This window comes from Pagrus major, chromosome 1, assembly GCF_040436345.1.
Source record: "Pagrus major chromosome 1, Pma_NU_1.0".
Taxonomy (NCBI): Eukaryota; Metazoa; Chordata; class Actinopteri; order Spariformes; family Sparidae; genus Pagrus; species Pagrus major.
In genome coordinates this window covers 7,414,539-7,471,250 of record NC_133215.1, presented here as the reverse complement: position 1 = coordinate 7,471,250, position 56,712 = coordinate 7,414,539, and the positions used below count along the sequence as shown (strand labels likewise).

Sequence of the window (56,712 nt, the reverse complement as noted above, 5' to 3'; positions counted from 1 at the left end):
GACTGGAAGTTGTCACAATAAACATGGCACTCTTCTGTCCTGTTTTTGCTGATTTTCTTTGTTATATACTGAAATTACTCCCCCATATTCCATTTAATTAAAACCATGCTCTTTTATAACCCTGGTTAAACTCACATCTGTGATGTCAGCTCAGTTTCTAGCAGAGCTCTGACTCTGTTTTATCCAAAAGCACTCCTGCTGTACTCTCCACAGCTACAAAATATTTCATCATCATGTTGCGTGCGGCTTAATTATTCATGCAACTAGCAAAGGTATTTCACTCAATTGCTGACTATCTGCTTGTTCGAGATAAACCCAGCAATTACTGAGTTAGATTTTCCTGTTCACGATAGCCTCACTGACCAAAACTATTCTCTGCTACAACATGTCATGTTTCTTGTCTGTCTTACCTGAATGAAGGGGTGGATGAGTGCACCTGAGCTGAGACAGAGGGCAAGAGGAAAGGTGATGGAAAGAGAATGTAGTAGAGAGCAGGGTTGGAGATGGAGGTAAGATGAAGTTGGGAGGGAGGACACAATAAGACTTTTATAGCTGCCTCCAAACACAGACTCTCTTACCCCACATCCCCACCTCTCAGTATTCTCTCTATTTTGAGAAAGGTAGAGTGGCTGTCAAGATATGACACAAACATCGTCAGCCCAGGAGTGCGATCGCTTTCTCTGCAGCAATAACAAATCACACACAGGCCTATTAATAATATCACTTCATCGGGCTGCCCTCAGTCCACATCTCCTCCATGTTGACCCTCTTCCTCTTTTGTTTCGATCCTTTTTATACTCTTATCTGCCTTTATTTATTCCATCGTCTTCACGTTATGCAGCCCGTGTCTCTGATAAACTGTATATCTGTACACTACCTGCTCAGCACATATGAGCAGACAAAGTTTGTGACTAACTAGTGGAGCACTTAACAGCTTGAGAGCCAGATATTTCCCTCAGTAGTTGGCGGACACCAAAGCAGGACGAAAAGGAGACAAAAATGAATAAAATATAATGTTTCTATGTGTCGCTGGATCTGTAAACGGGCAACTGTTGAGAGATTTTTAGCTGGTGGTGGAGTCCTGCCCCCGAGTGGTCAAACAAACTGATGCAGCTTTAACATGACCACCTTTTAACTCACACAAACCTAAATTTTAACACACATTTCTGCACTCCTTTCTTAAAAATAATCTGACTTCTTTCTGATTCTGTGTTTCTGATTCCCACTGAGGGAACACCTTACTAAAGTTGTATGTATTCATCCCTCTCTCTTTTACCCTAAAAAAACTCTACTCCTCACTTTCTCTCTTGCAGTATCTCTCCTGTAAACTCTTTTGCTTAAGCTCTGTCAATTACGTTCCTTATCTCTCCTTCCTGTCTCCACCCCTTCCACTTTCCTCTCTCCATATCAAAGAACAAATTTGCTCCTCTTTCTATGCATCCGTATCATCTCATGCCTCTTCCTTTTATCGCGAATCGATCTCTATCGTGTCAGGGCCCTGACAGCTTGTGTGACTCCTTGTCTCCTCCCATCTCCTTCTATTTTCTTTTTGTCATCCGCTTATCTTTTGTTTTTATCCCTTATGCTAGTCAAGGCCAAGAGAGGAATTAATTAATGGTAGGTGCAAGAATGAGAGATAGAACGACAGAGACACGTTCGCTGGTACAAGGCTGCAGCCAGTCAAACAAAAGGTCCTGAGGCAGTAGACTCACTTTGTTGTGAGGAGTATTTTCTGATAATATTAATGGTTTGTGTTGGCTAATAATCCAAAATCCAAAAAGACATAATCTTTTCCTTTAGAGGAAGACTCTATGCTCGATACTCCTATACATAAACAATATGAGATCATGTCTCTGTCACACAATCTTTGAATAATGCTGTTCAGCTGCGTTATGCGAGACAAATACTGTCTCTGTCTCTTCATGTCCTGTGTCGACCCTCTGCTTTCTCAGTGTCTTGCTCTCTCCAGCTTTCTCCTCTCAATCGAATTACGCCTCATCAGCACTGTCCAGCATTGTAGAAGGACGATGGAGGGCAGGGCGAGGTGGTGAGGAAAACACACCGGGAGGGTCCAGAAAGGAAAATAGCAGTAATTGAGGTTGAGGCAGGTTGGGAGTTTGTCAAGGACAAGACAAGCTGAGAAATAATGGGGATAATGAAAGAGTAACAATGTTATTAACACTGGAGAGAGGAGGAGAGTGAACAGAGTGTAGAGCAGAGGGGGCAGAGGATCAGAAGTCTTTTGTTGTCTGTGTGTTTAAAGTTGAAGCAGCCATTAATAACCTGCCTGGACCTGTCTGTCCAACTCTGCAAAGCAAAGATGGACAGACAGGATGCCTACATACAATAGATGCATAGATAGATATTTGAAAAACAGAGCGTTTCACAGAACCTGCAGTTCAACAACAGGTGGTGCATTAAGTCATGGCAGGGGGGGACACAAGCCACAGCTGTGTGTGTGAATATGTTTATGTGTGTGTGTGTGTGTGTGTGTGTGTGTGTGTGTGCGCAGTACTGATTTCACTGGGTTGTCCCTTGTCAACTCACCCGAAGATTAGCAGATATAGGCCCTAAAAATAAACACGGGGTGACCAATAGGGGGTTCACAGCTTTTCACTACAACGCTTATGAGAAAATGACCCTACTTCTCACTTGATTTATGACCTCAGTTAACAGTTTCCTAATGGATTTATGCTTTCAGTCCATAGTTTCAAGTGTTTTCAAAACAGCATATTGTTTATTTTGTAAATCGTGGTCCCATTTAGAGTAAAACAGATGACAACCCAGGGTATGCTTGCACCTTGTCATTGACGAGTCGCTGCCAAGGCGGTTTCTTCGTCAGATCCAAACCGGATGTCCTCCCCAACTGCACCCTCTTGTTCAAATATGGTCACTTCTAGCTCCAAAAAACCCAAGAAGAAATAGCAATAATGCTAAACCTGAGGCTTCATGTTAGTCCACAAAACAATGGGTGATGTCATAGTTGCTCCATCCACTATTTATTATACAGTCTATGGTTGGGAGGCAGTCAGTCTAATAAAAACAAATGCAACTCAAGGTAGGTAACTGTTGTGTGACTTTAGCTGGCTTAACATTTGCTGCTGGCAAGACTACAATCGGTAATCACCTGATTTTGTTCAGAGTCAGAGGGTGTGTGAACTGTGTGGCTTTACTGTGAGGATGGGACCAGCAGCCAGAAGTTATGACATGTCGATGCCCTTGGAGTTGTTTAAAGGAACCTTTGCAGCGCTGCATTGAGTAACAAAAAAATGCAACTACATTTGGATTGTCTTTAAATATGTCCGAGTAACTTGTTCAGAGCTGCTCAGATGTGGACTCAGTTTTAGACATTAAGGAGTTTGAATTCCTCAGTTTGTACTCATTTGCGTTGGTGACTTAACTACAGTACCCCACACACCCTCATGAGTTTACTTCAGGCCAATATGTACAGTAGAGTGGGAGAAGGAAGCCCCGCTCTTTGCCAAATGTGCATGACTGCACTGCAGGCACTGGTTATATTGGTATATTTAGTGCTAATGTTACGGCTGGTGTGTGTGGGCGTGTGTGGGAGATGGTGAGTTTTTAAAAGGAATGCACCAAGTTGTTGGCAGTTTGGCTTGTAACACAGCCAAAATGTTAAATAATGAGAAGCTGAACCGGCCACATCTCCCTGGTAGATTCCAGTTAGTCGCACTGATTGTTTGACGAGCATTATCTCTGCAGTGGGAACATTAAAACATGATGTATTTAAACTAAACCCTGATCTCTGGAAATAAACGCTTAATATCGTTTACAGTTACAGCCGAATTCCTCCATGATAAGTACGTCTACAGTAAATTATATTACCACCATAAATGTTAAAGGCCCTGCAAACCCTCAAAGGAGTTTTCAGTTATTCTGATTGAAAAGACTTCTGCTCAGGTCAAAATTGGGCAGAGCTATGCAGAGTATTATGTGATTTCACCGAACACACTTCATCACCAGTAGGAATGATTGAGATGCATGCTGTCCTGATGAGAGAGGAGGTCTCATCAGGTGATATAAGTGATAAAACCCTTTCTATCGTGAGATAAACTATTTTTGTTAGAGGTTATTACTTTGATTCATCACTACTTTTCATTTTGACTTTTGACATTTGACATTCACTGCCAACCACATGAATGTCTGTCTCATCTGAAAATGTACATGCACGCTTAGCAAATACTTCACATAATAACAGGCTTTCCCCAGAGATACCCTCTTCTTCTTCTTCTTGCCACGTCTCCTCCAAAGGCAGTAGATATTTCTTGCTCAAAAGTGTTGTCAGATGTCAAATGTGTATGTTTTATGTTGCTGTGGGACTCTCAAGGCACCTCGCAATTCAATTTCGATTCGGATGGCTCGATGCAACTAAACGTGATGTATGTTTTCTCACTGTGTGACAACTTGGAACTTTTATTTTGATTCATAATTAAAATACACGGATGAATTTACTTTTATTATCTCTGCTCATGCTCAGCGATCCTCACCAAAACTCAAGAAGTAGCCTCGGAACGTAAACACGACGTGGTTCAGCCGTAAGCTTATTAATATAAGATTACTGACTGCATCAAGACATAATCTTCCAAGAGAGAATCCTGATGCATCTAAGAATTGTGTGATCTCTTCAGTACATCTAAAACAAGTAGTTTTTGCCATAAATTAAAGCACTGGATATCGAAATTTGGACAAAAAAACTCTTGAGCTGTCTCACACTGATTATAGTCACAGTATGTCACTCAGTGCTTCGATTAACTCGGTGCTCAGGTTCACCTCTTCCTCTTTCTACTTCCCTTATGACGTCTCTATGGCAACCAGCTGACTTTCTGTCAATCTCACTTCTTCTGTTTCTGTGTGTATGTGTTTATAAGCGTGTGTGTTTTGGTACCTGTTTGTCTGTCAGCTTAATGGCTCATTATCTTTCATCAGCAGGTGTTTTAAAGTGGACTTGTGTTTCATTCCAAGGCTAGCATGCAGTAAACTATGTACAAACACAGCCACAGTACACAAACACACACACATAAAGCCTCTCTCACACATATACACATTCCCAATCAACACATTCTCTCTCTTAAACACACACACACACACACACACACACACACACACACACACACACACTACAGACTCTAGCAGCTGGCCTGACCTTGACGATAAATACACCCTTGAAAAGTGTTTCTGCAATTCATGGCTGGCGATAGTCTGTTATACGAGCAGCGTTTCAAAGGATCCATCTCACGCTGAATTAAAATAGATATGGAGTCAATATGTGCTGCACACACACACACACACACACACACACACACACACACACACACACACACACACACACACACACACACACACACACACACAATCCTCTATGCAGCCTCACACTTTATTGCACTCTTTTTTGTAACTGAGACTTTGTGTAACAAACAGAAACAAATATTCACACCTACACAGTTTCTCCTCATACACACTCCTACATTCTCTCTTTCTATGTCTCTTTGCTTGTACTTGACTAAGTTTTTTACTCGGTTACCAAGTAACATCTGAAAAACATTTTTGTAAACGCTTTTATCCCAGTGCACACAAGAAGTCACAGGGAAGAATCACACTGAATACACAGGGAGAACGCCTTCAGCACACCTTGTTTGATTTACTCAAGCTTGTACCTGCTGTGATTCCTTTCCCCTCTGATCTTTGTCAGTCTGTGTCTTTAGTCAGTGGTGCAGTGGTTCTGCTCTTGTAGTTACAAAGCAAACATCAGCGCTAGGGATTAAAGTGGTTGTGGATTTTCCGTCTTTTGGTGGGAATCCCAACTATAAGCAAGTCTAGATATTGTGTGCATTAATGTTAACTGACAGTATGAAAGTGTTCAGAGAGACTGAAGTAGAACTGACATCTCAAAGAGAGATCAGCTGGATTAAGACTGACTACTAACTTTAACTCAATCAGTCACCTACATTTGATCTTGAGCCCGCAGGAAACTGTAGACCATAAATCAGTGTTATCTCTCTTACACACAGACACCCACACCTCCAACATAGCAACAACTTTGCTGACATCTAGTGTTATACGTTTTAATCACCTCAGATTTGATGTCTGAACTATGTCCCAGATTTTGTTCCAGATTTTTTCCCCCCTCAGAGTCACCAGTCACCAGCCCTCACCTGTATGTACCTTTAATTGTCAACTTCAAAAGCAGTTTGAAAGGTCAACTCTGTGGCCCTTAATGTTTGTGTAAGGGCGTGTGTTTCTTTATACTTCAGGTGAGATAAGAAGTGAGGGAAGGAAGGACGGAGCACACTGCAAGAAAAGAGTTGACTAAACAGGTGGAGGGGACAGATTATTTAGGATTATGAAGGATAATGCACATGAACATTTTGATTTCAGCAGTATAGTTATCCTTGATAACACTTTTTTGTTATGTTAACACATGTTTACATTCAATTTATATTATACCTGCTTTTTCTAATATGCATTTAAACCTTCACTTGAATTAAAGAACAGCGGAGACATAAAGCTGCCATGCTTATCTCAGCTATGTTGGACAAACTGACGAGACAAAATAAAAGCATTTTAGTAGTTTTAAGTTTGAGTAAAACAACTGAAAATTAAGTTTGGTGTCAGTTTTATTTAAAGCTGCTCTAATCAATATTTATATATTAACAAGGGGTCAATGATTATGTGTTATATGACAGGTGCCGCTCTCGCTGACGAACCCACAGAGGATTATTACAGACTCTCCTGTTCCCCTTGGCTCTTGGTTTTGGTGTTATGGCTTGTGAGTTTACTTTATTGACGAATGATTGATTGATGATGCATCGGGCAGGATTTTATAACAAAAAAAGCTCTGATAAACCATTTGTACATTCCCTGAAAAGCACCAAACACCACAGACGTCATTAGCGGCTAGTGTGTTTTGACAGGTGTTTTCCTCAGGTGTCGGTGGAAGCCAAAATGGAGAAGTGAATATTGGACTTAAAATTGTTAGGTTGCTTGGAACACGACTCAGACTAAATTGTTAATGGCTGCATCGTTGTAGCTCTTTTGTAATTTCTTTCCATTCACACTTGCACACAGTCTCACACAAATCGCAGTGTTACCTTGCAAGGTGCCGGCCTCACCAGCAAGGACACTTTGGCATTAGGAGCAGAGTCGAGGTGGGATCGAACGGCCAAACCCTGCCATTAGTGGACAACCTGCTCTACCTCCAGATGTGTCAGTGGTGTGTTTACAGTTTGTTCTGCTGCCACCAAAAAATCTGAACTCTTTTTGCAGTTCAGATTTGCTCCTCAAGCTGCAGGTACTCAATGTAACTGAGATGTGGATGTGAAAAGACCGAGTTAAAAATACATGTCCTGCTCATTGGACTCTGCCATCTCTCTTGTGTGCTTCAGGTCTCGGATGATGACCAACATTTAGCAGCTCTCTTCAAGACTGAACTCACACATGACCTGCAGTTACAGGACTGGAACAGCAAAGAGTTTAGAGAGTTTCAAGGTCCCGAAGTGTCTTTCCAACAGAGAGAAGAGATGTTGAGAGTGGTGCTGAATGATTCACACATTCCTCAAGACAGGTAAATGAATCAGAGAGTTTGAGGAGACAAAATGCATGTCATGCTGCATTCACTCAAGTAAATGCAGCATGACATCACACTTTTGCTGTTTAATCCAAGTACAGCACTGAGTGTCGTCATTAATGTAAAACGATGAGGATCACTCATTCGTCTCTCCCACCTTTAGATAAGAAATGACTTACACCTGCTTGGCGGAGGTGTAAACTTTACATTGCTACAACTAACTTGTATCGTGCTACAGACTTCATTCAAACTCATGTTATGTTTGGACTAACACATAGCTGGTGCAACAGCCAGTGTAACTTTTGTCTCCATTTTAGATATTTCTTTCAGCTCAGTCTCTTTAAATCAGACTTTTTTTTGTCTCGTTAGATTAGTTTGGCTGTTTTAGCACGTCCATCATCCCAGTTGATTCATATTAAACTTGCAGTAGATCATGATAACAGCTTGTATTTGTCTTTAGCCAGCGCGCATGTTGACTGTGCAAGCTAATACCATGTTGAAAAGAGAGCGCTTAAACTGGAGCAAGGTTGTGCTTTTTGTTTACGTGACAGAAACTAACAATCCTCCATTGTGTGATACAGTGTGGGAGGCTGGGAGAGGCTGCCAGTAGTCAACAATCTTGTTCACAGTATTTACACTAATCAGTCAAATTGAATGTGGGAGTGATTTGGGATTGATGGTGCATGTGTGCACAGACTCTGGAGCAGTTACTTATTTACAGGGATTTTTTTGGTACAGTGTCCTCTACAACAATAGAGAAAAAAATAACAATAAACATACAAAACTGGGTGCAAAATAACTGTCAATAAGAAACTAAAACACTTATTGATATCCATTACTTTGAGCTTTATTATTAGGGCTCCGTAATATATCGTTTCAGCATCGACAATGCAATGCACGCATATGCAAGTAGGTGTATCAACTCAAACATATCACGCTACAACATTTTTGCTGCTTAATACAAACGCAAAACTAGTACGGTTCCCATTTTCATCACTAATCTACTGTGCAGGAGAAGTTTGTCTAATTTAGTCCAGCTTAAGGGTTTTTGGATACATGGGAGTTGCTTGAGAGTGACATGCGGGCTCTGCATACACAGCAAACCAACAATCACTATCATTCTCGATCAGTTTACAAAACACAGCAGGGCCTGCTCTGGTTGTCTGATAAAATGCACTCCCCCACAAAATCATTCTGTCGTTCTGGATTGATTAATTCTTTCCAAAAAGAGCTTTTCAAGTTATCTGGTAAAAACTCACAATATGTGTCACACAAAACCAAAAGTATCACAATGTCCGTTTTTTTCCAAAGTCCAACAACGTTAATTAATATCATTATTCTGATTATAGAAATTAGAGATTTGATGAATGTTTGATTATGTTTTTAACTCGCAGGTGATTTTGCACCACTTTCTGAAGGTGAAGAAGCATTTTTAGTGTTACCAAAAGTACCCATACACCAAGCGCTGAGACTGTGAGCTCCTGCAGGTAAAATGTGGGCCCTCCCTCACGTGTGCACGCACAAACACAAATAAATATGATCATAGGTGACAGGAGGGCCGACTTCACCTGTTATGCAGGTTGCTGTTATGCTGTTATGTGGACACGCCCAGTAGAGCTGGGAGCTTTCCACCTCTGGCACCTTGATTTTTATTCTCTTTAAACAGCCTCCGGCACACAAAATGAAACATGCTGCCTGTGCCAGATCATGCATGGTTGACAACTACAGGCTGCCAATTAGGATGCTGTCCTGATTGATCGGTGATTATGTGTGATGATGGCTGCATAGGTTGTACTCGACCATAATAGATAATAAAATCATTTCAAGGAAATCTAAGTTGTTTTTAAGTTTTTATTATTTTTTCAGTATTCCACTTTGTTTTTGTGTGGCAGCAGATATTTCAGATGATGATGAACTGACCCATCACAATATAATCCCACCTGTTTCCAGTACACCTAACTTCAGCTCATCTCCATCCAGAACTGTTTCCAGATATGTTGCTCTACCTGCTGCTCACTGAACATCACACCTGCCCTCTCATGTGCCACCTGCCTGCACCCCGTTCAGACCCCGCCCCGCCCGGCACGGTCAATTGAACGCACCTTCGCTCGGTCTTTTTTGGGGAACTTTCGCTTCCTGTTGCTGTTTCCGCACAGACAGTTTCAGAGGCGGTGAGTCAGTGTGTGCAGCCTGCGGTGTGTCAGTGAGTGTTTTCTCCCACGAACACTTCTGTGAGAGGCGCTTTTCTCTCCGCACAGACAGGTCAAGTTCCTCCGGTCGTCTGCAGCTGAACACTGTGACCACCGTCATGTCGCTGCCGCAGCAGTTACGAGACGAGAGGTGAGTTTGTCTTCACTTCACATTTTTAATAAAAATGACTAACCACTAACTTCATTAATGGGTTAATGAGTCTGCAGGCTGGTGCTCATTTATAGCGCAGATTGCAGCTGTTTTTTAGTGTCTGTTAACTTAGTGGTTATATCACAACATGATATCAGGTTATTACATGTCACTTCACTTTTTCTGTTATCCTGTTATGTTCAGGATATCAGGGTAATGAGATTACAGGCGGACTTTCCTGCCATTGCGCAGTGTTTGCAGAAGTTCAGCGGCTGCACAGTTGGGTGGTTTTCTGGTCTTCATTGTTAAAAAAAACGATGGAAAAAATACATTTGTTGTTTATTGCATTGCTTAATTGTGTTATTGCTGCTGCTGCTGCCTTAAATGGAGCACATGCATTAAAATACAAACAGTAGATTTTGTAACTTTTGAAAAAAAGACTGCACAGCTGACAACCAATTTCAGTGTAAACAATATGTAAATAAAAGTCAATAAAAACAGGAACATGGGGCTTAAAGGAACGGTTCACACAAAAATGAAAATTCAGTTGTTATCTACTCGCCGTTATGCCGATGGAAAGTCAGGTGAAGTTTTGTAGTCTGCAAAACTTTTTCTGGGGCTTCACAGGAAAACACTGTTGCCGCACTCTCCTGAACAGCTGAAGTAAATGGGGACTTGTTTTAAAGTGTAAAACAACAACAGCAAAAAAAAAAGAAAAAAAGAATAAAATGGCTCCATACAGCTCAGCCGGTGAAATCAAAGTCTCTGGGAGGCCCCGGCACCCTAAATTAATGTGAAAAGACATAATTTACAACCTTTGCTCAAGATGAAAGTTGCTAAGCTAAGCGTTAGCACATGCCCTGTCTGTCTTTTCAAATCAATTCGGGATCTCAAGGCTTCTTAGAAACTTGGATTATGTTTTTTCTTTTTTAACGTTCTGAGTCCTCATCTACTTTACTTGTGTAGGGGAATGCTGCAACACTGTTTTGCTGTGAAGCTCCAGAAATGTTTTTTGGAGTATGAAACTTCACCCGACTTTCCATCTGCACGGGCGTGAGTAGATAATGATAGAGTTGAACTTTTCCTTTTAAATGAATAAAATATTATCACCACATTATTTCTTTTGCTCAGCGACTTTGATCAGCTGCCTCACAACATCGCTGTCAGCGCCACCATCGCAGATATCGAGGAGAAGAAAGGCTTCATCGACTACTTCGTAAGTTTAAAAACATCAGCTAAGCCGAAGAGCTTTGACAACAAAAAGTACAAATCCGCCTCAAGTTTTGCGTTTCTCTCCCAGATGTTTGTGGTTGAGGTGAGGACTAAAGGAGGGAGTAAGTATCTCATCTACAGGAGGTACAGAGAATTTTTCAACCTCCACCAGATCCTCGAGTCCAAATACTCTCCTGAGAACCCCGAGAAACCTGGTCCCAACACCTGCGTCCTGCCTGCTCTTCCAGGTGAGTGAGATCACAGCACTGATAACTGCAGCAGCGGCATGCAGACACGTCACGTCATAGTCGTCGACACGGAACAGGTTTCACATAGTTCAAATACAAGTCATTCATGACGCCCTTCAAATCTGATTTTATGCTTTTTCAAGTCTGACTGGTACAGTATGAGGGAACCTCTGAGCCACACTATGTGAACAGACGAGGTCTCTGATTTCCAATTTTGTTAAGTTGCACCCCTGGCAAGATGATTTGCCTCGGCTACCATACCGGACACAAAAATGTTTCTGAAGCTGGTTCTGATTTGTACTGTCCGCACGTTGCAAGTCTAACTTCTAGTGCTGAGAAAACAACCTCAGCTGAGAAGACTTGAGCACTGCATGCAAAAACACACAACCTGTGAATAATTTCAGTGAGACAACTGAGGGCTTGCAGCTAAGAAAGTGTTTCGCTAATGAGTTGAACGTTGCTCAAATTCTGCAGCAACACACTGTGATGTCATCCATCCATGCACTGTGTTGGCCAATCAGTCACATGCAAGCACACCCTTTCTGCCCAATTGCACCATTGTGCAGTGTTTCATGTGTGAAAAGCCTTTGTTTTGCTACCTGCTATAACACAGACAGTGTTTTTGTGTTTTATTGCACTCATTCTGTCTTAATTGTTTTAGTAATTGATAAAAGTGAGTTTTCCTCATTTTTCAGGTTCATTTTTTCATGTCTGATGGGATCAGCACATACGCCACAGTGCAGAATATCCACATACAGCTAGTTGTGTCCAAGTAAAAGCTACTGTATATGAAGTGTTGTAGTAAATAATACAGTAGTTTTTTATATTATTAGCTACTAGAACCTGTCACTGTCTTGATGATACATTAAAGTACTCCAGTACTATTGTAACACAACGGCAAATGCCTTTCATCTTAATCATAGTCTCTCAAAGTGCGACCCTGCGGGCCAATGGCAGCACCTCGGCAACATTTTGTGCAGCCCCAAACGTAACGTGAACTCCAGACGTTGTATTTTTTATTGGTCCCTGTCAGCACTTTCACTGTCAGCAGCCTACATTAACTATTAACAAGTGTCAGTTAGCTTTGAAATGACTGAATGAGAAACTAGTGGCACCTCGTGAGTCACCAGTGCTAGTGCTGTTAGCTACAGCAACCGATTCTGGTGGACAACTTTACAGTTTTAATGACGAAGTGAGATTGAAAAGCCACCGTAGAACAAATGATGTATGGTTCAGGAGAAATTACATTTCAACTCTTACTTTGTTGGACCTCGAGGAACAGATAAAGTGAACTGCCTCATCTGGAAACAGGCGAATCCAGCGCTCAAGTTATTTAACGTTGGAACGCTGGTATGAGATAAATCAGATGTCCTAAGATAAGTTCATGGGCGTTCCTGTGCTGACTCTGGTCATATCCTCAGTCATCAAAACCTGAACAAAATCACAGTGTTATTTGTGACAGATGATCATTTATAAATTCATATATGACACTTTGAAAGTACAACAGTTTTGTTCATTGTGATCCCATTTGATTTCACTCCTTAGTATTTGTTCTGTTTCAGGTTGCGTTACCAAACAAATCGTCCTTTAGATGCTTCACTATCATGAAAACTTTAATACTAATGGTGAGGAAAATAGAGTGCAGTCAGCAGGGCTCCAGTTTCACAGTGATGACAGTGATTTTGCTGTGTCGGGGCTTTGCTGCCGACAGAAAACAGGGGGAACATTGTACTTTTTACAGCATCGTTTATGCCTCGTCACCGTGTAACCTTCACCTTCACGTGCATGCTCATTTCTGCTCCACTTCATGCATATGGAGAGGAACAGACTGGGTTTATGGTGACAGCTGGCTGATATCTCTCCCTGTGGCTGGAAGTACTGAAACCCATCTGAACACGGTTTTAAAAGCGAGGATCTGCTACATGTGTCGGACAGAGCTACGTATCTGTCAGGTATCATAAATCAAACATGCGCCCCTCATGTATTGCTCTGAGTGGATTGAGAAATGAGTGGATTTTTGCCCGATCAATTCAAAAACACAATAGTTGCAGATGAAATCGTGGAAGAAAAGCGAATAATGTTTTGTATTTTTCAGTTTCATGTGAACTTACTGAATTAATTTCTGTTTGAGCCACTTGGATATACTGAACAAAAAGCTCTTCAGGGAGATATCTGATGTCTAACTCCTACACTCAAAATATTTATTCAGTAGAATTTAAATAGTTCAAGTTGAATTACTTTGTGAGGCAGTAGAAAAGGAGTAGGGAGGTTTTCGGCCCTGATCGGAGGCCTTTAATCTTGATTATTTATCCTGAGTCTGACCCGATACTTAAATTTACCTTTATGTTGATTAAATATGTCTCTGAAATTTTGAAATAACAGCTGTAGCCCTACATTTGGCTCACCTTATTCTTCACAGGCTTCTTGATCCAAATAACCAAGCCTCTGGTTGAAAACCAAGTTTTAAAGCTAAACCGGCAGTGCCAAACTTTTGCCTCCCCCTTCTGGCAGTGAGAGTAATTACACAAACACTGCTGACGCGCTTGTGAGACCGTAGGATCCGCCGTATTCTACATATTACTTGCTGTAGTCTACTCGGTCGCTATGGTTAATTCCTCCTTTAGTTCTGGGAAACCAGTCTTTGCTGGTTAAACGTAAAACGCATCAATACCAGTGCGCCAGAGCAGGAAAGTCGCCACAGACTCCAGATTTAGAAACTCTGTTATGCTGCAGAATACAGAGAGATTTATCTGAGAGTGAAAGTCTTAACCTGCGTTGTGTGAAATTGTTTGGCAAGGACTTGAATGTATCAGACATTCATTTAAAGTCCCGCACTGAAGTCTTAAATTATTCAGTCATATGAATGGAAGTTTTACTGGGACTGTCCACCACTAGTGTCCGTGACACCCAGATTTAGCGAAACAAGAGCGAAACCATCAAAGTGTTTGCAAAAATTCAAACAATCCAAGAGAAAATCTTTTAGATTTTGTTGGTACAGAGTGAAGTTTCTTCCCTCACAAATGATCTTTGGCTGAGGACAGATGCCATCGTCTAGAGAGTGCACACAAACCAGATAAACAAGTACGATTTTGGTCTGATGTCACGTTACTCACAAAATTTACATTAGAAATAGTGACAGCTTTTATAATGTGTCACTGGTGATGTCTGTCATTGTGAGAGTGACAGTCAGTGCTGGCTAAAAATGACAAGATAATAACAGATGTTTGCAGCAGAGTTTAGCGACTCTGTGTATTTTACCGATGTCTAAACTCAGAGTCAGTCGTGCCGTTTTTCTCATTCACAGGCTCTTATTTTTTCACTTGGATATGCAGTGAAATGCTCGCACTGTAGGCTGTCAAACAGGAGAGCAGGCTTTACAGGCTTTATTTTGGCTGACACTGATCCATTAAGATATGGCTGGATATGATCCTCGGGATCTGCTCGGGACGACTGTAATAAAGATTAAATGTTATCGTTGTCATCTTTCCAAATGTCATTTTATTGAGCTCAATGAACTGAGGGTAATTTCTTCCCCTTAAAGGTCTTGAAATCGTTTTGGAATAAAACCTTTAGATATGCCTGTAGCCAAGTGTCATGTTGTCAGGCTTAATGTCAAAAACTCTGCACTGCCATCAGTCACCGTAGTGCCACGAGGTGTATACCCTTACAAGGTCAATGTTAAACCTTATATCAGAGGGCTGTAATAAATAAGTGTAATCCACAGTGACATTCAGAATAGTCAGAAAAGAGCAGATGGATAGACGGACAGATGAGAGCCACGGGGAAAATACAGGAGGCAAACTGTAAGTGAAAGCAGCCACGTCGAAGGGGAAGAGGTTTGGAAGAGATGAAAGAGAGACATTCATACATTCATCCACTTCGTAGGATAAAGTTTTAAGATGACAAGGAGTTGAGTTGCGTCAGGAGAATTAAGAGCGAGAATGAAAGAGAGAAAAAAATCCACCCAACAGAGACTGTGTTTAATAATCGAAGTTAATGGAAAGTGCAAAGTCATTGGCCCATGCAAGTGAGCTGTTATTAAAGAAGATTAAGTGTGGGTGGGAAGCACCTGGACAGACCACAATCAAACAGAAACTTTAAATTAGAACGAGTCAGCAGTGCAGTAACGAGGGCCAGACTAAGGAGTGCTGTTTAAAGCTCAAAGTGAGGCTGAGCAGACGGATGCCAGCAGATCTGAGACCAGAAACCAGCCCCAGACTCATTTAATCTGCTAAATACAGTAATATACAACAGTTTGTCTCTGTGACATTGATGCAGAGAATTATTAATTAGGGTTTTTTAATGCTTTCCTTCTGTAATCTTTCAATCCAAGATGAAATAGAAGTCTGCACACACAAGATTTTCACTTCACAACATATATTCTGGCCTCGATCAGTCGCTGTGTTGCAGTATGTCTGTGTTTGTCCTCTTGTCCTCATCTTGCCCGGTGGCTCCGGTTTTATTCTGCAGCTCATTGTTTTCCCATAAGTCAGTCTTGTCTGGGAGCCGCCGTCAGTGTCTGTATTGATTATCGGAGGCTGGAAACCAACATATGCACCAATAAAGCCTGAAGGCTTTGAATGGGAAGCTCGGTCCATCGATTTAGGAGAGATGAGGACAGAGTGAGGTGTTTGTGTGTTTGCGTGTGTGCGAAAGTGTATAAATTACTTATAGATGGTGAGTCAGGTTACACTGCTCTGCTCTGTAATCACACTTAAGTCACATCCAGATTTATTTCTGTTGGAACTCGAGTGGCTTTAGCGTAGCTATCGACTAACGAAACATTAGATTTGGTTTAATGTTTAATGTCAGAACTATGAGCCAGGCTGAAGTTAATAACAGTAGTGTAAAACCAGAGGTCTCCCGACTACAGTTCTGGAAAGATAACATACGCAGTCACTGTAATCACAGACTGGGGCTTTGTGGTTGAAGTAACAAACGCGTTGGCAGCACAAACAAACCACAAACGCTCATGAAGTGGATCAGATGATAGATCGTGGAGTGTTTTGTTTTCCTTTTATGATTTTATTTTGCTTGTGGTGGCAAAATCTTACCAGCAGAAACACTGAAACCCGTTCATACACCCGCAGGCTGTTTATAGTGATAACCACCCACAACAGCCAAAACTCATTTGGAGGAAGCAGAGTCTCCCCATGACATGACATCATCGAACATTACCGACTCGGTGCCCCTGATTAGGAACCATAATACAGTATCGCTGATGTAATAGTATTTTAGAGTGAGATCTTCAAAGTAACTTCATCTGTTGTATCTTCATGCTGCACCTGTGCGGTTGGAGTTCTGCCAGAACCGAATCCAGTCCGAACCATTAAAACAAGACTTGTGCTGTTCTCTGATCTCTTTACTGTTCTTCTCAGCTCCCCTCTGTCCTCCCCCAAGTGCCTCCTTCCCTTGATGTTTGCCGTATGTGCTGTGAGCCAAGCAGGGGGTAAAGTTACAAATGCTTCTTATTCTTGGCATTTCTTTCAGCCTGCTCAGAGGAGGAGAGGAGTGAGGGTTTTTACCAGATAGTGTGTGTGCCGGGGAGTTTCAGCAGTTGTAGAGATGCATTTCACGGTCAGAATGAAGTGTAAAATGAGTTTTTAAGATGGTGAGTCATTTGTCCCTTATTGTAATGTTTATAATGTTGTAATGATCTCTCTGATCATTGTCCTGTGACAGTCCAGCCACCATATCAGGTTAGAGAGATAAAAAAAACGTTGATATATTCATCTGACTCGCCTTCAGTTATTACTGTGCGCTCAAAACAATCAGCAAGAGCTTTGCCTGCCCTAAAATATAGCGAGGGGTTGTTTGGGATGTTGGCGACTCAGGGGAAGACCTGCAGACACTACTCAGAGCTGAAAAAAAAAAAAAAAAAAAAAAAAAAGTATTTTGATTTACAGTAAATATTCGACTAAAAGATGCTGGAATTAAACATCAGAAAAAGATAATACAGTAAAGCACAGAGATCTTTGGAGTAAAGTTTTTTATGCACCACTGCTTAATGTGCATCTGTTATAATGTGTTTTTCAAAGTAACCCACTATAGAGGTATTCATTTCAGTCATATGTGGTAATATGTATAATTTAGACACACACACCCAAGGCTGTTTCTCTCATTGCCGCTTTCTATATTGGGAAAGTTCTACTTTTCTACAAACTCTGATTTAGCAGCTGCCACTGAGGAGTCTGCTGGATAATATTAGATCTGATGGGTTTAATTGCAGTGCCAGATCTCATCAGGATGGAAAGGGAATAAGAAAGACAGCAGGGAGAGAGGAGGGAGACAGAGGGGAGGATGGGTGATGGGTGATGGGTAGGAGCAAAAAAAAAAAGGAAACGGATAGGTCTGTTTTTTCAAATAGAAACTGTTTTATTAATTCAAATTAATGAAAAATATCTCGACGACAGACTGTTTTGTTCCCTCTTTCTTTCTCACTTCTCACTTTGATGATTTAAAGAGATTTAAATGGACATGCTGATGCATTTAGTTTCTTTCTGTCGTGCTAATTTAAAAAAATCAAACAAATTTTCCTCGCTTATCCTCTTGTTTCATCACAGGTGTAGCCTTTGGTGCTTCAACCTGTGAGCTTAAAATAGAATAAAGAAATGAAAGCTGCTCTAAAATAGAGTCAAGGTCGGGAGAGCATTTTATCCACCGAGGGCCCAGCAGATGGTTAGTAGATGAGCGGATGAGTGAATGATTCATCAGTTAGTGAGTAAATGAGTGAATTTGTGTCTGCGGCTGATTGAGTGAGTTATCGTGCTCGAGAGTGAATGAGACGAGAGAAATTGAGAGAGGACAGAGGGCTGAATATTGTGGCTGAGGGTCATTAAGACTGTGCTAAATTTGATTTAACAGCAGTGTTAGATGGCCTTGGATGGATTGTTGAGGGGCCTGAATTAGAGCATTAGGAGTCTGCACTGTGCTTCATAACGTTTGACTGCACTGGTCTGTGGATGTGTCCACACTCTCAAGAAGGGTTTAGGACTGAAGGGGCTGCAACTGAGGATTATTAGCAGTCTATAATATGTCTGTCTCCAAATGGTTTGGGGTCAAATCTCTGTGTAGGTACTACAAAGAGGTAGACATGCCCTTAATCAGCTGTTCGTAGAATTACCTCCTCGCACTGCTCCACCAGGTCAACAAGTTCATAACATGCTGATATAGTATTTAAACCACTTGTAGCTTCAGTAATTCAATTAATCATCACAGTTGTACCTGCAAACTATTAGTGCAGAGATAGTGTATCATCATTGTCAAATTTTGAACAAGTAATCAATCCGGATTTAGAATAAGGGTATAAAAAGCATCAAAATATCTGAAGTGTATTGGTGCATTGAATTACTCATAATTAGATGCTCAGATAAATGTTATGGCAAACATTATTTGGACCCAGAGAAGCTTCTTAGTTTCTGTTTGTTGTCTTTTTTTTTTTTTTGCTACAGCACACTAAAGCATAAACTGAAAGGGACATAAACAGGAAATGATGAAACAAGGAAAAAACACTAAAGTAGAATACATATAAAGAACAGAATTGCTGTAAAAATAGTAAAAAGTTGATAATGCACGTTATCCCACCATGATTTAATGTAAGTTGTCCTAAGTTTTATTGAAAGTTATGTTTACATTCAGTGTTTTTTTGTTTTTTTTACCCCAGTGACAGAACGTCTATCGCCCCCTCATGGCTTAATGCAGTATAGGTTATAAATCCTGCCCCCTTTGTGTTAGCAGGTGGGACAAACTAAACACTCAAAGTGCACGTCAAATTATTTTTTAACAGTCTTTCTCATCATGTTGAAGTGTTATGTTTATGATAAGTTTGATTGAATCAGTTGTTTGGTGTTATAAAAAGGGGACGTAACGTCCTGATTGTTAACCTGCGATTGAGTTGTGTGGGTGTAAGGGCAGGACCTCGATACCGTGGCTCCATCCCCTGATAACTGCTCAATGAAGTCACCAGTACACGATGGCAGCTCCGTATCTGGGATATTTCGGTTTCATTTTTATACAGTGGGAGGAAGTGAAGGTGTGTCGTCCACCTTTACATAGAGTCATTGGAGTACCTTTGAAGGCTAACAAACATGTCACATGCTCTTTCAAGCTATTTTTTAATTGTGTATTGTTTCCACGTTCTCATGTCGCCTGCTAGTAGATTTTTTCTTCCCTGCCTGTGGCGTTGCATCGCTTCTCTGCACGTCACCACCACCAGCTGTCAATCTTCCGTGTGTGTAGACTGTAAACGATCATATTCAGCGAGTGAAACTGACCCTAAAAGAATAAAATTGCATCTTATATTGAGTCGATCTCCTTATCTTTCCATTTGTACTTCCCCATAGCACTCTGAGCTCACATCTCTTCACCTGGTCTGAGGCACAGTATGTGTGAGCTGTGCACATTCTGCATGCTGTGCTTCTATAAATACCAGTTTACAGTATGTGTGGGAAATTATATAGGCCTTGATTATACTGTACATCTGACCCCTGCTGATTGTATTCCTGCACCTTTTTTAATTGTGAACATGTTTCTCTGCAGGAAAAGTCTTCATGGGCAACAAGAGGCAGATTGCAGAGAGCAGAATCCCTGAACTGAACACGTACATGAAGGTAATCACGTCTAGTTTTATGCACAGCGCTGTCTTTTATTCTGTGCAGAGGTTGCTGCGTTGTTGGCATGCTCGGCTTCTTCTGCAGCGTGCAATGCAGAAGCCTACAACTTGGTGGGCTGAACAATGCTGTAGGTGGATAAGCACTGACTCGGATATTTCAGCAGTAGTTTGCAGATGGAGCCCAACATGTAGGCGTTGCTGCTCTCTTCTCTTTGCTCTGCCCTGTGCCCACATCACGTCTGACTGACTGTAGTTGTGGGACTTTTGACATGTTTCAGCGTTGCTCCATCGCTAAAAACACGATCAGGTTCTCTTTCTCCCACTCGCTCACTTCTCTTTTCTGCTTTACTCTTTTTTCCCGCAACCTACGTGGTTCTCACTTTGCCACACTCTCTCGCCTTCGCTTGCCTTGCACTTGTAATCTTTCTCGCTTCATCTCCTCTGTTTTCATCCACTTCTTGCACCCTTCTCTCTTCAAATATCCCACCACCCTACTTCTCCTTCTCCTCTTCCATCAAACTCCCACTCTCCCTACAGCCCCTTTTTCTCTTCGGACCTCTCCCACCATTCATCTTGACTTCCCTCCTTTTCCCCCTCTCCTCCGTCTCCACCCATCTTCCCCTCAAGCACTACCTTATTATCTTTCTTTTGATCTCTCTTTCCTCTCTTTCTTGTTAACCAACCCTTTTCCCATCTCTCTTGCCTCATTCTCCCTCTCTCTCCTCCCTCCCAGAGGTTGCTCGGTCTGCCAACATGGTTTTTGCTTGAAGAGGCTCTCAGGATGTTTTTCTACCAGACGGACCAGGACAGCCAGCATCAACCACGAGCCCTCAGGCGTCTCCGCCCACCTACCCGCATAGTGTAAGCCCCTCTGCACACAGTGCTAAAAGCACTAAGAGAGTGACTGGTATTACTACAAAGCATCTTGCTGAATCCCTTGAGCTGTAGGCCAGATTTGACTAAATATGAATATATTAATATATCCACAACAGGCAGATTGTTTATCATGAGAGCTTTGAATCAGAGGAGACGATACTTCAGTTGTACAAAGTGTTTGAGGGTGCAAAGGTGGCAGCCTTGGTGTTTAAAGCTGAAGCACCTTCAATTAGTGATGATGAAGGGCACTATTTGTGGATGTTCGAGGGCTTGTTTTGTGCCCTAATTTATTTGCATACATTATTATGTGATTAAGAAATCCTGCAGGGTCTCCTGAGGCCCTCAAAATGTGACCCTAGTCTGTGAAATATCGAAGGCTTTTTAATCATGGAGATGTAAAATTGCCTCCGCTATCTTTTAAATGGTACCACAATTAGTATCAATCTAGTGCCATTAGGCTTTTTAAAGAGCAGTTTTCACCACTTGAAATAGCGAATGAATTACATAAAGTTTTGAAATTGAAGTAGTTGGAGCAGATGGGGTTCAGGTTTTGTTTTTGAATATGGAGGATAAGATCAAGGGAGGGCCCTCCAACAGCATGATGGGCCCCTAAAAAGAGGAAAAGGATGGAAAGAAAAAGCATAAACCTTGAAAAGTATAGACTATTGAAATTCTATTAATAATTATACTGGTTACTTGAATGTGTTACCGTTCGAGTGTCAGTTTCCCTCCGGTAAGAAGAGCACGAACAAAAAAGACAAGCACAAATATATTCAACCAAACAAGTGAACCAATTGAACCCCACGAACCAGAGAAATCTATTAACCAGGTATTAGAAACTTTTATACATTTAGCTACAGTGACACGGTCTGAAATGAGCAACTTATAAAATGAATTTCTCTGCTTTTATTATTATAATATACAGTACTTGGATGTTGGATTCAATGCCTGTAGGCTTCCAGAACTTAACTTTTGTGGCTCTTAATGAATGCTGTGAGACAAAAGAGAAAACTTTGGGGTTTTCCGGTGGGGATTTTCCATGCACATGTGCTAGCTTGGCTTGACTCGTTTTTACTCAGCATGTCAGTCCAGCACGTCATTTTATCTCCACATTTCTCAATCTTCCTCCTTACAGTACAACCGAAGAATAGCGGCTAACAAAGCTCCTCTAATTTGGTGATAAAAACGTTTTATTTCCTATAGATTCTTCACACTAAAATCCTCCTTTTTTCAGTTATTTAAAAGCTTTTATAATGATGCAGAATAAAATGACACACAACTTCTGAAACAGCTGAAAGTGAAGATGATGAAATGGTAAAAGAAAGCAGATATCAGAATGTCAGAACAAAACAGTCTGTCTCTCAGGTTTCCTGCAGAGACACGAGTTGAGTCTCTAAACATACGCTTGGTTTGGGGTGAGAAGGGGGGTCGTTACGGTTTGGCCGTGGTCACGACACGTCAGTGAAGCCCATTTTTATAGGCAGAGCAGCACACTTTGTTGCCAGTCCGAGAGGTGGCATGCTTAAACTCGGATGGAACCGCAAATCTGCACGGCACGGGTTGACTCGACATAGCCAGATGTAGCAATGAAAAAGCCACCGAGGGTGCTATTAAGTCTGTATATTGATTAATGATATGAGTGGATCTACGAGACACAGCATCTAGAGATATATCATCGGGTACAGTGTCCTGCAGTGTTATGGTAAAACCAGGACCTAAAAACAGAACAGTCATACCCTCAGCCCGGTGAAAAGTGATGCAGCTGTGCAAAAAGTTATAACTATTTTATGTTAAATTAAAACGAGGCAGTCCCTGAGTTATGACGTCCCATTTGGCAAATAAGTGCTGCCTTGATTCCTCCCATCTTATCTCAGCCTGTCTCCCTCACATCATAAATGGATGCAGTTAAGTAGCGAGGAAAAGATGGAGGCAAGGATACATAAATTTGGCATTGAGAAAACTCCACAGAGACTTATTACCCTTTTAATGGTCCACTTCCCCATTCATAACGGCCACTCGGGCTTCTGATTGGCCCATTTCCCTTGGGTAGGATTACACCAGCCAGGAGATGTGGTAAGGACGGACTCTCTCAACAGGAAATGATGCAAATGTAGACTCTCATCACTTCCTCTGTTCGTGTTGCTAACCTGCCTTTATGTATATGGAGGTATGATTGGTTTGTGTGTTGGAACTTTATAAGGAACTGTGATATTTCCTCTTTCAAATGTTGCCACATTTCAGATTCTCTCATTGTCCTAGAAATCAGATGCATTTTGTCACATAGTCCCAATATTTTACAGGTTATACTAAACCTTTTATGGTGAGCTTTATTCAACCCTGGCAAGTCTTTCCTTACATCGTTAAACCCATGGCCGTATTATCTATCTATATCAGGTTGCATTTTCTTTTTCCATATTCTTTGCAAAACGATTTTAAACTTTGGACCTGAAATTGGTCCGTTTGTACTTTGTTTTTTCTTTGTACAACTGCAATTGACGGGTGACAGCAAAAGTCAGAGGATTACCGAAGTTATTACAATTAACGCTGAGGGGAACAAGAATGTCTACAGTAAAGTGCATCTTTATACATCCAACAGTTGTTGAAACATTTGTGAACCAACAACATCTGTGCTAGATCAACATTGCCATTTCTATAACTTTGCCGCTAGCATGGCTAATAATAGCTACACTGATTGGTTCTGACAGGAACTATAATTAAAGGTCAAAATTTTAGACTTCAAATGAGTTCCCATGAAGTCAAAATCAATGTTCGAGTCTTGCTCTATATCTCACCTAAACGCCAGTATGAGGCCCGACAATGGCAAGTAAGTCTTTTTGTATTTATTGTTAATCGTGTTTAAGAGATTGTGATTTCCTGGAAAACAGTAAAATACAGTTGATAACTCATCCTGCACTCCCCCCCGCATATACTAATCCTTTGTGTTTCTGGGGACCAGGCATCATGGATAACTGTTCAAAAACACAACTTTATCACTTTTGCCACTGATGTGGATAAAACAGAAAATATTTTTGGTTTGGGTTGCCTCAGCTCAGGGCAGATAGCGTCACTTGTTGCTAAAGTAACTGCTCACTAATGTTAATGCTAACCAGCAGCCTCCCAATGAACGCCTCCAGACCAAGTGTGAGCCTTCAGAGAATGACGGAGGCCAGTTACAGTACCAACATGATATAAGGAGTTTTTTTGATGGACAGACACCAGGAGCTTTGTAGCTAACGTAACTGCTAACTGCTGCTAAATGTAGCTGCCGTTTGGTAAAGTTAGGCCGTGCAGTCCTATTTGCTGACTAGGCCCTGGGGTGTCGGGACCCGAACCTGTTGAGAAAACCACCTTGGTACCGGGCTGTGTTGTTCAGTCCTGCTCCATCTGTGTTCATTAGGAGCTGCCAGTTGGGCAAGAGTCGGCATACCGTTAGCTCCATGGCAGGAAGTTGTAACGCACATTCAGCGCTATTGGCTGCTGTAAATGCCGATCAATATCCGCGACAAGTCTCTCCTTAGCTGCCTGTTTTTACAGGAAATGTGTAACTATGCAAAGCAAATAGCGCTCCACTACTCTGATCTCCCATCAAGACTTAATCTATCCTGCTGTTCATCACACCTGCAACATTTATGTTCACTTATATCCGTCGTCTTATCTCTGTATCTCTTTGTCTTTTAGGAGAAAAGTCAAACCAAAGATGGACCTCTTCTCCTCCCCCAGGGCCGAGGTATGTGAAGCAACATTTTTTTTTTTTATTGTTGTTGCTTTGGTTACAATCTCCATGGCCACCCACAGAGCAACAACTTTTTAGTCAAACAACCACGCAGAATGCACTTCATCACCCCGAGAAATACCATGTGATCCTGTCAGCACCCTTGGCGTGACTGCAACTCATGGCATGCACACGCACACGCACACGCACACACACACACACACACACACACACACACACACACAGACAAACATGGAAAAGAAACAACACACACAAACATATCGACTGATGTGACAAATCAATGAGGATGACTTCATTTATCAAATGTCCGTCGCTCTTTTTCTCCTCCCTCTTGCCTGTGACTCCGTTGACCTCATCAATAGTTCCCGCCTCGCTTCACTTCCTTTTTTAATTTCTGTATCCATCCCTCCTTCGGTATTAGCGTCCCTCACCCTCCTCGCTTTCTCTCCCCCCTCCCCACACTTCCCTTTAAACAACCCTTAAGTTTGGCCTTGTTTCCCTTTTCCTCTCGCTCTGCGTCTTCTCAAGGTTACGACCATCTCTCGTCCCTCTCTCCCTCTCCTCCTCCTCCTCCTCTTCGTCTCCTTTCGCATCCTCTCATTTTCATTCCGTTCACACCCTCCGCTCCAGCACCGTTAAAAAAAGGGAAGGGAAACAGTGTTTATATTCTGTGGTCGTTTTAAGATGTGTGTTTGTGAAGTTGTGTAGCTGGTGTGGTTACAGTCACGGCAGAGGTTAAAGTGGTAATGACCTGCCAATTTAATTCTCCAGGGAGGCACAAACGGGCTTTTTTATTCTTTTGTAGAATCAGCACAATCCTAGACTGACCTTTGCACACATGTTGGTACTTCTATTCTTTTGAGGACAAAAGTATCCTCTAACACTAACTTTAACAATCACAACTACACAGACGTTGAACCACATGTCACAAACCTGAGTGTTCTCTTCGACTTCAGTTTTGAGAAACATCCCAGCAAGGTTATCCAGTCGTGTTACGACCATCTAATGCCAGTCAAACTATCATTCATGCGTTTATTTCCTTACAGTTGGATGATCGGGACGGTCTTTTGACAGTACATTAATCACCAGACTCCCAATCTCAAGACTCCTGACAAAAACCATTTTACTTTTAACGCCCTTCATGACCTGGCCTAGAATATATATTTTGTAGCTGCTGTCCCAAAACCACCCAGCATGCAGTCTGCTTCAGAGACCGAACTTTTGCTGTTCGTGCCTGCCTGAGCAACTACAGCTGGCTATAATCAGCGTCTTCTGTTTGTGTATTTCATTTGTGTGTTTTGGTGCACTTTGTAACCTCGGTTTTGTGCTATACAAATAAACTGACAATAGTCTAATCCCATTTTTTGCCCTGACCTTGGCCTGACTGTAAATCTAACCATCAAACAGCTCTCTGAAGAAGTGAGGAGCAGCCAAAGTGACCTCTCCTTCCAAAAATGTCCTGAGTCTTTACGTCTAAAACTCAAAGCCGAAGAGAAATATAAGAGACATACACACATGCACGTGCACATGCTCAATTACAATCACCATAAATGTGTATTTTTAAAATAAAGAAATAGTGCCTTGTAGTAACTGTGGGTAATACTGTTTGTGTGGGAGTAATCATGTTGATAGTACTGGTGGATGAGAGCCATTACTTTACTGTGATCTTCTATCGGTATACGTTGTGGTGTGAAGAAATATATTGAATTTTTTATGTTTGTTATTTTTGTACAAAGCATCCTCTCTTATGAAGTCATTTTTGTTTGTAGTTCAGCCCACGTTGAGACATTTTTAGAGAAAGGTGCCCACATATTCCATTTATTTAGTCCAGTTCTGATGTTGCAACATTACATGTTTATTAGGAATAGTCTTTTTATTCACTTGCCAGTTATCCAGATTTGTGCAGAAACCGCCATGTAGCTTAAAAATAAGTTGGTGGCAGTGCAGCAAGAGAATTTCAAACTCTTTCCAATGCAAATCTGCTCATGCAAGTGTTTCAGAAATCAGATTTAACTTTTTATTCCAATAAAAACTTTATAGTCTTTTCTCTTTTTCTGTTGGAGACAGTTACTGCAGAAATATTCATACTGGAGCTGCATTAATTAATAGTTGACTGACAGAAATATAGGCAACTATTTTGATAACCGATTAACTGTTTATGTCATTTTGCAATCAATATATGTCATAGTAGACTTTATATCTTTTCGGTTGGACAAAACACGGTCTTAGACATATAGTCCATTAAAGGCCAAACCCCCTGGTGGTCACTGAGCTAACAACTGCAGGGAGATTGTGTATTTTCAGAGCAGGTGTTTGTTTTTCGGGATAACGGGCTGTTGGACAAGATTTTTCAGACTATTAGGTTTTAATTCAACAGTTAATTGATTAATTGAGAAAATAACAGATTAGCAGTTTAATTGGTAAAGAGAATAATCAATAGTTGCAGCACTAATCCATTCCGTAGTGGCAGATTTTTTTATTTTACTTGATCTAGGAAAATGAAGCTTGTTAGAAAGCAGCTGTGTTTGTGATTCCATGCAGTGTGTGTGTTTGTGTGTTTGATGCACTTTTGCACCTTCTCTGTAAGTGGCTGTGTTTACACTGCAGCCTATAATGTGAGCACGTGTCTGCAGGTGAAGTGTGTGCGCGCTTCTGCAGCTCTTGAACTCTTATGATCTTTATCCCCTCGCAAAAGCGTTTAACTTTTCTTAACCTTGCACTGCACAGAAATAGGTACAGCTCTTTTTCACACACACACGCACACATGCACGCACACACACACACGCACAAACAACTCAATTTCTCTCTTTATTTTTTCTTTCTTTCTCTCTCTGTCTTACTCTCTGTATCTCTCTCTCTGCCTCCCCTCTCTCCCACACACAAGTAAAACATTGGTGTACTCTACTCACGAAGCAGCAGCCAGCCTACTCAACATTTATTTTAGCCCTCTCTCTCCTTCTCTCTCTGAGAAAAATGAGTGCTTCTCTGTGCGTTTGTGTGGTTTCGTGTTTGTCCTGCCGTGTGGGTTTTTTCCGTGCAGGGAAGTGGCTGTTAAAGTCCGTCCAAACAATGATCAATGGCTGGTCTGAGACTGATGGATGAGAGGGAAACACAAGAATTTGTCACAGTAGAGCTGGTGCAAGCGTTAGCATTTACGCTACAACACTTCATTCCACTCCAATTACTGCAGAATTAGCTCAGGCTTAGCCCCAAACAGTGTGATGGGTAATTGTTGGTGGCTGTAGCACTGCGAGCTTCAAACAAGGTCAATGGGACAGGCTGCTCTTAGTTAACATGATTTTAACGGTTCACAAGCTGGAGGGCCGGCTTGTCTAATGTGAAAAAACTGGGGAGTGACAGACAAAGAGGCAGGGGTAGATAAAAGAGAGAAAAGAGGCAGAGAGTGTGTTGGAGATGCAGAGAGATGGAGTGCAAAAATGAAAGAAAAACCCATAAAATTAGGAAATTGAAATTCAAGCAGGTGCTTATCGACCGAGGCTCAGCCCGTCTTCCTTTGCACTGAGAGCCATTAGAGCAGAAATTAGATCTATTTTAGATAAAAACCTACCCGAGCAAGAAAAGCTGATGCGCAAGTACAGTTTGTATTTAACCTCACCACGAAGAAAGTATGACCATGAAACTCGAATGTTCACTTTTATCTGTGGTGTGAAGCGACATTATTGTTGCTGAAGGTTATTGTGTATGTTAATGTGAACCACTGTGATGAAATAAGTATAAATTTAGCAGATTTGATACAAGATTTGAGAGCGGCAGTATCATGGCATTGTATTTTTTACCAGTTTTAAGCATATAGTTTAAACAGTGACTATAAAGGTTGAGATTATACAACCTTTTGTGTGTGTTTTTCTTCCAGTTAACTGGGTTTGAACAGCTTAACTACTCTGACTATATTTTTTTATACAAACAATATATCAAATGGCTTTTCCTAATGTAAAAGGTGAGTCACACTGATGTAACTGCAGAGAATTATCTCTTAATCCTACAGCTCTACTGAGCAGATTTGCTCAGCGATTGGTCGATTGCCTGATGAATCACTAGAACGATAATCAAATAACTGTTAAGATAATCGATGAATTGTTTCAGTCCTTTTCAAAGCATAAACGTCAAGCATTTACTGGTTCCAACTTCTTAAGATGTGAAGCTCTGCAGCTTTTCTTTGTCATATTTAATAGTAAATGAAGAGTCTTTGGGTTTTGGACTAGACGAAACGATTAATCGAAAATTTGTGAAAATAATCAGCAGACTAATGGATGAATGAAAATAATCATTAGTTGCAGCCCTAGTTGTTGCTTACTGTTCTGTCTCCAAGCAAATGAACCGTTTGGTGCACTCTCACCACTCCCATTAGCCTCGTATGAAGCAGCAGCAGGAAGCTGTCTTCAGCAGAATAGCTCTGATGGACCTTACTGTACCCTGCCTGCCAAGCACAAAGACAGAGACTAGCTGGTGAGCATAGTGGACCATTTAGCAGCTAAAGACCCAGATCTTTTTTTCTCAGGAGTTGGTAAGAGTAAATGTTAGACTAACAGTCATCAGGTCACTTCAAATGGATGCTTGTCATGCTCCATGATTGCAAAATTGCTTGCAACATGCATGAAATATAGCAAAAGTCCCCAGATTTAAAAGCAGGTTTTGCAATCCGAAAGGAAGACAAAACATAGTCTGAATCACTGCCCAGTGTAGGATCTGCTAACCCCTAATGCATACTGTATTTTCTCTATCTGACAGCTGAAGAGCAGAAGCGACCTGCACAGACACACACTGCTGATTTTTATATGGATATTCAAGCATGTCCTCTTATGATCCTTCACTCCAGGCCTTCCAGGAAGTGGGCCATCTACTTAAAAAAATACACTTTCATTAAACGTCAGGGAGAGAGAAAAAAAAACCTAATTCTCATCTCCACCTCCCTATTGCCAGACTAACGAGATGAGGGTTTAACAAGCTCATTAAGGCGGGGTCGGCGCGAGTCTAATTGTACCGGATGATTGCTCCCGGGGCCGGCTGAACCCAAGGGTTGTGTGGCTACATTTAGAGGCTGGCCCTTCACCGGGCACAGGAGGTACACCAACATCAACCTGCTCTGGATAAAACAGAGTATATTTTTAGCTTGAGGAGACAGAATGATCTGTTTGCTTTGCATTACATGCTGAATTATAAAAAAATGGTGGATTAGATTGTCCCTGTTCTGTTGATGCTGCTTTAGGTAAAGAAACTGGTGTCTTCGCTTCCTCTATGACAGATTTCATCCTGCGTGATAACGATAAATAACATTGCAAAATGGTGAATCACAGAGTCAAGCTCTTCCTCTGTGATTCACGGGGTGATGCAGTTGCCTAAGAATTACATTGTTTTTTGGTTCTGGTGCACAAATTGCAGCAACAGATCTCAACATCTTGCCACATCTTGTGATAACTTGGTTTCAAACCTCAGAGTTACTGCCCACATCTTCGTGTTTTCTTGTCCACACATAAGAGGATATTTTTCCTCTTTAAAAAATCTGTGCAAATGACTTCTTCTTTTTACAAAATATCTCTGTACACAAGAGAATGAAGAAATGATTATGAATGCTCAGACAAGCATGCAGAGCCAGTAGGCGGCAAAGTGTAGAAAAACATTCTGAACATATGTGGTGAACTTATTCTGTTTGAATAAAACAAAACTGTAGAAAAACCAATGAGTTGAGTCCACTGTTGCTAATTACACAAAATACCTTTGCAATCAGAACTTGGCTGGCGTTGTTTAAAGATGGACTTTGTGTTGGCATCGTCTGTCTTTATGTTTCTTTAAGTTAGCTCACTTAGAAAACTAAGGTTTTTTGCCTTGTGAATAATTGAAATTTTCCCCAAATTCCCAGTTTTGATTTTTTTTTTCCTGTCAGCCTTTTGGGACTTGATTTTATTTATCTCAGAGTTATTTTTGCCAGTCAGATGCTTAATGTTCGACTAAAAACACCGACGTCCAACTGTCTCTTTGTGTGCAGCTTTTTAAATAGCATACACTCATCTGCCGTATTACCCACGGCACTAAGTTGTTATTGCTAACTCATCAAGTCAACATCTTAATTAGTTAGTAGAGACACAGAGGAAGACAGAGAGGGGAGAAAAAAAACAAATTGGATGAAAGAAACCAGACCAGAGAAAACGACAAGTGAAAGTAAAGGGATGGAGAGGTGGAACAGTGATGGTGAGGAGATGGAGGGAGAGATGAAAGGAGGTGCAAAGTGAGGGGGAATTGCTTTGTCACATCATATTTGGTGTTTGTGTTGGAGATAGTAGCTTATCGCCTCCAACACATTTTCACATCATCTATAAATTACAGCCAGCGGCGGGTCAACGCTATATTAAACCAGCGTCTGGAATAATGCATTAAGAATAGCAGCTCCGGATACAAAGAGTGTGTGTGTATGTGCTGGCGTGTGTGTGGTGTGCGTGTGTGCGTGTGCGTGTGTGTGTGTGTGTGTGTGTGTGTTCTGGCGTGTGTGTGTGTGTGTGTGTGTCCTCAGGGTCAGGGTAATCTCAGTGGATTGTTAATCCAGCCAGCTCCCTCACTCCCCAGCTTCATTAATCTGCCATCAGCCTCTGTCTCATTCTCTGCAGACACACACGCACGCACATGCACGCACACACACTTGAACATTTACTTTAAAAGTATTATCCTTTCAGATTTTCGAATCGTCAACCCCAATTTTTCAGCGCGAGCCGTTTGATGTATTCAACAGTTCACTCTGGATACAGTAGTTTTTAAAGTTTTACTGGCTCAGTCCGCCTTTTCTGCACAAAATGTAAATTGCGTACCTGTGACGCACGAAAGAGAGTACGCATGCAGGTACTGGATGTGATGTGAAGGACAAAAGGCTGATTCTCTGATGTGATAAATCCCCTCAGCCCATGATTTGAAAGATGCGTTGTTGAGTTGACCTTCTTCTCTTCTGAGTAGCTGTTCAAAGTGTGTTTGCTGCCCCCAGCGGTTGATTTATTCAAGCACACTTGCTGTTATCACTGCAGAACTTAACTAGATTGGTACTCAGTAGAGCGCATACTGTACCTCCGCTAAGGCCCAACAGTCCCCCTTTAATTTAATCAAGCCTGATCCAATATCAAACTGGAGGATCTGCATCAAATTGTACTCACTAGATAACAGCCACCAAAATACACCAGATGTTTCTTTGCATCAAGATCCGTACATTAGTTCCTGAGAAATGAAAGAAAATTTTGCAAAAATCACCAAAAGTTAATGGGGTCTATTCTTGGCCGAGACCCTTCTTCCATCCAAGTTTCATGGAAATCTGTTCAGTAGTTTTTGTGTAATCCTGCTGACAAACCAACAAACCAACACAAAGGTACACGGGTGAAAACACAACCTCCTTTGCGAAGGTTATCGACCAGGATGAAATATTCAACCTGCTTTAAGGGGCATATAGGGGGCACCAAGCTACAAACACAACACTGACATATTATCTCACCTTTTAAAGTTGTTACAGCCAACGTGTTAGCATTAGCATTTGTATTTAGTCATGTTTCTGTTCATCTGCCAAATATTCACTCTCCCTTTAGCTCTGATTTGAGTCTTCAGGTGCTACATGCTGACTTTGGTCACCAGTTGGTCATGAACTTTGTCTCGTTGTTTGGTGCACGGCAGGTGGAGTACAGTGTGTTTATCGGAGCTTTTTCGCTGTGAGTGGTGACAGTGAACCAGAACAGTAAAGCAGGCTGCACAAGACACAAAAATTAGTTAAATGAGTGAAAAACACTGTAGCGTCCATGATAATCTGTGGATTCATTACTATGAGCCACATTGCATCATTTGACCTGTAATTACTATGTATTTATTGATAGTTAATCTCTTCTACACTCACATCGTCACTCACTCACTGTCCTGTGAGGGTTATCACACACAGCCACTTGTGTGGATAGCGATCTATCAGCCCTCTGCAGCGCTGCACCTCTGTTTAACTTTCTTCTTTCCTCTTCCTCCTCCTCCACCTCCTCTTCCTCCTCTTCTTCCTCCTCCTCCTCTTCCTCCTCTTCTTCACCTCCCTCCCACTGCTTTAACCGCTCCTCGGTCTTTTTTCGTCTCCTGATTCTCCAACTCTTTTCCTAGTTTGAGCGTCTCTTGTGATTGCTCTCCTACTGTGGCGGTAATTCTCTCCGCAATTTCTCAGTCCGACGTTATTAATCCTCTTTCTTGCTTTTCTTTCTTTCTTTCTTTCTTTCTTTCTTTCTTTCTTTCTTTCTTTCTTTCTTTCTTTCATATGTTTGCTTTTGGATCTACATCTGCACATTAGATTACATTTATACATGTGCTATTACAGGGAAGAGATTATTGTAGTTTGTGTGTGTGCTTGTGTATGGTTGTGCATTTGCAAAAGCCTGTGTGTGTGTGTGTGTGTGTGTGTGTGTGTGTGTGTTTGTGTGAGTAATAGGCTACTTTATCATCCGTCTGTTAGAGGAGTCTCTTTGCAGCGGGACAGAAAAAGGTTTAAAGCATCAGTAATGACTCTACTGAGTTCTACTTAAAATGCAAATTCGACTCTGGCAGAGGCTTTTATTCCAGACGCACCGATGCTAACCAGCACGGTCGAGCATCCTACCCCTCACACTCCCACACACACACACACACACCCTTGCATTGCAGCGTGGCATCTCCTCAGGCTGTACCACTTTTGCAAAAAACTCCTCGTCCATGCTTTTTTACTTCGCCGCCCACAGACGCGCACTCACACAAAAAAACTCTTTCACACTCTCACACAGATGCAACAATACTCGGCTATTCCTAACCAGTACACTGTGCTCAGATAAACAGACAGAAGGGCTGCTGACTGAATGTTCAGTCAGTTCATCAGTTAGTCAGGGGTGATTGACAGTTTCTGTTATTAATCAAGCAAGAAAATGCTCAACATTCGCTGGTTTCAGCTTCCTAAATGTGAGGATTGGCTGCTTTTCTCTGTTTTAAATCATTATAAATTCAACATCTTTGGGTTTTGGACAACACGAAACGTTTGAAGACATCTGTCTGGGTGACTGTGATAGGCATTTTTCACAATTTTCTTACATTTTAATGAAACATTGTACATAATTAATGATAATGAAATAATCATTAGTTGCAGTTCCTACATACACTTTCAGAGACTTATAATAAATTCACCAATGCTGTCAAATACTAAACAAAACACATTGCGAGGATGTTTGGTGTCACAGACAGAACAGCTGCATAACCAAACACTTGAAATGATGCTGCTCTATCATTCTCACTTTCTTTCACTCTCACACAAACACAAACCCATCTCAGGGTCAGTTCTCCGCCTTCCCCACAACTTGATCGATGAATTCATTCTTGTCTTGTCTCGCATCCCCTCACTTTGTTTCTCAAAAACCCACACATCCACACAGATCTGCTTACACTTGCTCTAATTTGCTCACAAGCCTTAACTTCATCAAACTGAGAAAAACATAGCATTTCTTCTCTCTTCCCATCTCTTTCTCTCACTTTTACATCCTCGCACGTTGTTCTCCGTCAGCAAAAAAGTGAGTGAAGTCTTACCTGTCCGCTCTCACCGTCTCTTCTCTCTTAGTGTTGAGTGTGTCCGTCTCTCTCCTCTCTCCTTCCTCTCTCCACTCACTGACTTGTGTGTGTGTGTGTGTGTGTGTGTGTGTGTGGTTTCTTTTGTGTGTGTGTGTGTGTTTGCGTGTGTGTCCCAGGCGATGTTTGACTTTCGCGGCAACGGCAAGGCGGAGTTGAACCTGAAGAGGGGAGAGGTGATCTTCCTGCTGCAACGAGTCAACGCCGACTGGCTGGAGGTAAGTACAGAAAGAGAGAGAGAGAGAGAGAGAGAGAGTGGGAGACAGAGTGAGGGGAGAGAGAGAGAGGGAGAGGGAGGGAAAGAGTGGGAGAGTGGAAGGCAGAGATAGATGGAGTGAGAGGAGGTGGAGGGGGAGAGGAGACTTGAGCCAAGAAGAAAGAAAAGAAGAGAAAAAATGGAAAGAGAGAAGGAGGTATCTTGATTGGGATGGTGAAGGGGAGGACTGAGGAGGAAGAATGAAAGAGGAAAGAAGAGCGATGGAGGAAGACACAGTGGGAAGGATGGAGAGAAAAAGAGGGAAAGAGGGGGAGAGAGAAAAAGTGAGTAGGAGGGATGAAGAGTGAAGGGATGAATTCATAGAAACTGAATGAAAAGAGAAATGAGGAGATTTTGTTGCCACCTCAATGAGTGAATTGCACCTTTTCTACATTTCCTCCAAAAGGTGGCCAAATGTATATGGACAAAGATATCTGAAGTAGATGACAAAATACCAATACAGGAATATATCGCATCGCTTCCTCTAGCAATACATTATCAAAACTGTGTATGTGTGTGACACACCAAACCGACGCCAACAAACTGGTGGTGATAAAGGCTGACTGCTGTGTAGCCTGTGTCTTGGCCAAAAAGCTGCACTTGAACGCACCGCAAAGATTACAGCCTAAGGCCAGCTAGCTTGGATGTTCTGCGCCTGTATGAGAGGAAGTACCTCTCCATACCACCAGGTGGCGGTAGTCTGGAGTCGTCACTCAAAAAGGGAAACCAGAAGACGCGGGACTGTCAATGTAAAAATTATTTTTATGATAAAGCAACATTTTATCACAACTCTATTGCTAATACAGCCACTTCTAATCAAGGAGAAATGGGTGAGATTATGGATAATCCAGCGACAGGCTCAAGGGGCACTGATAGGCTTCGATGAGCAGCCAATCAGAGTGATTTCTCTCACCGACTCTGCCGACAGTTCTGCACGTCCAAAAAGCCACAGACAAAGACCGACAAGTGCCAACGGTACGGGTGAAACTGCAACAACTGGGGCCCTCACCGATGGCCCCGACATCGGCCGACTGTCGACCACCCAGAGTGTCAGGACCCCTTAAGAGGCACTAAACTTAGACTCTGCAGTTTTTGAACATTGTTTCATCTCACCTGTAAAATGCAGGGAATAAATGCATAAATACTGCTTTTTTCTTCTTCAGTTAAAGACATCATGAGGTGTCGTAGATGATTGTCTTGAAACGTATCAAGCAACGCTTAACAATCGTGTTTTGATACTGTTGTTATCCTGGACAACGTATTGTGATAGTAATGTATCATGAGTAACTCTGTCTACCACCCCTAATCTTACTGACCACGAGGGCCGGCATGACATAATATTACTTCACTGGTCTGCACAGAGACTGGACCTCAACCCCATCCAACGCCTATAGGAAGAACTGGAACGTTGTGAGCCAGACTCGATCATTCAGAATCATGCGCAATCTCTGCAATGTGGCTTAATGTGGACAAATCCCTGCAGCCAGGTCCCAAAATCTTAAAGGTGGAGGTTGTTATAGCAGCAGATGAATATATATGCTATGTTTAACGATTTAATTTTGTTTAATTCTATATTTTTTTATTGGGCATCTCTACCTCGCCAAATGTTTTAAGTACACAAAACAGCCCCTTCACAAGTTGCAACAGTCAAAAAGTTAATTACAGAATAAAATACAACTAAAAATAGATTAACACTTCTGTTATCCCCACATGGCAGCGAGCTGAGCACAGCGACCACAGAGCATCTCGTCGGGTGCGATTGGAGGTGCCCTGCTCCAGTTTCCTTCAGAGGGACAATTACTTAATGAACAAAATGTCCTGAATACGAACTGCAACTGTCACGTGTGAGTCGTCCAAAAACCAGGATGTGGGACATTTTAATTAGCTGCTGAACATTAAAATTCAACTCTGGAACATTGGTGGCGGCAAATAGTTGTCACCGAAAATTCTGCTTTGTCACACGAGTACTTGAAGAAAAGGTCAGGAAACATGTTGAGTTAAAACGTGCAAGGTGTTGAGATGGAGTGTGAGAGAGGAGCAGGGAGTGGGTGAGTGGCTGAGTGGGAGAGAGAGAAAGGGAGGAGGTGGAAGCTGATGTGGTGGGAGAGAGAGAGAGAGAGTGAGAATCAACATGGAGGAGGAGGCCGGTGCACTTATCCTGCCCCTAGCTTTCTAGAGAGATCCAAAAATCGTAACAGAAAAGGCTGATAATAATAACCTTACACAACACTGCAGAACACTACCCTGTTGTTCTTTTTTGGCAACCCTGCATCCATGATAGGATGGAGCTTTTTGTGTTTTTTTGGGGGTGGGCGAGGTTAATGTAACACTTAAAACTTGTGAAAAGTTGACTGAGTGCCTTTTAATTTAGTCGGTGGACAGAGCGGCTGTGGGTGGAAAACGTGACAAATCCAACTGGCAGACTGGTGCATCAAGGTAAACGTTTCAAACACACCAGTGGAGAGACACCTGAACAGTTTGAGGAGAAAATGAGAAATGCTTTCTGCAGTATGTGAGGAGCAGCTTCCATTTTCTGTGAGGGGTGGCCAAAAACCGAGAATTAAAGGATTAATTTAAACTCAGAGTTTATTAAAATGATGAATTATGTGTAACCTGACTGAGAGTTGTAGAAATGAGACACTAACCCCTCTGCTGCAACTTCTCACTGGGTTCAGATAGACGGTGAGTTCATCATTTCTACATATACCAGTCACGTTGTCCTAAATCCTACGGAGTCATCGGCTATTATCTGATAACAATTTAGCCTCTGGCGGCAACAGCCAATGTTTCGTGGCTTTCGGTGGAGCCAGATATGGAGTCTTGGTCGTCTGTGCACCTGTCATTGTTTACAGTCCGATCAGCAATCTTTGAAGCCATCGGCTTTGTCTGACGGAAGATTAGTTCATCTCTGTAAACAGATATCACAGATAACTAATAAACAGCTAAATGGTTGTGAGACGACAGCTGATGGTTTCCAAGATTACATTTTGGCCACTGCTCTCCGCATGAACTGTTTACCTGCATACAACCATAACCTGCTCAAACGTGGTTGGTCAATACTGCTCGGATTACAAACACTTCCAATAGACCGAATCATCGTTGCGCTTGTTTGTTTCTGGTGTCATTTTTCAGCCGTGACTCTAAGTTGCAAAGATACATATTTAAACACGGTGGTCGAACCCATCTGACGTTTCTGTTGTGGTTTCTTGTTCTATATAGCTTTTCCTGCCGTCTTCTACACAACAGCGACGTGTTATGCTAACTGCTAACTGTCATTTTCTGTAGTCTGTAAATTAGGTCTCCAAACTAACACAATGAATGTGTTGCTATTAATTAGATATGACAGGATAAAATATGCATTTTACACACACTTAACATAATTCATAGATAACATCATGAAAAAATAAATTATATTTGTTAAATTATATGTAAGCTGATGTGCAATGCAGCTGTTTTTACCCGGAAGTCATCGTAAACGAACATTGTAATCTGGTCGATACCAGAATTTTGTCTCTTGCCTGCAGAATCTGCATTTATATGCAGATATCTGTTTATAGACATTAGGTTTTCCTATGCACCATACATGGAGAAGTGGGAGAACAAAGTTGTATTTGGATCTCCTTACACCAAACAAACACTGTAACTATTAATATTATACTTTATAATTTCCTCGGAGCACTAATTAACTACATATTCTACACCCTCACCCTGAAAGGCTGCCAATAACAAACAGACTCCCTCTCCCATCGCTGCACTGAGTAAAGAGAGCGAGCTGCGCCGAGGTGTTAATGCAGAGAGAGGTTTTATAAGAAAACAAAAAAAACATGTGTGCACAGATCGTTCATCCATTTAGCCTTAAAAGGGAAGCCCACTGATTTTACATAACAAACACCGAATGGTCATGAGCAGTACTACTCAGCCTGTGAAAAAACAGTTGAATAATGTGTTTTATGGCTCTGGAGTATCTAGTGATATACTTAAGTGACATCACCTGAGTCGTGCTGGCTTGTATGGGATGCAGATCTATAACAGGTCGCCTGTGTTAAAAACTGGGGTCGGACACGATGTGGAAAAAAAACCCATTATTAATGGGATTATGGGAAATGTAGGAGCCAGAAATGGGACACGTTCTGCGTTAAACACAGTTCTTCGTAAACAAAAGTTATTCTGATTGTTTCACTTGATGCTGATGAAAAGTGTCTTCATAAAAAAAAAAAAATTTTATGCCCATTCTTTACCAAATGCTTAAACTAATTGATTATAGTATCTTAATAGCAAATAGGCTAAATGTCCAACAGCTCAGCATAGATTTGAAACGATCATTTATTTTGCCGTCTCCTGATCACGTGGATCTTCGCACAAAAAACTGTTGCCTCGTGCTGCACACACGCACACACACACTCATTCATCAGCAGGGGTGTAGTAAAAAGGCTGTATGGTTGTGTCGAGTGCTTGTAACATCAGCAGGATATTATGAACAGGCTAATTAGTCTGTGAAACTTCTCTCCAGATGCACGTCCATGCTGCTTCCTTGCGTTCTTTAAATCATCAGCCCATCTCATCACATCAGTCCCTTATCTCTCTGTCATCTGGGACTCTGCTCATTTGCTATTTCTCATCATCTCCTTATCCTTCTTCCCTTCTCTTTTTTTCTCCTGTCCCTGTTTGTCCTCCTGTCTTCTCCTCAGGGCACAGTGAACAATCAAACGGGTATTTTCCCACAATCCTTTGTGAAGATCATTAAGCCCCTCCCAAACAGTGACACAGAAGGTGAAGGTGAATGCCCCACCTACAGCTGCCTGCGCTGCTTCCTGCTCACCCCCTCTGGAGTCGACACCAGGTCAGTTCAGAAGAGTGCGTGTGGTAATCAATGTGATACTGACGAGTATACAGGATGTCTTTTGTTGATGGCTCTGTTCTTTTATTTACAAAAATAGAAACTAAGAACAATTTGTAATGCAGAAGTTAGACCTTAAATCTTGAGAGGTGAGAATTGTTTGGGGTGTCGGCTTCTGATAATGTCTGCTAGAATAGGTTTACATGCCTGAAACGCTCTGTTTTAGCTCCTGTCACTTTAAGGCCCCCCCTCCTGAATACCCAGCCTACTCTGATTGGTCAGCTCACACACGCCTGATCCAGCACCGCTAGCAACAACAGAGCAGCTGTGTTAAATCAATTCTTCGGTGCCAAACTAGCCACGAGGCATAAATGATGCAAATGTGTGGCATGGCGACATAGTGTGATGTCACAAAGACACAGAATTAAGGGCGCGACTACTGACGAGGTGTTTAGGAGCAGTGTTTTTTTGTAGGAGAGAGGAGCTTCTGTTGGTGTGTATTTTGACCTTTTTAACATTGAAGATCTTTGACATGCACTAGAACATCTTTAAAACGCTGAAGGAAAGGATACAAACTAAAAAGCATAATAAGATTTCAGTCCTAGTTGATTTGGCAACACCTGTAGTTACTGGTGGGAACATCACATGTGGTTAATTACTACAGCTCACAGAATTCCAGTTGCAGCAAAACAGTCTTTGTCGTTTTAATAAAGGAAGCCAGGCAATAATTGGCCGCAGCACACAGCAGGGCACAGTGAAAGGAGCTTGTTACCTCGCTGAGAAGGTGGAGGTGTGCAGCCTGCAGCTCTTTATCTAACGGTTCAGTCTGGCTGCTCCTTCTTGTTCCAGTACTTCCATAGACAAAAATGGCCATTGTGAAATGCATAAGATGTGAAGCTGCAGCAGTTTGCATTACTAAATTAAATGTAAACTATGCAATTTCTGCAGCCAGGGGTCTCTCACTCAAAACAAAGCATAGAGAGATGTTGGTGGAGTATTGTGTGGGAGGGCCAGGTGGAGCAGGGGGCAGACCCGTTGACCAGCTGCTCAGAGTTGGGTTAGAGTTGGGAGGAGAGAGTCAGGTGCAGAGCCAGACCTTCTGAAGGAATAGACACTCAGAGTCACATTGGATCATGAGCAGCAGGAGGATGACCTTATGCAATACTTCGATTCATGGGCCATGATGCATCAGGCTCCATCACCATCCTGTCACCTTCAGTGGTAGATAGTGACTCAACAGACATTTATTTGAATTCTGTGATTATCACTTAGAAAATGTAGATTGTAACTTGTAAAAACACATTTTAAATCTGCTTTAAGGTGTGCTTTCCTTCTTTCAGAGACGTGTGTGTGCAAGAGGACCTCACCATCCAGCCTACATACAAAGAGCTTCTGTCTCGTATGAGGTAGGTGTACACTAAATTCTAGACCTTTCTTTAACTTGCTATCATCAAGATCTGACGGACATTGTGTTATGTTTCGGTGTTTTGTGTCATGTTTTTAATTTCATTTACACTCGTGTGGGAAACGGTGATTAAGAGAAATGTGAGGAGCATTTTTGTGGGTGTTGAGAGCTGACTGTTGTTTCGCTTTTGAAGGAGAAGTGATTGTAGGCCACCTCGCACCTGTGAGTGAATTACAACACCTTCCCAAAAATGTGATAATTGAAGATAAAACTGACATATTTAACGAAGGCTTGAAGAGAAGGCGGTGAAGCATGTTGCAATTTTTTGCATTAAAACCTTCAGATCTTCACATTCATAATCACAGACTTACGTAAGCCTTTTTCCCAGTTACCTACTTCTTGTTCTTTGTGTCACTGAATTACATCTCTGAAAAAAGTACAAATTGACCGGTAATGTTTGACCTCGTCTTCGTAAAGCATTTGTAAAGTGTTCTATTGAAGCCATTTTCATAAATTAGACTTTCAAAGATGGTGATTTAAATCACAAATTAAAGCATCCTGTTCTCAAATCCTTGCACAGCAGAGCAGATTTCCATATCTAGTGTTTTTGTCCTGGAGATGTGCTGCTGAACTAAGGTGATTGCTGACCTTTGTGGCCACACTTTCAGCATTTCACTCCCTCAGTAATTTTTCTGTGTTAATTCCAGAGCAAACAAGGATGAGTAAAAGTCCATTAATTCACCAACCTGCCCTCAGGGGCAGCATATTTAGCCACTGTGCACAGCAAACTTGCAAATTGCCACTTGCCAATCATCACCGTTCGTCAAATTAGTTCCTGTGGGACCTCTGACTCCCCCCGTAACTCCCCCCATTCCCTCCCACTGCACCACCATCACCGGATGCATATGCTCATTACACTATCATATCTGTTCTTCTCCGTCTTTTTCCCTTTCATTCTCCCTCTCCCTCTATCTCTCATTATCTGGTAATTTAGATAGGTGAGCGCCGTGGTGATTAGCCCTCCCCATTCATAATCAGTTCATTTCTTCCGCTTATCTGCTCATTATTGTTTTTCTGTGTTCAGGCCTATTGTGCCCTGGAGTAGGATGGATGAGACCCTGGTCTTGAGTTTTAATATGGCTTGGCACTGATAAAGAGGAGGGGGAGAGGGAAGAGAAGGAGGGAGGAGAGGAGTAGCAGAGGTATGAGGAGAAGGACTGCATCGTGTGAAACAGGAAAGAGGAAGATGGCGAAGGAGTCTGAAAATGATAATTAACTGAATGAAAATATAACTTGCCTCGACTATGAATGAGTTTAAATTCGAGTAAAACCAGTGAATTTGATCAGCTGTCACAAAGCATCACATCACACTAACTTGTGATTATTACAGATGTTTTTTCTTGCGTTATTTTGATTTCACAAGATCATCATCAGGATGTTTTAACACGTTGTATTTTGGCGTTTTGTCACACTCACACTTTCAGTATCCGGGCAGAGAGAGACGTAAACAGTGCTGCCGGTGGTGATACTACTGAATTTTTATACTCAGAAGATGTGGTTATGATTTTACTGCTTCTTAAAAGAAAGAAATAATTCAATACTAAGCTTCATTTCTTGACAAGATTCATGTTGGAGAATGCATGTCCTCTAAAAAAAGTCTTGCCATTGCTGCTGGCAGGAAGTGACTTTGGATACCTCTCTGCATGTCCTTCATCAGATGTATATTACTTCATCATGTTGTGCCTCCAGGGCCTATAGAGAACCTCATAAACTATAACTCTGCGTCTCTTTCTGTTATTTTCTTCTTTTTCTTTCTCTCTTATTAATTCTCAACACAAATATAACCGTCTATTCATGCAAAAAAAAGTGAATATAGAGAGGGTGGTGCAGTTGTCAAACTTCCTATCTGCACTTATTACCCCATTTCCTTTTGTCCAGCACATGTTTTTCTTGGTGATAACTTTCACAGTGAAAATTTTAATTAAGCTGTAATAAATCAACAAAAGCCTTGCGGGGGCAGTCATTTCCTTCACTGGAAATATGGAGCAAAGGTTTCTTATAATGTCGTCATTAAATATCTTTATGGCTTTTAACATTAAAGTAAACAAGCACTCAAATACAAGTAACATATAAAAGCATTTTTTTTTACACAGAGCAGCCAGAAAAGAGCCCCCACACAATATGATGATAATAAAAATACAAAACCTAATTAAAAGTGTTAGCAGTGTTGAATGGGCCTGCACCCCCACAAGCAGCGGGTCTTTCGACAGCCACGTTGACCGTTTTTCGTGTGTTTTGGACACTGTCAGCAGTCCCGCCGTGTCACTTCCTGTGTCCGATATGTGGCGTTAGAGAACACTCGTTAATTACATGTTAGGTTCAAGTACATTTCACAGCTACATTTCTACTGGTCTCTCAGGCTTTTTCGTATCTGTTATTAAAATGTGATGTTTTTTACTTAAGTTCTGATGTTTCACAAAGGAACTTAAACCTCTTTTAATTTACTTTTGGACATATCAACATCAGTCATTTAGGATATTCTTCAGTCATGGCAGTATTGTTTTGGTTTAAGCCTGAGTCTGACTGCTGTGATGATGATACTCAAATGATTATAAGAAAAAGGGGGAAAAAGTGAGTTTAAAGTCAACCTCTCCCTGTCCGTGTGTCTCTTTAGGAACGTCTTCAAGGTGGACGACATCGCCGTGAACTACCGCGATCCCGAAGGCGACCTCATCCGTATCCTCGACGACGACGACGTCCAGCTGATGATCAAGGAGAGCAGAGGTCAGCAGGGCAAAGTCAAGAGACCCGTCAATCAGTTTCCATGGGAACTGCACGTGACCTTGGCTTCTGACCTTTCTGTTTACAACGTCGAGGCCTGAGAGAGCGAAAATCAAAGGAAGTGGTGAAGATATTTAGTATTATTTTATTATTTTATCAGAATAATGAACTTTGACCAGGATGTTGTTGATGATGTTTTATGGTTTGTCTTTTCCAATTATTTACAGCCTCATTAGTGTTAAAACTGTCACTCCTATTTCACATAATGGCCGACACATTTCACTTTTTAATAAACTAATTTAATAACATTTAATTTGCGTACCTGAGTTTTTTTCTTGTTTGAACTGGTTGGTATCTGTTTCTATACATTGGAGTACCTAGCCTGGTGCGGCCGTGTTAGCCTGAGAGCATTAGCTCGGGGCAAAGAAAACCTGGAGCTGCAGCTAATCTCACACATTTAAAGATGTCAGGGACGTCGGGAGTTTAGTAAATGTCAAACATGAAAAGATTCCTCAGGCGAACCTGAAGATGTGGAGCTGAATCTTAAAGATAAATACTTATACGTTTCACTTATTAATGAGAGGCTATTTACATTATTCTTTGAGTATACACATTTGCTGCTTTTCTCTCTGTTATGACTGTTAACTGTTTATAATTTACCATAGATGTGTCCTGTAGTTTGAGAATGACTGGCCAATGAAAATAAAACCTAAACCTATTAGCAATTGCTTGACTTTTCCAACTTTTTGTCAATGGATCCTCATAATATCAGCCACCCAATCAACAGCATATTCTCCCAACTAACATGTTTTAACATAACTTGTCAAACTGCTTCTTGCCTATAAATCAACTTGACTACTGATCAACCCTGCCAACTAACTAACTACAGATATTTAGTGTTACTTTACGACTTAAGAGGCAAATCATAACTTACGATTGAACTCTTAGGTCCGTCCTCTCGCTCTCGCCCTGCATTCACATTTTATCCATGTGTCTGCACTTCATTCACACTCGCCTCAGGAAATTCAAATACTGTATCGCCTTTGCTGGCAGGACAGTTTTTTCCTCATCTCTAATGCAAAGTTATTCCCCTCATACTCCTTTTTTTTTAACAACCTCTCCCAGGCAATGTGGAAGTTATGCATCTTTTAAACGTTGCTTATCGCACCGCGGGCGACTGATACTTGCCCAGACTAAAGTGTAAACACTCTTATTCAATTGAGTATTCAGGTGTTTGGTTCTCCTCCTTTCCTGTGTGTCAGCATCATTGGAGAAATGACACAACCTGAAGGGGACATATGTTTGTAGACTCTCTGATGGATTAGATTTGACAGCACATTTTAAAAACGCATCTGACATTTTATTGCCAGTTTAAGGGAGAAATCTAATTTATTGTAGAAAAGTGTCCAAAACATCAGTTATGATGGAACAGTGGAAACGCTCCCTGGACACATCCTGCTGGTGTAAATGGTGATTTTTCAGGTGTTAATGGGTTTTTTGGTGATGATCTGCTCCTATGACACTCAGCACATTAACCGGTATGTCACTGACATACTGTAGATGAACATCATTTCAGTTCACTCTCACTCAGATGTTATGTTGGTATGCAAAAAGTGGAAGAATGCATTAGTAGCATTTGTGGGCTGAAAGCACTGGAAACAGAACAAGCGAACGGACACTGCATACACAAAGACACACAAGTGAACACACACTTCAATTCATGTGAGTTTAAATTAAAGTACAGGGGGAATTAAATGGATAAAGAGGACATGTCCTTGATAAACCAGTTTGTCTGTGTGATTTTTACACATTACTCTGTTTCCAATTACATTTATTGCCTTTTTCATCTCTAAAGAGCGCGTGAGATTTGCCTGTTTCCAGTGACTGACAAACGCTGTGACACTGGTGTGACCTTGGCGGCGCTGGAGTAAAATAAACACAATGTGGTACTTTGTGATGCCATGCCTCATGACCACAATCACTCTTTACTGCATGTATGTTGGAGGCTTTGTGATTGCTTTCAGTCACAGCTTTGCTTTAGCTGCAATAAAAAGGGAGAGCCCATAGCCGCCGCCGCCGCCGCCGCCGCCGCCGCCATGGTCTTAACTTGCTTTCACATTTTCCACTTACATTTAGCCGATGCTTTCAGCCACAGCAACTTAACGCTGAGTGAGCACGCGAGGCTTCAGGTCCTGGTCAAGGGCACTGTTTACTGATGGACAGTTGTTGTTAAGGGGCTTTTTGAGAGTTGGAATTAATCTCCTCGTATAGGTTAAGCTTTTAAGACTTAATTTCCTAGTGATGTTTGTCAAACATTACAATCATAACCATAAATAATAACTTTAAGAGGAGCTGTGATTGGAAATGCTCTACACACTCTGCTACTGAAAATGTTTGTCGATGTCGCTGATACTGGTAGGTGTAACATCCTGTTAAAGGAATAATTCAACACTTTGGGAAACATGAAGTTGCTGCCGTAGCCCCCCATGTCTGCTTGGGTTTCCTCCGGGTACTCTGGCTTCTCCTAAGCTTATTTAGCATACAGACATGAGAGTGCTTTTCCTCTTTCCATCTACAGTAACTCTTGGCCCAAATGCAATTAAGTTTATTTACTAAAATGTTCAATTACTTCCTTAAGGTCCTCTAAGGTGACAGGAAGTCGCTCTCATTCCCAACATGTCAAATACCAACGCGTCAAATTTTGATGCTTTGGGACGGCGACCAACCTGACCTACAATTTCAGTGTTTGGCGAGTTGGGAATGAGACTCAAAGTGGCCCTTTTTAAAAGTTCAATTTTAATTGGTAGAGTAAAAAAAAACAACAATTTATAGAAGTGCTGCTTCCCTAGCTGCCAAATTATAGCACATCATGTCATATCAGTATTTAGATAAGTGCCTACATTACCAGCCAAGGCGGCTTTGAACCTGTAAACGTCAGCTAGGCTAACTGGCTAATCTAGATGTCTGTATGAGTACATTTTATAAATAGCCATGGGCTGTTTATCAAACTGTTCTGTTCTGAGAAACAAAACTTGGAGGGAAGCTATTATGCTGGAGCACAATCTTCTGGTATTAACAAACACTGATGTGTCTGACTGAAACTAAATCAGATTTTAAACTATGAAAAAACTGCAAGAGTACCAGTCAGTTTTTTTTGTGAAACTCGAGGAATGATTAATCTTATTACCGGGGGCGACGGCATCATCATTCGGAGAACATTTTGTGCCGGTATTGGTGGATATTTCTCTGTCAATCTGACCCGGCCCATCTGTCTGTGACATTTTGTCACTTTCACGCCCTGTATCGCTCTCAGTTTGTCATCCTCAGTCTCTCTATGCCTCATACCAAGCACAGAGAAAGGGCAGACGCTATCTAAGTCGCATGTTCTCCAGTCAACCTTTGCCCGGAATTTAATTATCAGCATTCGTCTTTGCTGCCACGGCGGCCTGTTGTAGCTACATCTAATTAAGCTCATAATGAATGTCATTAGGGCGAAAAGTCACGTCGACCTGCGAACTTGCCATGTACCGAGAACCAGCGATGAAACGTGGGGCACATGCTCAAGTAGGAGGCAGTTGGAAACAAAGGAGCTAAATTGTTATTTTGTGTTTTAAATTAGTTTCTGTGTACTGTAATGTATGAATGGCAGCCAGCTTTAGCATTTCTGTGAGTAAGCAAAGTCAGCAGGGCTCAAGTTGATTGAGGTAAAGTACTAATGTAAAGTAGAGGGATGGCTGTTCTGGTAATGTGTGATTTATACCTAGCATGACAGTTTGGCATGTTGACATTTGCTCATTAGCTCTAAATTACAGCTGGAGCTAATGGGAATGTCTTTAGTCTTGCAGGTAATTGTGACATACAAATAAAAATGCCGTTTTTCTGGCGACCAAAGCCGGCTATTTTTCACAGGAAGTCGGACCAACTCCTTCCGTGATCGTGGCGACCAAAACAGGTATTTTAAGCCAAAGCATCGGGGTTCATTGGGTTCATGTATGGCACACATATGAAGACACATTTAAGCAAACTTGCTCACATATCACAGATCAGGCTCATTTGTTGGAGTATTCATTCATTGCATTGATACATCAATTATAAATTATGCAGACCCATATAAATCAATATAAAAGAAAGAGAACCAAAAATCGTAGAAATAATAACATTAAATGCTATGATCTAACTAATTTTGTCACACCGAAACAGGGATGTTTGACCCAAATGCAGGAAACGGCAGGTAGAAAGTGCAATGAATGAAGTTTTATTCAGGATCAAGGCAACACACACTGGAACATCAGAAACGGAAAAACCCAACAGCAAGCTCGCGGAAATACAACAGATGACTCGACAAAGAGCAAACTGAAGACTGGACTTAAATACAAGCTAAACTAACGAGGGGATGACGTGCAGGTGGAGTGAGGCAGAGAAACACAGGTGAGGGTAATGAGTGGAAAAACACTAGGAACAGGCAACATACTGGACTCTAATGCAGACAAGAGGACTCATCGGGTAAGTTTAGCAGGCAGTTAACCTTCCTCTAATGTTCTAGGCTAATAGTTGGCAGCAGGGGACGGCTGAAAAACACGTCTGAAGGGGGGCTGAGGCAGGAAATAAAAGGCGGACAGCAGGTCGAACTGCACCTCGAGAGAAAAACGGCACTCAGAGACGCATGTGTGCAGCAGATACTGGGTTTCATGTCAGAGTGATTGAAATGGTGCCTTGAATCTGTGGTTGTTCACCTTCCTGAGTGACTGCTGAAACAGACGACTATAACAGACTCGGCCTAAATTTACCTTCATGTGGTTGGTGGATGGTGTTAATTTCCCTCACCGGGTCCCCGTGTGCCTTCTGCCTCCCTCCATTTTGCTCCTGTCTCCTTTTTCCTCCCTGACCTTCCTTTCACCTTCTCTTCTTCTTCTGCCTCCCATGTTATTTCTCCCATTTGGCGACTCTAGTCATATAAATCTTCACTCACTGGAATAACATTTTTCCACTTAACAGCAGAATAGCACAAGAGGTAGTTTAACACACACCCTGATAAGTTACTGCTCCTGCTCCGGCTGTCTTTCACTGCAGTTGTTTTGGGAGATTGCTTTTTATATAAAATCACATTACTCTACGATCCAAATTGCTTTTGGAAGAGCTATCGCAGTGAGGAGGGTATCCATTTAAAGTTTGCTGATAAGGTAAATTGGGCCATAGGTTTTACTCATGTGACTTCTTAAAATAGTTTGGGTGAGCTACTCTTTCTTTGAACGTGTAGCTTTTACAATAGCATGCATGTGACCTTGAATCTTAGCGTGCTTTCTCATAGATACGAGCCTGATACATGCATTATCCCCTGAGAAGTTAACTAAATGAACAAAATCGTCGCCCTAGCTCGCAATGTCAAAGAAAGTGAGAAAGAAAAAACGTGTGGATTCGGCTCATTTGTCAGATCCTTACCAAAAATGTGATTGATTTCAGAAACACGGTTTTAATATCAATTCTTGTTAGCATTCTTGATTTTTACACTTTATTTGCCAACATGCTCGCAGCCTGCAAACGTTATTAGGCACTTACAGTGTCACCATACCAGTTTTACTCATCAGGTTCACTGAAACCTCTGAATACACTTCGATAATGAAGCTCTCATGAAAGTTCAGTCAGTAAAACTGTTCTTCTGCATGCTTAGACAGTCATTCACTCCTCTCATGCATGCTCACTCATTGCTGCTGTCGATTGTTATCAGCTGTTCACATCAGTCCCCTCACCGCTGTTTCACGTGCCCCATCCACCTCCCCATCACGGCCCTTTGCAGATACTCCAGCTTCATTATTTCATCTGCCTATCGGTCTCAGCAGAGTCATCAGCCACTGCCACTGTCTGGACTCTGTGGGGGGATTAATCTTCCCGCTGCTCACTACTGACGTTCACAAACAAGACAAGACTCAATTATCATGTATCATCTACTGTGATAAACACTGTCTTTACCTCGCTCACTTGTCTCTCCTGATTGAAAAGTCTTCTCTTGTCCTGGAGGAGCTTTCTAAAGCGTGTGGTTGGAGACAAAGCCTGCGTTACAGGCTGAAAGTGTGCAGATTGAAACACGTGGGCATTCACTGGTCAGGGAGGATCTAAAAAAAAAAAGATGTTGCTGAGCTGCATTTTGGCAGCTGTAGGATCCAGTTTTTGAAGCTGAAACCAAACTAGGGACTTAAAGTCAGCATATCTCATCCTCCGCCACACTGATTTATACCATTCTTTGTTTAATTTGCCTCTCTCAAGGTCCCTCACCTTTTATTAACATGCAATACTAAACCACTGGAGTGTCCCTTTAAGATCTGCTGCAAAAGAATTAGGTTGAGATGCAACCTTTGGACTCTTTCTTTCCTTAAAGTCATGCATGATGCTTCACTTGGTGTCACACACTGAACACGATGGAAGTAGTTGTATGAAAAATAAAGAAAGAGAGAAGTTTTAATCCTGCTTTACTTTTGGCCTCTGCACCTCTGGTCGATCGCAGCACAACCACAGTCCGACACCACTTTTTTTTTTTTACTGAGGCCTTAAGCCAGTTTGAGTTACATTACCTGCTGATGTCTTTCACAGAGAGCGTGTTATAGATGTGTATATTTTCAGGAACACTGACAGCACAGGTGCCGGGGCTGAATTTTGATCTTTTATCTCATGAGTAGGAGTCTCAGTAAATGTATGAAAAGATAACCCTCTCTCCTCTGCATTGATCCTCTCACAGATCAGCTGTAGAGCTGTGAAGTGCTGCCACTCGTTGGTCTTTACGAGGTACTGCAGAGTCGGCCCACAGCACAGACTGTAATTGTTGCTTTTAATTGCTGCAGTAACCTTTTCACAATTCACACTTTACAGGATTGTGTGTTGGTGAGATTTTGCGGGTTACAGGAGAGCAGCAGCAGCAGCAGCAGCACAGTGTTGTGTTGTATCTCTGCTGATGAAAGACAGTGATGAATGGTGACACAGAGCCAAACAAAGATATATAAGTACATGTGTACATGTTTTCTTTTAATGTCTAAATTTGGAAATGTATACAATATGACCACAGACACGCACTCTGGCTGGTAAGAGATGGATCTGTACGTCTGCTCCCGGTCTTCAGTGATGAGTTCAATCCATCTTTATCTCGTTCTGTTCCAGCCAGCAGACATTCAGCCTCCTCATCCACATTTATGATCATGTAGAGATCTGTCATACAGACAATCACACACACACACACACACACACACACACACACGCACACACACACACACACACACACACACACATGACTGCATGCCTCAGATCTTCAGACTTATTAACGCTGGTTAAAACATCTCTCAGACAGACTATTTTTAATTCTTCCTTGGAGTCCCACTTAGTAATTAGTGGTTTGTTCTCACAGATGGATTCATCAGATCATTACTTGGACTTGATTCTGTGAGCTTGGCTTCATGTTTTTTTACTGACACAAGGGGGCACTGTTTAACTGCTTTGCACGGTGTTTCACAAATATGTGCTGCTGGGTCACTGACAACATCATCTTTGATGCATTAATCATAATTAAAATGTTTCAGGAAAAATCATACACATTTTGACACATTAGATGTTGTTATCAAAAACAACACTTAGATCAGGGGTGCTCAAACTTTAACTTCAACTTAATGATGGGCCATGGGCCAAAATGCAAACACCTATTGTATTGTTAAGATACAAGATGGTACTAGGACCCTAAGTTCTGACTTCCTGCTCAGTGAAGTTCCCAAAAAGAATTAATAATTAGGGATTAGTTAAAGGTCCAATGTGTAAGATACTTGATTGTTGAGCCCCATTTCCAACTCGTCAAGTATCAAAGTTTTGGGTTTCCCAGGTCGTCAAATACTGATGCTTTGGGTCGGTAGGGTCGGGTTGTCCACCAACGCAAAGCATCAATATTTGACGAGATGGGAATGGGACTCAACAATCAAGTATCCTTCAAATTAGCCCTTTAAGGAGAATTTTCACCTCACAAAAAACAAACTTAAACATTTTATCTCACGAGAAACATCTGGATGGCCAAATTGAGCCTGATGGTGCACGGGGCAACTTTTGCTGGCGGGCCCCACTTTGGGCTGCCCTTCTTTAGATCAATGTCAAGGTTTTCAATGTCGAGACCCTTTATTAGGTTTAAAAATGGTATTTATGGTCAACATTTAATAAAATGAGTTAGACTGGGACTGACCAGCAACACCAGGTCATTTAAAAAAGTGAAGAATTACCTGATTGGAAAGATTAAATGAGGAAGTAATTGGACCTGGGATGAACCCATCTGAAACTGCCTCTAAAACTGAAAATAAAATAACAACTTTGAGTAAAACTAATCTAATTTTCAACGAATACAAAATATCTTATTGCTAGTAATTCAACAAAAAGAAAAATGTAAGAAGAACAGTTGTTAAAGCTTGACTTTTTAGCTCCTCTCCACAGGGGGGCGCTGTTGATCTATTCGGTGCAGTTGTCAGTAGAATGAACGCTGCAGAGGCACAGTGTATCTTCATCAACATGATCATCATCAAGGTTGTCAGCATCAGGACCGTTACCATCATCAACATTAGCGGCTTCCTGCCGATTAGATTCTAAGAAAAGAAAAGAAAATTGCCCTTTACCGCTCGCTGTGCTGCTTTATTTGTGTTTCCCGGAGTTTGGTAGCAGAGAAAAACATTATAGCACACGACTCCTGTATGATTAATAACTTGTTTAAATGTTTGTAGTAATTTAAGCCTCTTCTACTTTTGATCTTCTTCCAGGTTTGGGATACAAAAACCCTCTTTTATGTCACAAATGAAAAATACATGTGATTGACACCATTTTGCAGAAGCATGACTGGCTAAAACTGCAAAACACTGCAGTGATTTTTTTTTTTCCATCAGAGGAGGAAGAGGAGGAGAGAGGAGAGTTTTCATGGCAAAAATTGGTCGATACTGTCATCTCCGTTTAGGCCTGCAGGGTTTTTTGAACAGATAGGCAGACAGAGAAGGAGAAAGAGAGGGCAAACAAAATAAGTGGAGACGGACCAGTGAGCAGCACTCACAGAGAAAATGTTCAAACAGGGCGACTGGAGTCACACAGATGGCCAGACACACACAGAAGGTCAATTATGAAGCTGTGGAGGAGGCAGAGACTGCTGGGAGTCTGTTGTCAAGAACTTGGCCTGAGATGCTGGTGTGAGGACAGTGTGTGTGTTGGTGTCAGGGGGTGTGTTTTTGTCTCCGCCCGAATCTTAAATCAGTCTCTCTCTCTCTCTGCGATATGAAAGGGGGGGGAGACAAGTTGGTAAGGGATTGAGACAGGTGGGTGGAGGGAGAGGTCGAGAAGAGAGGGAGGGTTAAAAAAGCAGCAGAGACTTTTGATGTGCAGGACAACAATAAAAAGAGGCTGCGCCAGGAGATTTACAGTAACAAATCTGTTTTCCTGGATTACAGTAAGCCGGGCAAATTGTTTATTTTGTGTGTGTGTGCGTGGGAAGGGTTTGTGCATGAGTGATGGAGCTGGTGGGGATTTTTTCGAAAGAGATCAAAGATCAGCAAAAAATAAGGCAAAATGATTGAAGGCTAAAATCCAGGAAAAGTACTCAGAAAGAAAAAGTCTCTCCTCTTGTTGCTGACTTTGTTAGCCTCTATTTGACCTGCTGAATGTAATATAGATGCAGTTTACCCCAAAAAACAAGTTCAGCTCATTACTGGCCTCTGTTGTTTTAGGTTAGAGTGTTTGGTTTAGTCTAGTTTAACACCACATTTCCTACAAACGTTGTTGCTTCCTGCTGGGATATTGCTGTCTTCCTGGCTTTTATCATCGTCCCTCTGAACTTTTTTGTTTTGTGAAATGAGTCTCTAATGTCCCTAATTTGCTTTCCCGAAGATGACACACACACGCCAGAAGTGTCAGCCTGAAATAAACTAACTACTAGAGTTTTTATCTGAAGACATGTTGATCTGGACGAATTACAAAATGCATTCGACTTCTCATTAAAAGTTTAGTTGATCGCTTTATTGTGACATGGTACAAACTGTAGGAATTAGCTGAGACATGGTGAAAGTGATTTTTTTTCTCTCCTCTTCACATTTATCACAGCAAGAATGTGACATCTTTGGCTCTTTTGTGCAGGAGAAACAGTCCCCTTGTTTTGTGTCTCAGTGTAATTGGGCAGATATTCAGCCAAATCCAAAATTAAATGACTTCATTTCTGTGGGAAATTACATGTGAGACAGTCGACATGCTGCAGAGGGGTGGTAACAGGAAAAAAATAATTCTGGGAGGCGTATTGAATTCACTTCCTTGATACCCTCATTCCCAATGGGATGAGTGAGGATGATTCATTTGCTCCTTTCTTGTGATGTGAGTTTAATCTGAGTTGGGTTTATTTGGTTTTTCATGTTTGAGAAACACCATTTTGAGATTTTGTGCTTAGAAAGTTTGTAGTTCCCCATTTTGGGATGAACTTGTGCTGTGAATACTGATCGTAAAATTGCCAGAATAAGTACTGAAGAAAGGTTTACTCGCCTGAAATGTCCGCCTGGAAATACTACATAGTCAAATTGGAGTGCTGTCCGCGTCTTTCTATTGTATTATTGACTACATTAAGGATTTAGCACCAGTCTTTAAGCTGTCATCGTGAATTGAATGTGTTGTGTCCTATATTTTTGGGAAACTAGGTTGAAATTTGTGCTGGATTAGGATGGACTTTGACTGTTGATGCCTTTTGATATATCTTATTACATTAAATAAAGATATTCTAGAAGGAAAATCAAGATATCTTAGTGCTGTATTATAAAAGACATGTAGAGTCAATCTTATTTATTATTATTGTTATAATATTTTGGTAAAATCTATATATTAAATTGTATTTATTAGTAGTATAGTTGTTAGTATAGCTTTGCTCCATAGGAACTTGGGTAAAATATATCAATATAAACCCCAAACTGGTCCTGATGGTCAGCATCTCCCTGATGTACCGGTGAGAATGGATGAATGTGAGGCGAATTGTACACCACGTTGGATAAAATGCAGTCATTTACATTTGCAGCAACAGTGAGAAAGACAGTCTTAGACATCAAATGTGTATTTTTGGAGACATAACAGAGACAAATTTGGAGGCAGAGTTCAAAGGTAGAAGCGGATATTATGTGAGAGAAACGCACCCATAAACACACGGACATTTCTCTAAACACACACACACACACACACATACACACACACACACACACACACACACACACACACACACACACACACACACACACACACACCTACTTCTGTAGTATAAACTGTCTGTCCAATCTACTGACAAACAGGAACACACATACACACATGCCAAATTTCTTTGTCACACACATGAATATAAACTGTTATCATCACAACATACCATCACTGTCATCGGAATAACCGCGCCAAAAATACCCAACACACACACACACACACACACACACGCACACACACACACACTCTGGACGGTGTTCAGACATGGGTGTGGGTGTGTCAGTCTCCTGTTCACCGCCACACAGAATAGGCCATTGTTAACCTTAACTGACAGAGAAAGGAAAACTATTAGGAAAAGTCCCTCAAAATTAAACACACACACACACACACACACTGTAGGACCAGTACAGTCATGAAGTGGAAAGAATTTGCTCATAAAGTTTGTTAAATTATCTCTGTGTTTCATTGTTCTGATCTGCTTCATCTTTTAGCGCTTCGTCCACATCCAAACTTAATGGTATGCGTGTGTGCGTGTGTGTGTCTGTGTGTGTGCACGCGTGTGTGTTTTCTCGACATCCATCATTCTTATCATGCTTCCATTTTTTGTTCATTCTTGTCTGTCTCCTTGTCTCCCTGTGCCATTTTTGTCTCCACTATTGTCTCCGTCCGATCCGCTCTCTCTGCCGGCTCTTTCTAATTCCCGTTATCTTTCCGCCGTTTCCTCCTCGGTCCTCCACTCCTTCTGCTGTGCTGGCATCTGAAACAAAGGAAAAAATGAAAGCCTTTGTACTTCAATGACTTTGTATTTGATGTCAGAGCGGAAGCCTTTTCATGACGGTCCAAACTGTAATTAGGGTTTGCCCATACAAAGAGCTGCTGCCCTTGATGGGCCTTGTGTGGATAAACTACTGAAGGACTCACACCTCTAGTGTCGTTTGGGGGCGGTTCAGTATCTGGGACCCCTGACCGAGATGTGTTTGAGTTGGTTTCTGTGGTTTGCCTCACAGTGACACAGCTGAATCTACAGCTTCTTTTATCAGGCCATGATGGAGCTCTTTGGTGTGTCAACTGTCATGCACCACGCTAATCATGTAATGACTGATGTAGCCTGCTTCTCCTTTTTTTCAGATGATAAAAGCCAAATAACAAACACCAAAAGTGCTTCACATTAACTAAAAAAATTTGATAAAATTAGAGAGGAAAAACAAGAAAAAAAAGAGCAACAAGAAAAGCACAGCATGAATAATTCATGGTGCTATCTCTCATTTTAAAAAGTAAAAAACATTCATTGTCAAATAAGCATCTACATTGCGGTGCACTCTTTAATGATCTTTCTATTGACATTTGATACATGGTGACCCTGATTTCCCTTTAGCCAAGATGAGGTGTAACCTTTGTTCATAAAAAATAATCACATCGTCAGCATATAATCAGATTTTCAGTGAGGACTCTGCAGCAATAATATTCTTTAAAGTAATTTCACAGATTACTTCGCTAACTTCAATTCCAATAGTGAAGATGATTACATTCACATGCTTGCTAAACATTTAGGTATCATAGTACTGAATGAAATGTGTCTGAATGTGTTTTTATATATTTAATTTATATATAGAACAAATTATTTATTTGGCAATTTAAAATTGTGCGAGTTTATGCAACCCGATCACCAGAATAACCGTGTTTCTGCCACCCATGCATAAGTTGAAACTTTACAATACTTATTGTTGTAAGTTTTTTAGGTTCAATTTTCAGTTTTATTTAACGACAACGCTGTGCATATGGTAGGCACAAAAAAACACATCCCACTTAGGATTAGGATAGACTCACGTTTTGGCTAAAAATACCTGACTCTGTTGCCACAAACATTGCTAGAAAATGTCCCGTTGTCTAGTTAAAGATATCCAGTTGCTTCATGCTTCCAAGTGTTGAAACGCCATCTCAACAGTGGTGTCAGGCTTGACAGTCTTCTGGCCGCGCTGTAATGTCACTATCATCCCCTTCAACT

General features: G+C 41.5%; 1 protein-coding gene across 1 annotated transcript; it reads left to right on the top strand.

Annotated features, from left to right (window-relative positions):
* The first annotated feature begins 9,820 nt into the window (after positions 1–9,820).
* ncf4 (neutrophil cytosolic factor 4) lies at positions 9,821–43,766 on the top strand. Its single transcript, XM_073468215.1, has 10 exons — positions 9,821–9,925; positions 11,057–11,141; positions 11,226–11,385; positions 19,924–19,994; positions 20,730–20,857; positions 24,551–24,599; positions 34,328–34,426; positions 39,153–39,304; positions 40,642–40,707; positions 43,381–43,766. The coding sequence occupies exons 1-10, from the start codon at positions 9,894–9,896 to the stop codon at positions 43,586–43,588; spliced, it is 1,050 nt and encodes a 349-aa protein (XP_073324316.1). The 5' UTR covers positions 9,821–9,893; the 3' UTR covers positions 43,589–43,766.
* The last annotated feature ends 12,946 nt before the right edge of the window (positions 43,767–56,712 follow it).

Excerpts from the sequence above, each read along its gene's own strand:
- ncf4 (XM_073468215.1), top strand. The coding sequence starts at position 9,894 with ATGTCGCTGCCGCAGCAGTTACGAGACGAGAG. Across the intron at positions 9,926-11,056 it reads CAGCAGTTACGAGACGAGAG|CGACTTTGATCAGCTGCCTC; the intron begins GTGAGTTTGTCT and ends TCTTTTGCTCAG. Across the intron at positions 39,305-40,641 it reads CCCTCTGGAGTCGACACCAG|AGACGTGTGTGTGCAAGAGG; the intron begins GTCAGTTCAGAA and ends TCCTTCTTTCAG.